The sequence below is a fragment of the Heteronotia binoei genome, chromosome 9 (genome assembly GCF_032191835.1).
Source record: "Heteronotia binoei isolate CCM8104 ecotype False Entrance Well chromosome 9, APGP_CSIRO_Hbin_v1, whole genome shotgun sequence".
NCBI classification, from domain to species: domain Eukaryota; kingdom Metazoa; phylum Chordata; class Lepidosauria; order Squamata; family Gekkonidae; genus Heteronotia; species Heteronotia binoei.
Genome location: NC_083231.1, coordinates 122,507,274 through 122,579,362, shown reverse-complemented (window position 1 = coordinate 122,579,362; position 72,089 = coordinate 122,507,274). Strand labels below are relative to the sequence as shown.

The 72,089-nt window shown below is 45.2% G+C and overlaps 1 protein-coding gene across 1 annotated transcript; it reads right to left on the bottom strand.

Annotated features, from left to right (window-relative positions):
- Window positions 1-20,360: 20,360 nt before the first annotated feature.
- On the bottom strand, window positions 20,361-61,551 carry LOC132577641 (uncharacterized). Its single transcript, XM_060247430.1, has 9 exons — window positions 61,486-61,551; window positions 59,251-59,307; window positions 54,281-54,328; window positions 53,457-53,492; window positions 46,547-46,660; window positions 43,130-43,228; window positions 32,878-32,964; window positions 21,691-21,842; window positions 20,361-20,495 (listed from the first exon to the last, which is right to left on the bottom strand). Exons 1-9 carry the CDS (start codon window positions 61,502-61,504, stop codon window positions 20,361-20,363), a joined length of 747 nt encoding a protein of 248 aa, XP_060103413.1. The 5' UTR covers window positions 61,505-61,551.
- Window positions 61,552-72,089: the final 10,538 nt, after the last annotated feature.

The window sequence follows — 72,089 nt, the reverse complement described above, 5'->3', positions numbered from 1 at the left end:
GTACTTCAACTATTGATATCTTCATTTTCTCTCTGAATGCCATTTGCATCATCAACCTTCCCTTTTAGCTATTTGGGTGAAGCTTGAGCTTTAATTTTAGTTTAATCCAGTCTGCCTGTGGAAAGAGGTATCCGCATGTTCTTAAAAGGCCCCACCTTGTGGGCTCAGTATCTTTGTTTGGTCTTAAGCAATATAATGACCACTGAATGGTTCTGCCTCCACCTATATCTTGTTAGAGCTAGACTTTTTCTGAGTGAAAACCCTTTTCTATTTTTCCCATGTTCTCAAGGAAATGAGCAATAACCTGTTAGATTCTTAATGTAGATTCCTCAGGGTTCATTTCTGATCATGATTTTCTTCTTGCTACTAAATGTCCTTTTGTGTTATTTGTGCATCTATAACCAGTTGGCTGAGCCTATCAAGGCTCCCCAATTCAAGTCTTGTTGTATCATGTTCAAATGTTGGTCTACTTGGTATTTCTGACAGCATGTTGCCTTCCAGCAACACATTCTTTGCACTCTGTGTATGCACAGAGGAAAATCATTCTCTGGCACAAGCCTTAAACCTGGAGCATTGTGCCATCATCCTAGTTTTGCCTTCTACTCCATAAAAGGTTTCTTCTTAAAGGGATATGCTTTCATGCCTCAAGTCTTTTTTTTTTACTTGTCCGTGCAACTACTCAGCATTTTCTCTTGGTACCACAGATGCCCTGCCCCCATCTTTTCTCTTTTTATGAATTGCTTAATTTGTTTGTCAAGGTGAATTAACCACAATTTGATTTCTAGGATTTTGTCATTGTTTTGTTAAGATTGCTCATCTTTTCTTTCAATACAGATGTGCAGGGAATCTGGACCTGCAAATCAAATCTAATGCATGCTCAGTAGTTTTAAGAGTTGTTGATAGTCCTGTTAAGAATTGTTTTATGTATGTGTAACCATTATGTTGCTTTTCAGAATTCTTGTTGTTAAGTTTTGTTGAAATCTGTGCTCACATGTGAGATCGTTTTAGCTGAACTAGCCCAGAGAAAAACTGGATTTAGTGGGACCTGATCAGCTCACTAATGTCCAGGTTTTTAATTTCTCTGCTCTAGCTCACCTGTCATTTTGGGTATGATCCCTCTCATATAAAGCTAGCTAGCATTGTTCTATTGAGGCCTCAGTTTTTGTTTTTGAAGTTTTTATATTGTTTTGACAATTTATTATATTCCAAAGCTATAGCAAAGGTTTTCTTTTGTCTCCTCTCTTCTTTGTGGAACTATTTTCATTATATGGGGAACGCCCCAAACTATGGTCATTTTCCTGGAGCTCCAAGCTTGTGCACAATGTTTTATTTTAAGTTTTATGTTGCAACAAAGTATATTTGGGGTTGTGTTTTCTGAATTGTGTATGTTACTTTCCTTCCTTGACAAGGAAAAAGCCTCCTAAAGTCCTGAATGATTAGTGTAATAGGCAAACCTGCCCAATGCAGGCCCCTAACATGACATATGTAAGCTTGTGACGTAAAAGCTCACTGGTCACCACACTCTGGACAGGAGGACACTTCACTAATAGCTTTTTAAGATTCCTTTCTTCATGGTTGAATGTATGCATTTTTGATCTGCTGTCACTGCTCCCTACTCTGGTACAGAATCATCCCCCATGTTGTCATGTGTGAATGTTTATGGTTCCTTTTTGGTTCTTTCCTCAAAGCCCACTGTTGCTCTATGAACCATCGGTGATACAGGCTGAAAAGCACCATTGCCAATTCCATGATGGGTTACAGGAAGAATTCCCTTTTAGCAACAATAAAGACAGATTTTGCTGGGTGCTAGGGGGGGTGGGAAGACTCTTTAGTTCACCCTCCACTAGGACTTTCACATACCCAATAGGTACATGGAAGAAGATCCTCTTCAAACCCCAGTATAAAAAGCTTATCAAGGGGGGGGGGGGAGAAGAAGAAAAGAAGACTCAAGATTAAGATATGGATTCACTTGTAACCATGAACTCTAATGTACCTGTGTGTTTTCCTAATCAATTATTGTCATGATTGTGTGTGATTTATAGATCAATTCTTGTTATTTATCTGGTCTAAATGGCAGTAATGATTTTATGAACTCAACTTTTATTTCAATGATTGTAACCCTGTGTTTTAATACTGTATGCCCTACAATGTTGCCAATGCCTGTTATCCCTGCATCGTAGTATTCAAAGGAAGGAACCTTTGGCCTATTGGAATATTTTTCCAAATTAATTTTTGAGTAGTTTAGATAGTGGCTCCAACCTTTTTAGATAGACGGTACACCCCGGTAGACCCCTGAAGCTACGTGGACTCGCCGCCTGCCAACTACAGATATGGACATTGTGTTATTGCAAGACCTCGCCACCAGATGGTGACGTAGGTCTTGAGGGGGGGAACTGTGAGGAAAAGCCCCCTACTTTTCATACATGTGAACATCATGATCACCAGCATGGTTGCCAGGGGGCCCGGAGATTTGACTCTCACACATCTGCTCTAAGAAGTGGACTTTGCTTACAGTTTCTAAGGCTTATATGGCAGCTTTGCATTCTACATCTCTGAAGAGTGTTAGCCAGAACTACAGACCTGCTCCAGCTGCTTCTTGTGTGCCCAGTCTTGGCCACTGCAGTAGAAGAAGCCAGGCCACCATGTTTCCAGCCTGGCTCCATGGACCTAAAGCTAACAACAGCAGAATCCATCTTGCTTTCCTGATCCAAGCATACCCTGCCAGGCTAGACTCATTCCTTCTTCGTGGGAAAGTCACACGTACACACCCTGAGCCTGCAAGCAACCCATCTGTTTTATGAATGGATTAATAGCTCCACTGTTGATCCTAATTGCTCAGCAATACCAGAACAATAAATCTTGCCCAGCAGAAGATGAGAAAGAGGAAGGACATCTCCTGTCTCCATCAAGTCTTTTGTCTACACCGGGTGGTACCTAGGCCAGCATTTGATTCCCTATTGTCACCTTCCCAGCTAATCCCATTTAATCTTAAGTACCCAGCCATTTCCATTCTCACCCTAGTCTAATACCTTGGAGCCGCCCCAGGCAGCATCGCAGCTTGGAAATTTCCAGCTTCACCAGACTAAGGTGAAGTTCATTGGTCAAAACTGGCATCCAATTAGGTGTCAGCAAGGGATGTCCAGCCTCCTTGGTCATCATAGAGCCTCCCCCTGCTCCTCCCAGCACCTAAGGGGTCTAAGAGAGTCTATTTAACCTCTGACCCAACTCCACTCAGGTGTGCTTTCTATTCAGCAACCCCTATTACCCGCTGTCTAGATCCATCCCCAATTCTGGCCACAGTGTTGGGTCCATTTCCCCTGTCCTCTTAAGTCGCCATTGGAAACCTTCCTGGAAGACTACGATGGTAAATATGACCCTGTTTGTCTACCCATATATGTTCCCCTATCGATCTCTCTATATTTCCTAGACCTGTGTGAATGTGTGATTGATTTTGTACCTTGTGTGAACGAACTATTGTTTCAAATAAACCACAATTGATTTTATTAAATTAGAGTCCTTATTGAGCATTGACTCTCTGATCGGTTGAGCCTGGTATACACAGATAACAAAGATTCCTTATTGGGACAACTGTCTCTCAATCTAATTCCCCAATCTCATTTTGAGAGCAGTTTCCCTAACATATAGGCTATAAAATGCAAAACAAACAAACCCCACCTTAATCCCAAAATTAGAAAGCAGTGCAATGCAAACAGCGGAGTAACATGGCAGTGGATCCAGCCACCCTCCAGGAAGTCTTCTCCAGTCTAAGGAGTCTTCTTCCAATTAGATTTCACACATCTTGCAAACCCTATAAAAAGAATCATTTTTAAGCATTGGAATATAGTCAGTCACTTACCTGGATTTATGCTGCTACCTACTGTCGGTTTTAGGAAAACCCAGAGTTTTAAAAATATTTTAACTAGGGCTGATCAACTTTCTCCTATAATAAATACTATACATATAAAAGATCTTGTAGCCTTTGTTCATTAGCATGGGAGATAGGTTACATTGAGGTAGGAAACACAAAGATCTATTTGAATCAAGATTCAAATCTGTTTGAATTACAAACAAACTCCACCCTAAATCCCAAAATGATAAAGCAGTTGTTTCAGCTCCCATACATCAAGCGAGCCACACGCTAGATCTTATGTTTGTCTCGGGGATTGGAGGGAACTGTATTACCATGGATGTTGTGCCATGGTCAGACCACTTCGTCCTGAAGGCCCAGTTATGCACACCTAACCCTCCCTGTTCAGGCAGTGCGCAGATTTATGCTTGCCTGCGAAGCCAAACGGGAGGGACAGTGGCTCAGTGGTAGAGCATCTGCTTGGTAAGCAGAAGGTCCCAGGTTCAATCCCCGGCATCTCCAAAAAAAGGGTTCAGGCAAAAAGGTGTGGAAAAACCTCAGCTTGAGACCCTGGAGAGCCGCTGCCAGTCTGAGTAGACAATACTGACTTTGATGGACCAAGGGTCTGATTCAGTATAAGGCAGCTTCATATGTTCAAACGGACCTGAATAGGTTTCAGGAGCCTCTGCAGGATCCAATTCCCCCTGGCAGCCCATTGGATGAGCTAGTGGAAGACTGGCGTAGCCGTCTTTCTAAAGCCATCAATGTGGTCACTCCCCAGCGCCCTTTTCACCCCCATATCAACATGGCTCCTTGATATTCCTTGTAGATGAGGCAGATGAAACGGGAGCTGAGACAACAAGAGAGAGGGTGGTGGAAGGCCTGAGATGAAGCTACAGGAACATCTTATAGATCGTTTATGAAGACCTATGAGATGGCGACTACTGTATAGTGGGTTCTATGCACTGATGAGTCTCAGGATCAATGATAACAAGCTCTTAAGAGTAGCATAGTAGAACTTCCGGTTTGGATTTCATGGAGAATTGACGAGCTTTCCAGTGGGGGAGCTCATCAGACCCTATATTCTGGACAGAAAAGGTGTTTTAATACCTGCTGTCTACATCATCTAGGCAAGATGATGGCCAAGATATGCTGAAAGTTCTGAGGAGAGGTACTTTGGCTAATGAGAAATCCCAGGGGGGGGGTCTTTTTGGCTTTGAAGAGTCTCCGGAGAAGAACCGCTTCCCACGTCTATAGAGGGTATCTGGGGTCGTTAAATCGACATAAATTCAACGTGTGCCAGGCTTCTTAAGGGCTAATTAATTGTGGATGAGAAACAGACCAGTGTGTTTGATGTCGGGACTTCAAAGGTAAAGAGATTTTTATCTGTTGCTCCGGGACTAAATTGGGAAATATTTGGAAGGCAAACGAAGGTGTGGACACATAAACAACTTGTAATAATAAAGAAGGAAGAGGGGGAAATCTTGGACTGAGTTAAACAGATATAAGGCTTAAAAAAGGCAAAAGCTGATATTGTTTGGAATTTTTGTGATCACTCCCCCCAAGAGTGGAAGAACTACAGATCAACAAGTCATTACAGGAAATGATGTCTGGGAACATCGTGAGACTTCACAACCATAGATAACGAGACTTTGTGGCAAGTGTGGGCAGAAGAGGCCATCAAGGGAAGGGAAAACTACAGGTTTTTTAAGCCCCTCTAGGACTAAACCATAGAGAAACATCGAGCACCATTTTGGGAAATTATAACTTTTTAAAAATTAATATCTGGACCCAGGGGCATAGGAGGATGGCGATTTTGGGCTTTTCTGAAAGGGCATGCCCTAATCTATAAGACTAGACCGTTTAAAAAGATCTTGGTGACTTCAATTGCAAAGCTTATATTTACAATGGGAAGGCAGTAATGTCAGCCCAAAAACCATTACAGACAAGATCCAAGACACTAGAAGAGGGCAAAAAGGCTGATAAAAAAGAACAGATGGATGCCATGTAAGCTAGATTGTCTAAGCTGATTAAAGATTTTATAAGTGATTGTAAGTAGGAATTAAAAGATATAGAAGTTCTCAGTAAAGAGTTTAAATCAGTATCCAAAAAAATCCAAGAGGTGGAAGAGAGAGTGAAAGACCATGATGAAAGAATTAATACAGTGGATTCCACTATTAAAAAATTGCAGGACAAAGCAGTACTGCAAATCAATGGAAAATCAGATACGTTTGAGAGGTGTGCCTGAAAAGGATGGTGATTTAAGGAAATACATAATAAGGATTATTGCTGAATATGTTGGAGATGATCCTGAGGAGACTAATTACGTTTATGACTATATTTACAGGGTCAATTCAGAATATGCAAGGAAAAATAAACTACAAGAGATGTGGTGAGATGTGTAACAAGAGACTTGGTGGGAAGGATTCTAAGTAAACAGTATGAAGGCAAGCTGATTGTGGAAGGCAGTGATGTTAGAATTATGAAAGAATTACCAAGGAAAGTCTTAAGTGACAGAAGATTATATAAAAAACTGATTGAGTGATCCCAGAAGGATTGGTTTTTGAATACAAGGGGAAGAGGATTACCATTATAAGCACTCAGGAGATGGAGAAGTTTTTGGTGGAGAATAAAGAATTTGGAGGTTCAGATTAAAATAGAAAACCATGATGGATTACAAATTATTATTTTGGAAAGTAAATGGACTTAATTCACCACAAAAAAGAAAGGCAACTTTTCATTGGATTGGGAAGCAAAAATGTAATATAATTTGTCTACAAGAAGTACATATTAAACGATTGGATTACAAATATTTCTGGAATAAGCGATTTGGTATGGAATTTTTTTCATTGGCTAAGGAGAAAAAAAGAGGCATTGTTTTTTATGTAAAACAGGAATTGGAAGCAAAATTGATTTTTAAGGACGATGATGGTAGATATATTGCAGTGCAAATGATGATGAACCACAAGAAGACTTTGCTATTGGGACTGTATGCTCCTAATGTAGCAAAAGATTCCTTTTTTAAGGACATTATGCAGCAACTTGATCAAGACATATGAGCAAATCATGTTAATGGGAGACTTTAATGGTACAGTTAAAAATATTTTGGACAGATCTGGGAAGAAGCATAATGAAGGTAAACTACTAAAGTCTTTTTTTGAATTAGCCAAGCAAGATCCTACAGTTAGAGACTATACCTTCTTCTCAGCTCGACATAACTCTTAAGGATTGATATGTTATGGAGTACAAAAAAATTGGGATTTACAACAAAAAAAATAGAGATTCTTCTGAAAATAAGAGCAGATCATAATCCAATAATGTGGTCTGCAAAACCTATCAAAAAGACTTTAAGATGGCGAATAAATGAAATTTACTGTAAAAAGATGGGGTAGTAGAAGCTCTGCAAAAAGAGACTAAAGCCTTTTTCCAAGTAAATGAAAATGAGGACGTTCAATATCAAATGGTGTGGGATGCTTATAAAGCGGTGATGAGAGGTATTTTAATCACATTGAATAATAAAGACAGAAAAGCTAAAGAGAAACAAATGACAGACATAGAGAAGGAGATTAAGAAGGAGAGAGAGTTTATAAAGAGACCGGGGAAAAAGAAGATTTTAAAAGAAATTGGAATTCTACAGGACCAACTAAGACGCTTGTTAAATAAAGAAGTAGAATGGAACTTAAAAAGGCTTCAACAAAAATCTTTTGAGAGTGCAAATAAAGCTGGAAAATACTTGGCCTGGCAAATGAAAAGAAAAAGGGAAAATAAAATTGTTAATAAAATTAGTTTGGGCAACAAAGAAATTGTTGACCAGGTAGGAATCAAAAGAGTTTTATAAGTATTAGGCAAATTTGTATAAAAGTCATGGGGGGGGGGGGGAAGAGAAAATAGATGTCTATTTACAGGAAATTAATGTTAAACCCCTAACGGACAATATGAAAAAGGTCTTAAATGACCCAATTGGTAAGGAAGAAATTGAAGTGGCAATTAACTCAATGAAGCCAGGGAAGGCTCCGGGTCCTGACGGTTTTACAGCAAGCTATTATAAAGTTCTTAAAGAAACTCTACTGCCAAAACTTCAGAAATTGATGAACGTTATAAGAATAGATGAAAGGTACCTAATACTTGGAAGGAAGCAGTAATCTCGTTGATACCAAAAGAAGACAGAGATGTGACTAATGTAAAAAACTATAGAGCAATTTCATTGCTAAATAATGACTACAAAATATATGCTGGAATTTTAGCGGAACGCCTAAAGCAGCATTTGAATAGTTTTGTTAAAGAGGAACAAGCAGGGTTTCTCCCCAGAAGGCAATTTAGAGAAAATATCAGAACTGTAATAGATATAATATTATGAAAAACATCCTGAAAAAGAAGCTTTGCTTTTCGCTGATGCAGAGAAAGCTTTTGACAATGTTCATTGGGACTTTATGTTTGCAGTAATGGAGAAATTGGGATTGGGTGAAGACTTTGCCTCCTTGTATTTTTAACAATTGTTTATATGGTAACCATTTCTCTTCCTCAATATCCGAATAACTTTATTACTTCTGTTGGCACAATCCTCTCATCTCCATATTTTTGGTATTTCAACCAAGTTTTAAGCAAACTACTTCTTACATAATGATGTGAGAAAAAAACATGCATTTTACTTTTCCCATAGCACAAATATGCAGAGAAAGCTGATGCAGAGAAAGCTTTTGACAATGTTCATTGGGACTTTATGTTTGCAGTAATGGAGAAATTGGGATTGGGTGAAGACTTTGTTAGATTGGTAAAGGCAATATATACTGACCAACAAGCAAGACTTTGTAGAAATGCAAATTTGACAGAGAAAATAGGAATTTGTAAAGGAACAAGACAAGGGTGCCCTCTATTTGATATTTATATGACGCTGGAAATACTGCTTATGCAAGTTCAAGAAGATTAAAAGGCTTTTGATATTTATAATGACGCTGGAAATACTGCTTATGCAAGTTCAAGAAGATAAGGAAATAGAGGGTTTGAAATTAACAGGCTTTTCTTACAAATACAGAGCGTTTGCAGATGATGTAATGTTTATAAATGAAAACCCAACTCAAGTTACGCTGTTGCAGCTCCAAAAAATAAAAGAAAATGGTGATCTGGCAGGCATTTATGTAAATAAAAAGAAAACAAAAATTTTGTGTAAAAATATGTCAAAATCTAAGCAGATGGAATTACAAAATTTAACAAACTGTGAAGTGGCCTCTAATGTAAAGTATTTAGGAGTAGAAATTACAACAAAGAATTTTGACTTATTTAAAAACAACTACGAAAAACTTTGGCAGAAAATTGAGGTGGACTTAAAAAATGGAATAAGTTGAATTTGTCTATCCTGGGTAGAATATCGGCAATAAAAATGAATGTATTACCAAGAATAAAGTTCTTGTTTCAAACTATACCAATAGTGAAAGAAGATAATCAATTTCATAAATGGCAGAGGAAACTTTCTGAATTTATATGGGATGGCAAGGAACCAAGAATTAAAATGAAGATCCTGACAGATGCTAAAGAAAGGGGAGGCTTCCAAGTTCTGGATTTAAGACTATATCATGATGCAGTTTGTTTGGTATGGATTAAGGATTGGATAGTGTTATTAAACAGAAAATTATTAACATTAGAAGGCCATGGAAAGGTTTTTGGTTGGCATGCATATTTGTGCTATGGGAAAAGTAAAATGGATGTTTTTTTCTCACATCATTATGTAAGAAGTAGTTTGCTTAAAACTTGGTTGAAATACCAAAAATATGGAGATGAGAGGAAACCATTGTGGATTGTGCCAACAGAAGTAATAAAGTTATTCAGATATTGAGGAAGAGAAATGGTTACCATTTAACAATTGTTAAAAATACAAGGAGGCAAAGCAGAATTAAAATCAGTGGAAGAATTGATTATAAATTTAATTGGTTTCAATGGTTACAAATCAAAAGTCTGCTGAAGCAGGATATTAGGAATGAAGGAATAAGACAAGAACAAACAGAAATGGAGAAAATGCTGTTTGGTGAGGACGTAAAATTGATCTCAAGAGTATATAAACTGTTACTGAAATGGTCTACGGAGGAAGAAGTGGTAAAATCTCAAATGATAAAGTGGGCAATTAATATAAACAAGGAAATTCAGATGGAACAATGGGAATATTTGTGGAAGAACTCTATGAAAATATCGACATGTAATAACATAAAAGAAAATTGTTACAAAATGTTGTATAGATGGTATATAACACCAAAAAAACTGTTGAAAACAAATAATCAGATGTCTGATGTTGGAAATGTAGAAAACATGAAGGGTCCTTCTACCATATGTGGTGGACTTGTGAAAGGGCTGTACAATATTGGCAAATGATCCAGCAAGAAATGTCAAAGATTTTGGGATACAACGTGAAAAAGGCACCAGATATCTTTTTGTTGGGATTACAAATAGAAAATTTTCCGAAGCAAGACAGAACATTACTTTGGTACATGCTTTCAGCTGCATGGACATTGTATGCGCAGTTGTGGAAGCAAAATAAAATTCCAGAAAAATGGGATTGGGTTATGAAAACTATGCACTGGAGTGAAATGGACAAATTAACAAGAACACTAAAGGAACTTGATATGGAAAAATTTAATGATGAATGGCGAAAGTTTCAGAAATATGTGGAAGAACATTGGAGAGTGAAAGGACACTTGGTAATATTTGATAATGGATAACTTGTTTATTAGCTATTTTTAATTTACTGAGACAAGAATGATAGTTAAAATGAGAGTATGAGAAAATATTTTGTTCTTTCTTAAAAGATTATAGTAAGATAGATAATATGACTTAATTTAGTAATATATTGGATCATTAATCGAATGAGGTAATAACCATAAAAAATATAAGTTCCTTTTTTCTTTTTAAACACTTTTTAAAAAATGTTAAATTACCTTTATTGCCTTTATACTGTAAGTAACACTGGGGAAGTCTTGAAAGGGAGGAGGGGAGGCGGAAAATGTGATGCAACATATTGACTTTTATTTGAGAGAAGTAAATGGAATAGTGATATAATATGTTGTAGAATAATAAAAAATGTTTTTACTAAAAAAAGAGAGTAGCATAGCAGATGGCTACACCACAAGTCTGGTGACAGGGCCCACAGGCCAAACTTATATACATCTCTGGGTTCCCGCACAAGCACGTTATTGGGTCATTGAAACTGGTGGGGGCTTGTGATCGGTTCAGGGCTGCCGAGATGTGGATCCTGCAGACCTTTGTTCTGTAGTCCCCAAGCTCAGTCCATATGGCTCCAATATGCCAGGCAGGAATACCCAAAGTCTTCTCTTGAGTCCACATACATAACATCCCTCCCTCCCTTAATTTGCAAGCCTCTAGTAGACAGTCTTTTAGGTACACAGGCTCGCGGTGCTTTCGCATCGACTGCCTGAGCGCTTCAGGTGTGGTGAGCGGAGGGCCAGGTGCCGAGGGGAGCTCAGTCAGCTGGACCGGGTCCCCAGAGGTCTCTGGCTCCGATGGTAGTCCCAGCTGCTCCACCGCCTCTGATGCCAGCAGGGGTGCGGCTTCTGGCCTCCCTGCTTCCTGTGGCTTGTGGGTCATTGCGTCTGGCACGGCTGCTGGACTTGCTGGGCTCTTATCTTCTCCTTCATCCCCGGGTGCCTTACATGACCGTAATTGGTCAATGTGCCATCTCATCATGAAAGGTGACCTCATACATGACAGCACCTAATACTCTGGATACGTGTGCTGGTATCCACGCTGGTAAGTCCCCTGTATCGAAATCCTGGGAAGCCCGGACCCCCTCTGGTACCTCTTGTAGGTCTGGGGCACGGTCCGGGTGCATGAGATCAAGTAGGGTTGTCAGCTGCTGGCCCATGAGAAGCTCGACTGGGCTGCGGCCGGTGCTGGTGCTAGAGGTGGAATGTTGCACCAAGAGGCAATTGGCAAGGTGGGCTTCCCACTCCCCATGGATGATGCAGCGGACGCTGCCATTTGGACAATGGGAGTCTCCCACTTCGCATTAGCAACCGGTTCCGGAACCCCTTGGGCCAAGAGGTGGTCTAGCTCCTCCTCAATCTTGGGTCTCAGAGCTAGGGGTATGTGCCTGGCCTTCAGCCTTATGGGCTGCACGTTGGGGTTCATTTGTAATGCTACTGGGGCCTCGGTGTACGTCCCCAAGGTGCCACAGAAAACAGCAGGGAATTCTTCACACACCTTCTGAAAATAGCTTTGGAAGGGGGCGTGATGGATACCCGTTACTCGGATTCCCAGAGTCTCGAACCAGGACCACCCCAGTAGGCTACACAGATCCCCTTCCACAACAATTAGGGGAAGCTTGCCCTTGAACTTCCCGTATGTAACATGGACTTGCCCCACCCCCAGGACGGCAACCTCCCGCTTCTGAAAATCATGGACTATGAATAGGAGACAGGTGTAACTGGGATTCAACCCCCAGGCACAATTCTCTAAACATGCGAGCTGAGATGACCGTCTGGCCTGCCTCACAGTCTATCTCCATCTTGCAGGGCTTGTCTTCAATGAGCATGGTCACTTGATATTTGTCTGGGGAGGGCAAGGGCAGCTGGCATACCTGGGTCCTGGTAGTGGTGAGCACCTGGATGTCATCCACAAGGACAACCTTGTGGCGGCGGCCATTTTATTGGTGTGGTGGTTTCCCTTGGCGGAGCGCTGATGATCGGGATGTGTGCGCCAGATGCCTGGTCTATCCTGCAATGCCCTCTACATGGGGCTGCCCTTATACCGAACACGGAAACTTCAGGTAGTCCAGAACGCGGCGGCCAGGCTGCTCGAGGGACTACCACGGTGGGAACACGTGCAGCCTGGGCTGCGGGATCTGCATTGGCTGCCGGTTGTGTACCGTGTTTGCTATAAAGTGCTGGTTATCACCTTTAAAGCCCTATATGGCCGGGGACCTGCCTACCTAAGGGACCACCTCTCCCCATATGTTCCCCAGAGAGCACTGAGATCTAGCTCTCAGAACCTTCTAACAATCCCTGGGCCAAGAGAAGCTAGGTTGAAGGCTACTAGGGAGCAGGCCTTCTCGGTAATGGCCCCTCGTTGGTGGAACCACTTTCCAGAGATGGTGCGAGCCCTGCGGGACCTGAATCAGTTCCGCAGGGCTTGCAAAACATTTCTTTTCCAGCTCGCTTTTGAGACAGAACCTGATTAACTTGACGTGTGGCCACCCGGCCATCTTGTGGATATTATGTCTTACTGTATTTTAGCACCTAATTTATATATTTTATCTAATTTAAAAATTTATTATGTAATTGATTATATTTAAACTGTTTATATTGTTTTACTGGAATCATGGAACTCCATGTCTGTGAGCCGCCCTGAGCCCGCCTTTGGCGGGGGAGGGCGGGATATAAAAATAAAGTTGTTGTTATTATTATTATTATTATTATTATCCGCACGTGTGGCAAGTTGTGTTCCAGAACCTGCAGGTGCATTGCTCATACAGCTCCCCGCAGCTGGCGCAGGTCTTGGGGATGGTCGGTTCTGCCGCCCGTGGCTATTGCTGACCTGCCCGATGCAGTTTGAGGGTGTCGTCCCCATCGGAGTCATCCGATTCTGCAGCTGCTCGCAAATGGTGAGAGCTGGTAGCCGAGCAGCAGGCTTCTTCGCTTTCATCCTCGGCAGCTGTGGCTATCTGTAGCGCCTTCGCCAGGGTAGGGTCAGTTTCCACCGCGATTTTTTGAGGTGCCTTCAGGTCCCTGAGGCCACGAGTGAGCTTCACGAGCAAGGTGTCTTCAAGTTGTGCGCCGTACTCCGCCTTCATTCCCATGTCGCGCAGGCGGGCGAGGAAGGTCACTATGGTCTCGGTTCCTGAAACCTGTCCGGTAACTGTGGCTGTCGGGTGAGGCGGGTTGGCTTTGGAACGAAATGGCTGGTCAGCGCTTCGATGATCTTGTCAAAAGATAATGATTCTAGTGCTTCTGGCACGGCCAGACCCTCAGGGGGCTGTAGGGTGGCAATGCCGCAGTTGCTCAGCAAGATGGCCTTCTTGGATCTCCAGTTCGTCATCCTTGATCCGTTGTGTCACAAAAGTGGTACTTGAGTCTTTTGACCCAGGCTTCCCAGGCCTCGGACTGCGCTGTGTTGAACTCCGGAATGGAGTTTTGTGATCCAGACGTGGTGGCCATGATTGGGCTGGGCGGCCGTACCTGTTGTGCTGTAGCACTGGAGCTTGGTGCGCTTGGCAATGCCGGGTGGTTCTGGGTCTTACTCATCCGAATCCCACCTTTGTCGCCGCTGTTGTATAGTGGGTTCTATGCATTGATGAGTCTCAGGATCAGTGATAACAAGCTCTTTATTAAGAGCAGCATAGTAGATGGCTACACTACAAGTCTTGTGACTGGGCCCACAGGCCAAACTTATATACTCTCTGGGTTCCCATGCAAGCGTGTTATTGGGTCATTCAAACCGGTGGGGGCTTGTGATTGGTTCAGGGCTGCCGAGATTTGGATCCTGCAGCCCATTGTTCCCAAGTCCCCAAGCTCAGTCCATATGGCTCCAATGAGCCTGGCAGGAACACCCAAAGTCTTCTCTTGAGTCCGCATACATAACAGTGAGAAAGGCAGTAAAGGAGTTCTATGCTGCCTCCATCACTTCTTCAAAATCATGCCCAGTTCAATAAGAACATAAGCAAAGCCATATAGGATCAGGCGAATGGCCCAACCAGCCCAACACTCTGTGTCACACAGTGGCCAAAACACCCAGGCACGATCAGGAGGTCCACCAGTGGGGCCAGGACACTAGAAGCCCTCCCACTGTTGTGCCCCCAAGCACCACTTGTCCCAGAGGGAGAATTCTATCTATAACTTGTTCCTAATAGCCACTGATGGACTTCTGCGTTTTAACCTTTCTTCATAGGGAAAATGTTCCAACTACTGTATTTAATAAGAACATAAGAGAAGCCATGTTGGATCAGGCCAATGGCCCATCCAGTTCAACGTTCTGTGTCACACAGTGGCCAAAAAAACCCCCCAAGTGCCATCAAGAGGTCCACCAGTGGGGCTAGAAGCCCTTCCACTGCCCCCCCAGCACAAAAATACAGAACATCACTGCCCCAGACAGAAAGTTCCAACAATAAGCTGTGGCTAATAGCCACTGATGGACCTCTGCTCCGTATGCTTATCCAATCCCCTCCTGAAGCTGTCTATGCTTATAGTCACCACCAACTTGTGCGGCAGTGAATTCCACATGTTAATCACCCTTTGGGTGAAGAAGTACTTCCTTCTATCAGTTCTAACCCGACTGCTCAGCAATTTCATTGAAAGTCCATGAGTTCTCGTATTGTGAGAAAGGGAGAAAAGTACTTCTTTCTCTATCTTCTCTATTCCGTGCATAATCTTGTAAACCTCTATGATGTTGGCATTTCTGCAAGCTAAAGAGCCCCAAACCTCAGTTGGCATTTCTGCAAGCTAAAAAGCCTCAAGCGTTTTAACCTTTCTTCATAGGGGAAGTATTCCAACCCTTGAATAATTCTAGTTGCCCTTTTCTGCACTTTTTCCAATGCTATAATATCTTTTTTTGAGGTGCGGTGACCACAATTGTACACAGTACTCCAAATGAGGCTGCACCATTGATTTATACAGGGGAATTATGATACTGGCTGATTTGTTTTCAGTTCCCTTCCTAATAATTCCCAGCATGGCTTTGGCCTTTTTTTACTGCAATCACACACTGTCTTGACATTTTCAGTGAGTTATCTACCATAACCCCAAGATCTCTCTCTTGGTCAGTCTCTGCCAGTTCACACCCCATCAACTTGTATTTATAGCTAGGATTTTTGGCTCCAATGTGCATTACTTTGCATTTTGCCACATTGAATCTGCAGAGTAGACCTTGAGCAGATTGTGTTTTGTGTGGCAGTGACATTGGCAACTGGGTTCATATTGGTTCTAGGCCAGCAGGGTTCATAGAGTAGATAGATGGATGTAGTGCATTTGGGTCCTATAGAGATTCTCTGGTGTGAAGTTAGGTTTGGCTTTGGGTGCCCCAGGAATTGGACCCCCTGGTCCAATATTTTTTTTTTTTGGCCTTTTGGGTTTTGTGTGGGACAGTGCCCTGAAGCTGCACAGCAGTTTGGGGGGCTCTCCTCAAAACTCCCTGCTCCTCAGAGCCACTTTTCCCACGACAATTACAGTGAGGAAGTGGCTCTAATTGTTTTTTTCTCAACATTGGGAGCAGTGTTCCTTTTGGGGTGCCCACAGATGGGTGCAGTCTTTTTGGGCCATGGGGGTTGCATGTGGGGGAGTCCCCTGAAGCTGCCCTGCAGTTTTGGGGCCTCTCCCTCAAACTCCCCTCTGGCCAGAGCCACTTTCCCCACAGCAATTATAGTGGAAGAAGTGGCTAATTGGGCTTTCCCCATCATTGTTGGCAATGGGTCTTTTGGGGAGCCCAAAGACAGGGACCCCCTGGCCCAATCTTTTTGGGACTTGGGGGTTTTGTAGGGGAGAGTCCCCTGTGGGTTCCCTGCAGTTTTGGGGGCTCTCCCTCAAACCCCCTGCCCCCCAGTAGCCTCTAATTATACCCTATGTTGCCATTGATTTCAGTGACCCATAGGGTATAATGGTGGGATAGGGGCACCCTCTTTGGGTGCCCCTGGAATGGGACCCCCTGGCCCAATCTTTTTGGGACTTTGGGGGTTTGTAGGGGACGGACTCCTGCAGGTCCCCTGAAAAATTTGGGGGCTCTTCCTCAAACCGCCTCCCCTCCAGGTGGCTTCCAATATACTCTATTTTGCCATTGATTTCAATGGCCCATAGGGTATAATGGGGCCATATATTTGGAAATAGCTGTACATCTACCGTATATATGGCTATTCTGAATACCGGTATTCGGAAATATACGGTATTCCGAATATTTTGGACCTGTATATTTCCGAATCCAATTTTTTCCGAGTTCTTTTTTTTTTTTTTTTGCATACCCCTACTGGCGCCCCACCTCTTCCTTTGAATGGATTTTCATCTCACCAATGCTCTTTTGAGCCTTTTCCCTCTTTGTAAGGGTTTCTCTGTGAGAACTGGACTGATTGGACTGAGATTGTTTACTTGGAGCTGGGCTCCATTAGCTTTTCTGCACTCGTGGTATTGTATTTTGCAGACATTTTGCAGATATGTTATAAACCTACATGTGATTTAAGCAATATTTGTGCCACATGGTTTGTACTTTTGTATTGTATTCCAGATAGTTCAGCAGAAGCAATATAGACTTCACCAAGGCTGGCCCCACCTGGCAGCCAACTATAATCAGCGCTTCACCTGAACACAGACATGAAACTGCCTTATATAAATGAAGGGAAAATATAAGGGGCGCCATTTTTTAGTTTTGCCCCCCCCCCAAAAAAATGTAGATCTGGCCCTGCCCCCACAGCTCTGTCAAAGGGGCTTTTGAGGTTGCCTGCAAGCTGCAGTGGGGCAGGCGCTCTGTCTCTGAGATAACAAGCAAGAGCCCCCCCCCCGAGAGTTTGACTGCCTAGGGACCCCCACAGGGTTTAATCCAGCACTGCTAATGCTTAGCCAAAAAATGCTTTTGATTTAATTTCAACCCATTGGTTCTGGTCCTCCTTCTTGAGGCAACAGAAAACAATTCTGCAACATCCTCTCTATGACAGCCCTTCAAGGACTTGAAGATGGTGATCCTCTCACCTCTCGGCCACCTCCTCTCCAGGCTAAACATACCAAACTCCTTTAGCCTTTCCTGGTAGGACTTGGTCTCTAGACTCCTCACCATCTTCGTTGCCTTCCTCTGGACCTGTTCCAGCTTGTCTACATCCTTCTGAAATTGTGGTGCCCAAAATTCAACACGAAAGAGCAGAGTACAACTATACTATCACTTCATATGATCTGGGTGCTAGATTTCTGTTGATGAAGCCCAAAATCTCATCCGCCTTTTTAGCTACCGCATCACATTGCTGACTCATGTTCAGTGTATGGTCCATTAAGATCCCTAGATCCTTTTTGCACATACTACTGCCTAGACAAGTTTCCCCTGTTCCTATAATTATGCGTTTGATATATGCATTTAATTTTTTCTACCTCAATGAAGAACTTTACATTTATTTCTGTCAAAATGCATTTCATTTGTTTTAGCCATTTTCCAGCCTGTCAATATCATCCTGAATCCTGATTCTGTCTTCTACCAGAATTGCAACTAGGGGTGTGCATGAAAAAAAAAAAATCGTTAAAAATTGGTTTGGGGTTGATTAAGCAAAAAAAAAATATATATATATATCGTTATTCCCTTGGAAAGCCGAATCTCATATTTCAGGAAAAAACCTGAAAAAAATTGGTATTTTTCTGGCTCCATTATACTCTATGGGCCATTTTAGTCAATGCCAAAATCCCTCAGAGTATATTCCATGGGCTGGGGGGGAGAGGGCTTGAGCGAGAAGCACCAAATTTGCTGGGTACCTGCTGGAGCCTCTCTCCAAAAGAACCCCCAAGTTTCAAAAAGATTGGACCAGGGAGTCCAATCCTATGGGCACCCAAAGAGGGTGCCCCTATCCCAATTGAAATCAATGGCTGCAAAAACTCCATTGGTTTCAATTGTGGGGGGGAAATGATTAAGGTCATATAAAAGAATCTCTTACCTAAAAACAGTGTTTTTCAGCCAGCAGCAGAACCAGTGCATGTGCCCAGCAGAGGCAATGCTACTATGGCATTGCAAAAAACAGGACAAAGATCAAATTGAGTAAGAAAGATTTCCTGGGGAACCATTGTTGCCAATCTCCAGGGGAGGGCTGCTGTGCTCTCCAGATGGCAGAGATCAGCTGCTTAAATTAGGGTTGCCAGCCTCCAGGTGGGACCTGGAGATGTCCTGCTTTGAAGATCTTATCTGGCCCACTTACAGGGGAAGTGCTAAAGCTCTATGCCAACGTTGCTCGAAGAATTTCCTGTCTCAGACCCTAATTATTTCAAAAAGCCTACTAATAGCCCTAACTAAATTGTAAAATCTCAGAAGCACCCACTGAACAACTCTCAGACCAACCAGCTTGCACCCTTCTGGAAGTCAAAGCTATGCCCCCCAACAAAGCAATTAAACTTTTTAAAAAATGCCTAGGCAAGGGCAGCCTTCCCCCCAACCCAAAGTAGCCCCCCCTTAACAGCCCTCCCTTTAACCCACTAGGCAAATGTAAAAAGACCTAACAGGAAAATATTTTTAAGCATTGCCAGGCAAACCAGGAGATGTCTTCTTCCTGCAGCCAGGGACAGGAAAGGAGTCAGGGGTATTCCTTCAGAAATGTTCAAGGGATTCAGCAGCAGGGTAATGCTCTCTGGCCATGCAGGTAAGATTTTCAAAATGTGAAAAAATCCCCTCTGACTGGCATGCACTTCTTTGGCCCTAATTGGCCAGATTATCCATCTCTCCCTCCCCACCCCCCTTCCTGCTGGCTGCTAGGCCTTACAAAGGAAAGCAATTTAACTATACTGAGTAATTAAAGGAAACACAAAGGCATGATAAATTAGATAAATTACATACTAGCCTTGTTTTTAGCTATCGGTTTATTTCAGAAGTCCATTTCTTTGCTAATCTATTCCTGAGCATGTGTAAAATTATAAAGATTAAGTATTCTAGAGCATTTATTCTTATTAGAGTTGCCAAATCCAATTTAAGAAATATCTGGGAACTTTGGGGGTGGAGCCAGGAGACTTTGGGGTGGAGCCAAGATCAAGGCTGTAACAAGCATAATTGAACTCCAAAGGGAGTTCTGGCCATCACATTTAAAGGGACAGCACACCTTTTCAATGCCTTCCTTCCATAGGAAATAATGAAGGATAGGGGCACCTTCTTTTGGGGCTCATAGAATTGGACCCCCTGGTCCAATTGTTTTGAAACGTGAGGGATATTTTGGGGAGAGGCAGTAGATGCTATACTGAAAATTTGGTGCCTCTACCTCAAAAAACAGCCCCCCACCCCAGAGCCCCAAATATCTGTGGATCAATTCTCCATTATTTTCTATGGGAATAAATCTCCATAGAGATAACAGAGTTCCCAGCAGACATTTCCCTCCCCTCCTCCTGCTTTCTGATGACCCTGAAGTGGGGGGAGGGCCTCCAAACCGGGGGGATCCCCTGCCCCCACCCGGGGATTGGCAACCCTAGTCTTAAAGGTGAAACTTGACTCCTGCTTTGATTCTAACTGTATCAGTTTACACTCTTAAACCACCAGCTTCATGTATTTCAGCGCATTGTACTCTCCCTATCCCCTCATCTGAAGAAGTGTGCATAGGAAAGCTGCCATTCTGAATAAAACTTTGCTGGTCTTAAAGGTACTACTTCACTCCTACTGTGTTCCACTTTGGAAAGGTGAGGAGAGTGAATTTCCTGCCCTTCCTCCTTTGGCAAAATCCTGCTGGTTCAGCTTTTCCGGCCCAGCGCTGCCGTCCTCCTTCTGAACGTTTCCCTGCAGCCAGAGGATAGGAATTGCTAGGGCGCAACCCAAGAGCCCTCAGTCGGTTATTGATGGCTTTCTCAGGAGAAGCGGGAAGGCGTTAAAGGCACTGAGCTGTGCTTCCTTCTAAAGAGGCCCCCAAATCCCGCATTCCCGGCCAGCCTTTGCAACTGGCGGCTCGCAGCAAATTGGGCAAGAGGTGCGGCTTGGCCGGAGGGAGGGGGCCGCTCGAAGGCTGCAGGGAGCAGGGGAGGGAGCAGAGAAATAGCGGCGCTAAAGACGAGAGACCAGCGGCTGGCTGGGGAAAAGAAGCAGCAGCTCTGCAGGCGGAGAGCTGACTGGCTCCTCTTCCCCAGGGTCGCCAGCTCCAGCTGCATTGTTCAGGAGCTAGATCTGGAAAGGCTCTGACAAGGCTTGCTCAGGACATGTCTCCTGGGGCCATTTTAGAACATAAGAGAAGCCATGTTGGATCAGGGACTTTGGGGGTGGAGCCAGGAGACTTTGGGGGTGGACCTAGGGGCGAGGGGGGAACGGCGCCAAGGAGCGTGGCGAGCCGCCCCATCTCGGAGCGGGCGACGCCACTGCTGCCTCTACTCCGCTTCATCTTAGCTGCTCCTCCGAGATGGGCTCAGCCTGAGCCCATCTCGGAGGAGCAACTGCGGTGAGCAGAGAAGAGGTGGCAGCAGCGTAGCGGTGTCGCCTGCTCCGAGATGGGGTGGCTCGCCACGCTCCTTGGCGCTGTTCCTTGGCGCCATGCTCCTTGGTGCCACGCTCCTTGAGGAACACATTGTGAATCTTCACCTCTTAATGGTTCTAATTATAGAGACAAAAGAAGATGAAAGATTCTCCTGAAGGGCAGTATCTCTCCTTCCCCTTGCCATTGTCTTGATTCCCGAAGAAAAAAAAAAGCTGATTTTTTTTTTGGCTTTTTCTCTGGTATGCTTAATTTGGCTTCCAGGTCAGATCAGAGAATCTGACTCAGCTTTATGAAAGCCTAAAATTACCGAAAATGACATTTTTCGGGGGTTTTCCCACAATTTATCTTTACCGAATGCACACCCCTAATTGCAACCCTCCCAGTTAAGTAACATCTGCAAATTTAATAAGCATTCTCTCTATCCCTTCATCCAAATCGTTTATAAAGTTGTTGAACAAAGCAGATTCCAGGACAGATCCCCGATGCATTCCGCTTGTCACTCCTCTCGTCTCATTCCATTCCATCACTCGCTGGAGTGGTTTGTTTGTGAGAGAACAGGCCCTGGATTTAACACTTGAGCACTGGAGAAACAAGAACTATTTGGAGGCCCAGGTACAAGCAAAGTGGAAATGCAGCAGAACTTCATGACAGAATGAAAGATGTGACTGTAAAATCATCCTCATCTATGAAGGGTCATTCATGCTTTTTATGTACTTAGCAGTTCTCTACTCACCTCCTCCTCTCCGGTAAGTATGGTAACTGGAATGGCGTTTTCTGCTTTACAGGCCTTTGTCGCAAAATCATAAGTGTTTAACCTTATATCGAAGAAATAGAGGTGACTTTTAAATGATACCCATCCATTGGTCATCATTTGAATGACTCCATCTTTCAGCAAAGCCAGGAATATGAGAAAAAGAAAAGGAGAACAAGAAAGAGCATTTAGTAAAAGGTGTCTTGTATGTCTGCACAGAACTTGCTGTTTGTGTATGAATTCCATCTTTTACCATTTTTTTTTTAAATACAAAACCATTTATGAGCCACCCTTCTTCCCGGTGCTGACCCTAGGGCACATGGCACCCCAGGCAGGCTTCGTGCCCCACAGTCTCCCCCTCACCCTCCCTCCGAAGTGCCATGCTCCATCACACACCCCCATCGATCAGAGGAGCGTGCCACAACGAGGATCCACAGCGAGCCCCACAGTCTCCCCCTCACCCTCCCTCCAAAGTGCCATGCTCCATCACACACCCCCATCGATCAGAGGAGCGTGCCACAACGAGGATCAGCCCTACTGGCTTTGAGGCGTCCGGCATCTGAGTGTACTTTGAAGAGCACGGAACCAGAAGTGAGGGGGAGCGAAGCCTCCTCCAGCTGTCTTCAAAGAGCACTCAGATGCCGGCTGCCTCGAAGCTGGTAGGGCTGATCCTTGTCACGGTATGCTTCTTTGATCACTGAAGGGGGAGTGGAGCACGGCGGAAAGGAAGGGAGGGGGCTGGCAGTGGCACCAGGAGGGAGAGGCAAATTTAGGCATTTGTCTTGGGCACCGGGAGGGGGGGAGCCCAATTTGGCGTCCCCTTCCCAGTGCCCTAGGCAACAGCCTAGTTTGCCTAATGGACAAGTTGGCCCTGCTTCTTCCTTATGGAATTCAAAGCAGCTTACAGCATAGGTAGAATCTATACAATATAAAATCACAAGGACTGCTAGTGAACTTAAGCAAATGCAGTCCTCAAAATAACTGTTTTCAACTGCCTCTGAAATTTCAAAAGGGGTGGGCAGGTGTGCCTCCCTGAGGAACCCATTCCATAATCATGGGGCTGCCACTGAAAAGGCCCTCTCTTGTGTACCCACTAAAAATCTTCTTTGATTGACAGGAGGGTCTCTTCTTGTGACCTCAATTCCAGGGCGGGAACATACCAGAGAAGACAGTCCTTCAGATACATCCGGTCTCAAGTCACATAGGGCATTAATGGCCAAAAACAGTACATTGAACTAAACTCAAGAGTGTGCTGGTAGCCAGTGTAATTGCTGTCATATCAGGGTCATGTGCTCCCAATAGCTGACTCTGATCAGGAATCTAACCACAGAGTTTTGTACTAGCTGTAGCCTCCAAACACTCTTCAAGGGAAGACCCAGGCAGAACACAATGTAATAGTCCAGTCTGGATGTAACTAAGATGTGGACCACTGTGGGTAGATCTGATCAACCCAGGAATGGATGCAGGGAATTCACCAGCCAGAAATGGACAAAGGCGCTCTGCGTCAAAGCAGCCACCTGGTTGTCTAAGGTGCCTGCTGCTCTCCAGTAGCGCTCCCTCAAGCTACAAACTTGACTTTTCAAGGTGAGCATAGCCCCATCCAGGACAGGAGAGTCTGAAGTCCCTGGTGTGCTTCTCAACTAAAAAGATATTGGGGCACTTGTTCTTTTCAATATTATAATACTTTTGTGTTCTGCTGTGTGTGTTCTTAAGTTTCTAGCTGTTTTTCCAACATTAAGTTTTTTTACAGGGACATTGGATGATATATATAACCTGTGTGGAGTTGCACATTGTAAAATCCTTATGTATTTTCCCCTCATCTAAAGGATTGATAAAGTGCTTCGTGTTACATGTTAACTTACAACGATTATAATTTCCAGGAGAAGGCAGCATGGCATCTGATTAGACTAGCTGCAGCCTCCGGACACTCTTTCAAGGAAAGACCCATATAAAATTGTGTTTTATTGGTTTTAAATTTTAATTATTGATAATTGATTGATGGTTAGCCGCCCTGAGTCCGCTTGCGAAGAGGGTGGGATAAAAATCTAAAGTAATAATAAATCAATAGAACAGCTTGCGTTGTGCTCTCTGCTCCTTGGCGCCTGGATTCAAAGCCAGGCAGGACTGATGGTCAAAACACAGCCCAGCCTCCTCTCTTTTTAACACACAGAGGGCTCTAGTGAACCATTTTGGAAACCGGGAAGATTTTTGGGTCTCCTTTAATTAGTGGACTGAAGGTGTCCCAGCTTCTTCACTGTGGCTACCGACAAGCAGATGCTGAGGAAAGTCGATTAGGATACCCACAAGTCTGTCTGCCTAGTAACTTCTTGTAAATATCTTCAAAACAGATCCTACTCGAGGGTATTATTTAAAAGTTCATCTCATTAGCTTCCATAAAGAACTGAAACTTTACTTTTTCCTGCTCTCTTATCTTTTTGGTGGCATCGGAGAATCCTAACAAAATTTACTGCTCTTTGTTAAAGGAAATATTTGTCTCTTACTAAGATATAGCTTAATTTTTCACTTTTAATTGGACTAAGCCATGCAAACACAACGTTTGAAAGAACTAACTGGATATAAACTATTATTGGAATCTAGCAGTTTCTTTGGTGGTTGGTCTCTGTCTCCCCCTCCCCTCCCGCCCCCCAATTCTGCAGCCTCTGTTTTGTTTATCTTTTACTGTGCAAAACCAAAATATTGTGGAACAAGCAGGGCTCCACTGAACCGCAGTAGGCGGCTGCCGAGAGTGCCGAGCTGAAGAGAGAGGGCACTGGTTTGGGCCCTCCCACGCACCCATGCTTCTAAGTGGGCTGAAATAGTTCGCTTAGAAGCAATAGCGAGGCTCCCAGTGTCAGCATGCATGCTGCTGCTGCCGCCAGCTGTCACTCTGCCTCTCACATCACAGATGTGAGAGGCAGAGCAACAGTGGACAGAGGCATGCTGACACCAGGAGCCTCGCTGCAGCTGTGCTCACCTTTCCCAGTGCTGGCATTGGGGGGGCGGCAGTGCCTTGCCTGGGGTGCCAACCTTGGGCTGGTGTCCTAGCGCTGCCTCTGGGAACAAGTTTTGGAATACTGCCGCTATTTTCCTTCTGTGCTGTTTGGTCTACAATTTCACCCCCCCCCCTTTGTCAACATCTCTGTTTTGCACCTTTTTTAAAAATCTACTGTCCATCCCCGGACCAAAGGAGGCCAGGCTATCTCCACAAGGGCTAGGGCCTTCTCGGTGGCAGCACCAGGAATGTAGAATGCCCTCCCGGAGGCTATAAGAGCCTTGCGGGATCTTTCTACCTTCCGCAGGACCTGCAAGACAGAACTGTTTTGACAGGCATTTAACATCTGACCCGGGAGAAGACTGCCACCCCACATCTCTAAAGAGCTATGATTACAATCTGATCACCATCAGGAAAAGAATCCGCCTATATTAAACACAGCACCATAGAATGTTTTTTTTTAGAATGTTTTAATTGTAATTGTATTTTATTGGTTTTTAAATTGTAAATGTAAATATCTAAATTGATTGTTAGCCACCCTGAGTCCGCTTGCGAAAAGGGCGGGATAGAAATTTAAGGTAAACAAGTAAACAAACAAATAAACAAACAAAGTACCATTTGGGTTTTATGCTACTTCCCTTTGCTGCTACCTTCTGATATCTCAAAAAACTATTCTAAAAGCTTGTGCTCTTTCATGTGGTTTGTATGTCATCAACAAGAACATTATAACGCCATGATTATGTAAATTTACATAGCTTTATGGAAAGGTTATATAGGACATTCCAACGCAGAAGAAAACTAGCAAAGCTAAGGAAGTGTAACAAGGTCTATAAAAACAGATTAGTTCCGATGAAGATATTAAAATTATAACTGAAAGTTAGAGAAATCCCTTTCCTGGCAAATGTAAAATTGAACCGCTGAATTTACAGCACAATCCTAGAAGGGGGGGGAGGAAGTGCTCTGGAATCGAACTAACCCTTACATTGGCATGTCCCATTCATGCCCACGTAAGTCAAGTTATGTCAGTGCAAATGTAATGTAATGTAAAATTTTATTTATATCCCGCCCTCCCCCGCCGAAGCAGGCTCAGGGCGGCTAACAGCATTTCAAGTAAACAATACAATAATAAAAACATTAAATTCACATTAAAATTCACATTAAAACCAGTCAATAGTCAATAATTAATTAAAACATTCCTAAATTAACACTGGCGGTAAACGTTATTAATCTGGCGGTAAACATTAAATTCAGTTATTGGTGAACGCCTGTTTGAAGAGGGCGGTCTTGCAGGCCCTGCGGAACTGGTCTAAGTTCCGCAGGGCCCGCACCTCCTCTGGGAGTTGGTTCCAGAGTTGTGGGGCCGCAACGGAAAAGGCCCGAGTGCGGGTGCTTTGAAGTTTAACTTCTTTTGGCCCAGGGATATTCAGTCTGCTTTTCCCCACTGACCTCAGTGCTCTCTGGGGCTCATATGGGGAGAGACGGTCCCTCAGGTAGGTCGGTCCTTGGCCAATGAGACCAATGAGACTTACATTGGTGCAGGGGTGCCCGAGTGGCCGCCCACCCATGGTTGCCAGCAAAGGGGTGCAGCAGCCGGACATTGGGTCAACTGAGGCACAGACAGCCACACCGGCATAGATGGGGGCAGTGTTGGGGGCATGGCCAGAGTTTGTCAGCTTTGTAAGACCTTTTAGCCTCAACCCCCCCCTTGAGAGGAGTAAAGTTATGACAGGGGAAAAACTGGCATACCCCATTGGCTCCCATGCATCATGAAAATAAAGTCTGCCTCCACTGACTTAGCCTCGAAACTCCACAGAGAGCTGACTATGAGTTGCCCCAATCACCTCCAGCCCTGGACTAGCCAAGCATCCTCCCCAGCAACCAATCACGGGCCTCCCCATCCTACAAAAACTTCTGCTCAGGCCTCGCACAACTCTTTAGGTAGGAAGCACAGCGAGGGACTCTGTCTTGGAGCTCTCTGCCATATTGACCTAGAGCGAGGAGTGAGGCACTCTGGTGGTGGGTGATGCAAAGAGAGGGCACTTAGTACAGGGCAAGCACTTTGACATGCAAGGAAGAGAGTGAGGTCTTTTCTCTGTGGCTAACCTCTCCCATTTCAGAATCCCAACAGATACCCAACCACCAGAGGCTCAGTGAATAAGGAAGGTTGGACACAGGTAGGTTCGAGCAAACACCCCGAACTTGCCTCTCCCCTCACTCAAGTCTGGGTGGTGTGAACACATTTCTGGCACTCAAGCCCTGTAGTTTGCTCAGGCATAGGGCTACCTTCTGATATCTCGAAAGACTATTCTAAAAGCTTGTGCTCTTTCATGTGGTTTGTTTCTCATCAACAAGAACATTAAAATGCTATGGTTATGTACATTTACATAGCTTTATGGAAAGGTTATATAGGACATTCCAATGCAGAAGAAAACTAGCAGAACTAAGAAAGATGGCAAGTGTAACAAGTTCTATAAAAACAGATAACAGAACTAATCCACCTCTTTCAACAAAAGTCAGGATTTTCTTATGAAAAGAAAGTGAAATATTTGGGAATCTATATTTCAAACAAATGCAGCAACTTAGGCAATTATGATAAATTACTTAAGAGATCAAAAAAGATTTGGAAAAGTGGAAAGATTTAGATGCATCTTTAATGGGAAGAATTGCCTCGATAAAAATGAACATTCTGCCCAGATTGTTATTTCTGTTTCAAACTATTCCAGTGCTATTACCTAACGCATTTTTTCAAGAATTAAATAAGGTGGTCTCTGCAAATCTGGCAGAAGAAAAAACCAAGAATTAAGCTAAAAGCTTTACAGGACTCTAAATAAAGAGCAGGTTTTGGGCTTCCAGATTGGCAATTATACTACAGAGCATTCGTGCTGTCCTGGGTGAGAGACTGGATCTTACTGAATGATAGAAGACAGTTATCTCTAGAAGGACACGACCTCACTCTGGGTTGGCATTTGTATTTATGGTATCAGAGATTAGAAGGCCACTCTTACTTTAAAAATCATTTATTATGGAAATCTCTTTACTCTACATGGGCTTGGCTAAAACTGAAAATTTACCAAAAAAATACAGAGATGAGTTTCGCCAGTTGAAGCATTCACTGAACTGAAGCTTTTCAGTTCAAATAAGATCTGTAGTTATGAAGATTTGCTGAAACAAAATAATGAAATCCAAGGAAGAACTGGAATGTATGAATATTATGATGAGTTGGTGGCTGAGAGCAGAGCCGGAATCCAGATATGTTAAAGATAAAGCAGATAATGCTTTTGATAAAATTCTTTTAGGTCCTCAGGAGAAATTGATTTTGAAGCTATATTCATATCTATTACAAATGAAAATGCAAGATGAAGTTGTAAAAGATTGTATGATACAATATAGGCTGTAATATTACTTTAAACGAGTGGGAGGAGTTATGGAAACTCAATATTAAATTGACTAAGTCAACAGCTTTTAAAGAGAATGTTTACAAAATGTTTTACAGATGGTATGTAACTCCTGAAAAGCTATCTAAAATGTATGTTAAAATGTCTAATGCGTTGGAAATGTACATCTCATGTAGGCTTTTTATCTTATGTGGTGGACTTGTGAGGTGGTTAAAGAACACTGGAAGATGGTGCATGAACTACTTCAGAAAATATTGAAAAGACAAATCCAATATAAACCAGAACTATTTTTATTGAACATATATTCTAATGAATATACAAGAGACAAGGAATTTAATGGCACACATTAACACAGCAGTGAGAATTTTGCCTGGAAGTGGAAGAGAATTAGGTCTTTTTTTCTGTGGCTAACCTCTCCCATTTCAGAATCCCATCAGATACCCAACCTCCAGAGGCTCAGTGAGTAAGGTAAAGAAATTCAGATCTTTCAAGATTTTCCACTGGATACGACCAAGAAAAGGAAAGACTTTGGAAATCTGACAGGAGGGTTTATACAGAAAGATATGTGTTATCACTGGAAAATCCCATTTGTTTTAGGCATTTCCTTGCCAAAGGTTAAGAAAATAACAACATTAGAACAGGCAGAAGAGCTCAAAATAATCTCAGCAAATCTTAATGGATTAAACTCTCAGTGTAAATGGTCAAGAATTTTCAATCGACTGAAAAAATTTACTTCAGATATCTTGTGTATACAAGAAACTCATATAAAGATCAAAAACATCTACTAGATTACAAAAGATTGGGCAAAATTTATACAGTCTATGCACAAACTAAAAAAATATACGGTAATAGTAATTTATATCAACAGTCAAAGTTTAGAAATCCGTGAAGAATTAAAAGATCAGAATGGAAGATATCTTATTTTTAAGATTGGGCTACCAGAAAGATAAAACTGGACAGTGAGATCATATATACACCAAATGACCACAAAAATAAATTCTATTAAAACTTTTATCAAATGCTATTAGAGTTTTATGAAGGTGAAATCCTGATCTTTGGAGGTATGAAGTCCTCTTCCTAATGGAAGAATTAAGTAATGTTGGCGAAAATTGCCTAAGTAGTATTTAAATATATGGAGATGTTAGGAGGAATTTGGTGAACCTTCCACTCAGAGGAAAGAGACTTTACATTTCAGTCGGAAAGACATCAATCAAGAACATACGTGTCTTGGATATTAAAGATGTTAATTGCTGAAGCTGGAAAAGCAGACATACTACCAAAAATTCTAGCATATCACAATCCAAAGAACTAACTTGGAAGAGTAGAAACAGAAAAGGAAAGAGATTGAGACAAAACGATCTCTTACTACAAGAAGAAGTTAAAAAAATGCAAGGAAAAATAGAATATTCAACATTTTAAATTCAACAATATTAATAAAACTACATTACTAACATGGGAAGCTGGCAAGTCTTACTTTCAGGGAACTTTATAGGCGATAGCTGTAAGAAAGAAAAAAGAAAAACAAGATTCTATGAAATATAATAGTCAAAATAAGGGCATTGGAACAAGAACATAAAGTACTAGCAATAAAAACAAGCTGAAAGAGATCAAACATTTTAAAAAGCATCTGGATCTGTTAGAAGTTGAAGAAATGCAGAAAAGCTAAATGTTTAAAACAAAGGCATTTCAAATTTGCAAATAAACCAGGAAGATACCTAGCTCATAGTCCAAGAAAAGAAAGGGAAAAGAGAAGGATGCCAAGAATCAGAAAAGGAAACCAAGTATTTTATTCAGAACAAGAAATGATGGATCAAACAAAAACCTTCTTCACAAACCTCTATAAAAAAGAACTCATGAATGAGGATGAAATGGAAAAATAACTGCAAGAGTCATCATTTAAAAAATTTACACCAGAACACAGAAAAACATTAAATCAAGTGATAACGGTGCAGGAAATTAATCATGATATTTTTTAAACATTGAGAAAAAAGGCTCCTGATTCAGATGGTCTTACAGCAACATACTATTAATCCTTTAAAGATAGAATATCTTCCGCTCCAAAAAGTAATGAATGAGATACAAGGAAAAAACCAGCTACCACTAACTTGGCAAGAAGCTAATATTACTCTAGTACACAAAGAAGGGAATCAGTATCAATATGCCAGAAACTTAGTGAAAATTTCCTTATTAGGGAAAATTGAGATTGCCAAAGGAACTTGACAAAGATATCACCACTACTATTCATTCTAGCAATGGAAATAATGCCCAATAAAATCAGACAAGATAACAGAATTACTGCAATAAAGTAAGATAAGGAAGACTATAAAAGCTACGCATATGATGTTGTAACAGTGACAAAACTCTATATCTATTTGAAATACATAATGGAAGAATTAACCAGTTTTAGAACTCATTCTGATTATAAATTGAATAAAAAGAAAAAGAAAATCAAGATAGTCCCTCTTTCCATCTGCTTGGCCTCCCTGGCCTGTCATGATGCTTATCTTAATCTTATCTTAATCTATTATTCCATTTCTGGGCCCATGGTTGTATATATAGAATGTATACAGAATGTGCCCAATGGAAACCACCGGCTATCACATAAATGCAATTTGTTTTACTGTATTTTATGGTTTTAGTTTGTAGTTTTTAATTGTTTTAACTTTTGTTGTTATCTGTCCTGAGCCCGCTCACAGGAAAGAAGAAGATGATATTGGATTTATATCCCGCCCTCCACTCCAAAGAGTCTCAGAGCGGCTCACAATCTCCTTTCCCTTCCTCCCCCACAACAATCACCCTGTGAGGTGGGTGGGGCTGAGAGGGCTCTCACAACAGCTGCCCTTTCAAGGACAACCTCTGCCAGAGCTATGGCTGACCCAAGGCCATTCCAGCAGGTGCAAGTGGAGGAGTGGGGAATCAAACCCGGTTCTCCCAGATAAGAGTCCGCACACTTAACCACTACACCAAACTGGCTGGAATACAAATTAACATGTATAAATAAATAAATACATTTTTTATGAAATACAACCAACGAAGAACATGAAGACCTATAAAAACTAACTGGATGGATAAAATATTGGTGTATCACTATAACAGGACCAAAAAAATCTATACAAAGATAATTATCAAAAAACAGTATGGATTAGTATCACTGAAGACAAACTGAAAATTCTGTGGCTAGGCAGAATTTATGCCATCAAAATGAATATCTTACCAAAATTGTATTGTTTCAAATGCTATCAATATGGGAGAAAAGGTTTTTTTTAAAAAAAAATGGCAGAAAATTATAAACAACCTGATATGAAACAGAAAAAAGCCAAGAGTAAGATTTAAAATAATGCAAGATGAGAAAAAAAGGAGGTTTGGCAGTACTGAATATTAGATTATATCATCAAGCAGCAGCACTAGTTTGGATACCAGAATGAATTATAAACCCAGATGAGAGGAATATTAATTGGAAATAGCATACACAATGGATGGAATTCACAACTGCTTATGGATCAAAAAGTTATTAAAAGCTATTAAAAAACAAGATGGTAGTCATACACTGAGAGATGGACGTTGATGCTACTATGGCATTGGAGTTCCACAATAAAATCCAACGACACCACCGACCAGGGTCAGGCTGCTGTTTCCAGTGGTTGTAATAATCCCGACGGTTTTCCCCCTTGCCTTTTAGCCATTAAACAAATTGGGCAAGAGGCTACATAATCAGATATGTCTCTTTTCATAAATGGCCAACAAAATTGTCTATTTTCTAGGTGCAGGGTTTTGACATACCCCAAATGCCCAGCTAGTTTATTGTCATGGCAGGATTGTAGCACTTCTTTCCGGTTTACTGTCCTTGTACCAAAAGCCTCCATCCCCCTTTTTCACCCCCTCGGGTACTGCATCTCCTTCCTTTTCTACCTCTTTAATCAGTCTCCTCCCCCCCATTGCTCTGCCAGTTTTTTGCACTTTGACTGTGAGCGGGTGGTCACAGCTCCCCCCAAGTGGCTGGGGGAGATCAATGAATTGATCACTTCCTCTCTTTGGCTGTTATGCTGAGGGAGGCATGATAGAGCGTCCGCTAAGAAATTCTGAGGCCCCGAGATGTGTTTCAGTTTGAAATCGAATTTGGCGAAGAATCCCGCCCACCGGATCTGCTTCTCAGTTACTTTTCTACACCTTGTTAGGGCTTCCAAATCTTTATAGTCTGTCCATATCTCAAACGGGACCCTCGCTCCTTCTAGCCAAGATCTCCATATCTTTAACACGAATGTTATAGTGAACACTTCTTTGTCCCACACCGACCAGTTCCTTTGGTCCTGGGAAAATTTTTTGGAGATGTAAACGTAGAGTTTTAGGGACCCTCCCCCCTCATCTGGCTGCATTAGAATTGCCCCCATGGCGACATCGCTGGCATCGCATTGAACCACAAAGGGTTTTAATTCATTGGGGTGAATCAGGATGGGTTCACTGGTAAACATTCTCTTTAATTTGGTGAACGCCTCTTGACAGCTTTCCGTCCAATTCAATTTTTGCTTCCGGCCACTTGGCCTCAGGACCTCTCCCTTTTGTTTTAAGGAGGTCCGTCAAGGGGATCGTTGTGTGGGCAAACCCTTGTATAAAATGACGGTAAAAATGTGCAAATCTGATAAAAGATTGGAGCTGTCTACGTGTCCTCACTTCAACTAGGATGGCCATAGACAGAAAATGAATGGACTGTCACCTTAAGAGTTATACTGAAAAGGCATTTGCCCAGTGGGATTTCTTATATGAAGATTATTCTACAGCACTTACCAATCGCAGCCTGCACTTCTGCATTTGTTGCTCTCAGATCAGACACTTCGTTCAATATTAGTCCAACTCCCTTCATTGCTTCTGTCTCTAGAAAAGATAGCAAAAATCCAACTCAGGGAGATCTGAAACAGTTCTAGCCTCCTGGCCCTGTGTGAATGGCATCCCTTGGGCCTGTCAATAGCATGAAAAAAAAATCCGTTAATAGCTGTCAATAGCATGAAAAAAAATTCATTAAAAGTCGGTTTTGGGTTCATTAAACAAAAAAACTCCTGTTATTCCCTTGGAAAGCTGAACCTCATATTAGGTAAAGGGGAAAAAACGGAAAAACACCAGTATTTTTCCGGCTCCATTCCGGCTCCTCTTCCGACTGGCTTTCGCTGATGAAAAAGGAAACAGCTAAGGAAAACCGCCATCATAAAAAGCAAACATAGCATTAGCACTTTTACTAATTTAAATTAATTAATTTTTAAAACTCAATTCGAATTTTAATTAAAATGTTCATAATGTTTAAATGTAATTTTATTTATTTCTGTATAACTAAGACTTGAATTATGCTGTTGGCCGCCCTGAGCCTGCTCCGGCAGGGAGGGCGGGATACAAATAAAATTTTGTTGTTGTTGTTGTTGATTATACTCTATGGGCCATTTTAGTCAATGCCAAAATCCCTCAGAGTATATTCCATGGGCTGGGGGGGAGAGGGTTTGAGCGAGAAGCACCAAATTTGCTGGGTACCTGCTGGAGCCTCTCTCCAAAAGAACCCCCAAGTTTCAAAAAGATTGGACCACGGAGTCCAATCCCATGGGCACCCAAAGAGGGTGCCCCTATCCCAATTGAAATCAATGGCTGCGAAAACTCCATTGGTTTCAATTGTGGGGGGAAATGATTATGGTCAAATAAAAGAATCTCTTACCTAAAAACAGTGTTTTTTCAGCCAGCAGCAGAACCAGTGCAGGTGCCCAGCAGAGGCAATGCTACTGTGGCATCGCAAAAAACAGGACAAAGATCAAATTGAGTAAGAGATTTCCTGGGGAACCATTGTTGCCAATCTCCAGGGGAGGGCTGCTGTGCTCTCCAGATGGCAGAGATCAGCTCCCCTGGAGAAAACAGCTGCTTAAATTAGGGTTGCCAGCCTCCAGGTGGGGCCTGGAGATGCCCTGCTTTTAAAATCTTATCTGGCCTACTTACAGGGGAAGTGCTAAAGCTCTATGCCAACGTTACTCAAAGAATTTCCTGTCTCAGACCCTAATTATTTCAAAAAGCCTACTAATAGCCCTAACTAAGTTGTAAAATCTCAGAAGCACCCACTGAACAACTCTCAGACCAACCAGCTTGCACCTGAAAAACAACCTTCTGGAAATCAAAACTATGTCCCCCAACAAAGCAATTAAACGCCTAGGCAAGGACAGCCTTCCCCCCAATCCAAAGCAGCCCCCCCTTTAACCCACTAGGCAAATGTTAAAAGACCTAACAGGAAAATATTTTTAAGCATTGCCAGGCAAACCAGGAGATGTCTTCTTCCTTCAGCCAGGGACAGGAAAGGAGTCAGGGGTATTCCTTCAGAAATGTTCAAGGGATCCAGCAGCAGGGTAATGCTCTCTGGCCATGCACAGAAGATTTTCACAAGGTGAAAAATCCCCTGTGACTGGCATGCACTTCTTTGGCCCTAACTGGCCAGATTGTCCATCTCTCCCTCCCCACCCCCCTTCCTGCTGGCTGCTAGGCCTTACAAAGGAAAGCAATTTAACTATACTGTGTAATTAAAGGAAACACAAAGGCATGATAAATTAGATAAATTACATACTAGCCTTGCTTTTAGCTATTGGTTTATTTCAGAATTCCATTCCTTTGCTAATCCATTCTTGAGCATGTGTAAAATTATAAATATTAAGAATTCTAGAGCATTTATTCTTATTTGCAGTAAAATAACTTGCTGCAACAAATCCCTCCCCTCCCCCCATTGCCCTGATTGAGTTCACACTGATAAAACAGTTGTTAACTTGATGGCTGAGTGAGAAGAATCTTCACTTCTTAATGGTTCTAATTGTAGAGACAAAAGAAGATGAAAGATTCCCCTGAAGAATGCAAGGAACGAGTATTCTTCTCCCCTTTCCCCTGCCATTGTCCTGATTCCCGAAGGAAAAAAAAAGCCATTTTTTTTTGGCTTTTTCTCTGGTATGCTAAATTTGGCTTCCAGGTCAGATCAGAGAATCTGACTCGGCTTTATGAAAGCCTAAAATTACCGAAAAGGACATTTTTCGGGGGTTTTTTCACATTTTATTTTTATCGATTGCACACCCTTAGCTGTCAATACTGTCTAGATGTGGATGAATGGGTAGGTGTAGCAAGGAGAAAGTGAAGCATGGTTTTATTTCAGAAGAGATAGGGATCTTCCCCTTTGATGTGTGTGCTGATCTGTCCACAGATATGTCATCTGGAAAAAGCTTCTGCTCCCCTCAGCAATGAAACACAAGACACAGCAGTTTGTCAGGAATCTCCCTGACTGAAATATTTCTTCACTGTTGGGTACCTTTGGAGCCTTGACTTCCTTCAGCCCCTGAGGAAGGAATCCCCTGGGACAAAGATTTACAGCCTCAGTTCCCAAGCGCCCAACAAAGGGTTGCCAGCAATGGGCTTGAAAGAGATTTGAGGGTGGAGCCAAGGACCTCAGCAGGATATAATGCTAAAGACCCCAAGCTCTGAAGCTGCTGTTTTCTCCAGGGGAGCTGATCCCTGTTTTCTGGAGCTGTTCTTTAATTCCAGATCTCTGGCCCCACTTGGAGGCAAATGGTAACAAGGGAATGAATCCAGGGCACCAGTCTCTGGTCCTGTCATTATCCAGCAATTACATAGCCCCACAACACAACCACAGCTGCTTCAAATGGAAAGACATCTAAAGAAATGGCTGGGGGTGGGGGAGGACAATGCATTCCTATCCTGCTTCTCTTCCCCAGCTGGAACTCAGAGTGGCTTTTAGAATATTGTTCTGCCCTCCTCCATTTTCTCATAAAACCCACCCTGTGAGGTAGGCCAGGCTGAGAGTTTGTGATGGGCCCAAGGTCACCCAGAGAGCCTCCATGGTAGGAGATTCAAACCAGGGTTTGAAGTCCACTTAATTAATGATAATGACCTCTATGTTTACATAAGAACATAAGAGAAGCCATGTTGGATCAGGCCAATGGCCCATCCAGTCCAACACTCTGTGTCACACAGTGGCCAAAAAACCCCAAGTGCTATCAGGAAGTCCACAAGTAAGGCTTAGAAGCCCTCCTACTGTGCTTCCCCACAAGCACAAGAATACAGAACATCACTGCCCCAGACAGAGAGTTCCAGCAATAAGCTGTGGCTAATAGCCACAGATGGACCTCTGCTCCATATGCTTATCCAATCCCCTCTTGAAGCTGTCTATGCTTGTAGCTGCCACCACCTCCCGTGGCAGTGAATTCCACATGTTAATCACCCTTTGGGTGAAGGATTTCCTTTTATCAGTTCTAACCCGACTGCTCAGCAATTTAATTGCATGTCCACGAGTTCTTGTATTGTGAGAAAGGGAGAAAAGTACTTCTTTATCTTCTTTTGTAAGAAATAATTTTTATTAGTAACATATGGCAATATATTCAATTTCTTAAATCATTAATAACTACTTTTTTCTCTATCCCATATATTACTTTCTACCTACCCCTCCCCCCGTTACTTGACCCCCCCCCGGTGTACTATATTCAAAACATCATTATAAAAGGTCCCCCCCTACCCCTAAATAATAAAAACTAAAATTCAAATCCTCCTCCCACTTATACTAATCATTATCAAAAATTGTCCAGTGTCCTTTTATTTTCCACTCTTTTTCTACGTATCTTCTGAACTTTTTCCACTCCATCTTAAATACTTCTAAATCATAGTATCTTAAGGTTCTTGTTAACTTGTCCATTTCACTCCATGTCATAACTTTTACAATCCAATCCCATTTCTCTGGTATTTTTTCTTGCTTCCACAACTGTGCATACAATGTCCTAGCAGCTGAGAGCATGTACCAGAATAAGGTTCTATCTTCTTTTGGAAATGTTTCCATTTGTAATCCTAACAGAAAAGTCTCTGCAACCTTATTAAACTCATATCCCAAAATCTTAGAAATCTCTTGTTGAATCATCTGCCAAAACATTTTAGCTCTTTCACAAGTCCACCACATATGGTAGAAAGAACCTTCATGCTTTTTACATTTCCAACATCTGTCTGGCATCTTGTTATTCATCTTTGTCAATTTTTTAGGAGTTATATACCATCTATACATCATCTTAAAACAGTTTTCTTTTATACTCTGACATGCTGAGAGTTTCATAGTTCTTCCACAAATATTCCCATGTGTCCATCTGAATTTATTTACATTAATTGCCCATTTAATCATTTGAGATTTCACTACTTCATCTTCTGTAGACCATTGTAGAAGTAATTTATATACTTTTGAAATTAATTTATCATTGTCTCCAAGCAGAACTTTTTCCATTTCTGTTTGCTCTTTTCTTATTCCTTCAGTTTTAATATCCTTCTCCACCAAGCTCTTTATTTGTTGCATTTGAAACCAATCATATTTATTATTCAATTCTTCAGCAGTTTTCAGTTCTATTTTGCCACTTTGTTTTTTTAATAATTGATTGTATGACAACCACTTTTCTTCACCTATCTCAGCTGTTATTTTTATTACTTCAGCTGGTACTATCCACAACGGTCTTCTCTCATCCCCATAGTTCTTATATTTCATCCACGTACTTAACAAACTGTTTCTTATATAATGGTGAGAGAAAAAACCGTCCATCTTCTTCTTCCCATAATACAAATACGCGTGCCAGCCAAATTTATTTCCATGACCTTCCAGCACTAAAAGTCTTTTATTTAACAGCGCTATCCATTCTTTTATCCACACTAAATAAACTGCTTCCTGATATAATTTCAAGTTCGGTAACTGAAATCCACCTCTCTCTTTTGCATCTGTCAAAATTTTCATTTTAATCCTTGGTTTCTTCCCAGCCCACACAAATTCTGAAATTTTTCTTCGCTATTTATCAAATTGTTTACCATCCTTCACAATAGGGATAGTTTGAAACAAATACATTATTCTTGGCAAAATATTCATTTTAATTGCAGCTATTCTACCCATTAATGACAAATTGAGCTTGTTCCATTTTAGCATGTCTTCATCCATTTTGTGCCATAACTTCCCATAATTATTTTTAAACAGATCAATATTCTTCATTGATATCTCCACCCCCAGATATTTTACCTTGGAGGTGACTTCACAGCCCATTAGTCTCTGTAATTCTTGTTGCTTGTTTATCTGCATATTTTTACACAGGATTTTTGATTTTTCTCTATTAATACAAAGTCTCGCCAACTCCCCATATTCTTGAATTTTAGCTAACAACAAAGGTGTAACTTGTATGGGGTTTTCGTTTATAAACATTATATCATCAGCAAAAGCCATCCTCAGAGCTCCCAAAGTCAAGATATTAATTTTTAAAGTTTTTAAATCTTTCAAAATGGCAGTCGCGACTTTTTGCTGCTCTTTACAATTTTTTTTACCTTTTAAAAACGTCAAAAGTCCACTCAAATAGAATGCCCAATAGTTTATCTTCTTATCCTCTTCTCAATTAATTCCAACAATTTAAAATGTCCTGAATACTTTAAAAACTATATTTTAATTTTGGCCGCCGATGTTTCTCAATGGTATAATATTCCTAGAGTAGGTTTTCCATCCATTACTTCCTGCTTTACTTGCCACCAAGTCTCATTCTCACTGGTAAGGAGATCTCACGATACTTGACGTACTTTCTGTATTACTTGAATGTGCAGGTCTGTGACGATGGTGCTCTTTTTTTCAAAACCACAAGTAGACCAAACAATACATTCCTTTCAACTTTTTAGCACTGTCCTTTATAATTACAGAGTCCAAATTTCACCTCTTCATTCCTTCTTCTTCCAAACTTTCTAAATTTTCATTTTCCACCTCTTAAATTTATTCCATTAAACTGTAAATAGTCCCGGAATGAAAGATAGTAATCTGCACCTTCTCCTCCAGTTATCCAAGTTCCCACCGGTCTTGCGAAGCTTTAGATGTTTAACAATGCCCAAGAAGGTTAGGATTCTGTTGAGCTTATGTCAAATAAATGACTGTGAAAACTTCTGCAGATGATGAAAATGCAACTCTTCCCAGAGACCCCTCAAAGCCTCAAAGGAGCCCCCCCCCCCGGAATTCCTTTTAACCAAGGTAAATCTCCTCAAAGTTTCCTGTGCATATCTTGGACTAATCTCTGACTGAGAAAAGTAGGCAGTAGGCATTAACTTGCCTTCCACTACCCCGAACAGAAGTTCCAGCCTACTCCCATTATGAGAAGCAGCTCAGCTCGACATTTTCCTCCCCCAGAAGTCTCCTTCTTTCTCTATCTTCTGTATCCAATGCATAATCTTGTAAACCTCTATCATGTCACCCCATAGTCAATGTTTCTCCAAGCTAAAGAGACCCAAGCGTTTTAACCTTTCTTCATAGGGAAAGTGTTCCAACCTGTTAATCATTCTAGTTGCCCTTTTCTGCACTTTTTCCAGTGCTATAATATCTTTTTTGAGGTGCAGTGACCAGAACTGCACACAGTACTCCAAATGAGACCGCACCATCGATTTATACAGGGGCATTATGATACTGGCTGATTTGTTTTCAATTCCCTTCCTAATAATTCCCAGCATGGCATTGGCCTTTTTTATTGCAATTGCACACTGTCTCGACATTTTCAGTGAGTTATCTACCATGACCTCAAGATCTCTCTCTTTGTCAGTCTCTGCCAGTTCACACCTCATCAACTTGTATTTATAGCTGGGATTTTTGGCCACAATGTGCATCACTTTGCTCTTGGCCACACTGAACTTCATCTGCCACGTTGACGCCCACTCACCCAGCCTCAACAGATCCCTTTGGAGTGCCTCACAATCCTCTCTGGTTCTCACCACCCTGAACAATTTAGTGTCATCTGCAAACTTAGTCACTTCACTGCTTACTCCCAACTCCAAATCGTTTATGAACAAGTTAAAGAGCATGGGACCCAGTACTGAGCCCTGCGGCACCCCCACTGCTTACCATCCTCCACTGCAAAAATTGCCCATTTATACTCACTCTCTGTTTCCTGTTAATTAGCCAGTTTTTGATCCACAAGAGGACTTGTCTTTTTACTCCATGACTCTTGAGCTTACTAAGGAGCCTTTGATGAAGAATTTTATCAAAAGCTTTCAAAAGATTTAGCTTTTTGCTAAATCACAGATAGGTTATTCACTGAATGAAGACGTTACAGAGCAAGGCTGTGTCTTGGTTAAACTGGGGTTACAGGCACAGACAGACAGCAAGATTGTCAGGTCCAGACCATTATTCATTTGAGCAAAAAGCACCTTTTTCTACCAATGAATCATTCCCCATCCCTCCTTAGTTCAAATTCCAGTTGGAGCCAGTTGCAACAAAACCAACAGACTGAGAGTAGCTGACCTTGATACCAAGGAGTACGACATACTTCAGGGTGAAAGAAGGTTACTTGTAAGTTTCACAGACACAACATGTTTGCATAGTTGGCGAGATATTCTAGCAGTTTAGCCAAAGGATTACAATAGTCTGAACCAATACAGAAGTGCTGATGACAAGGAGAATCCTTGACATCCCCCCATACTATCCCCTACACCACATCAACAGGCAACCTTCCAGCAAGGCAGGAGCTGAGGAAGAAATGTCAGGGCACTATGTCCACAGAACCAGAAGGTCAGGTGTGAGCAGGGCTGGTTCTTCCACTAGGCAAGCTAAACATTTGCCTAGGGCGCCGGCCCTAGAGGGGCACCAAATCAAGCAGCCCCACCTTTTTGTTTAAAAATATCCCCTCCCTCCCTGAATTGCTGTTGTCTTCCCCCGTTGCTTTCCTGCTGCTTCTCCTCATCTCCTTCCTCTCCCTCCCCGCCCTGATCACTGTTTCTTCCCCCCATTGCCGCCACTTCTCCCCGTCTCCCTCTCCGCCCCGATCACTGCTTTTCCCCTGTTGCAGCCATTTCTCCCCATCTCCCACCCGGTTGCTGCTTCTTCCCCCACTGCCGCCGTTTCTCCCCGCCTCGATTGCTGCTTCTTCCCCCCGTTGCCTTGCTGCCGCTTCTCCCCACCTCCTTCCCCACCCTGATCGCTGCTGTCTTCCCCTTTGCTGCTGCTTCTCCCCGCTGCTGGGCTGTGAAGGTGTCACATGCTGTGGTTCCGAGATCAGGCTGAGTCACAGCCAGAGGAGTGTTGCGGGAAGCAGTAGCTGAGTCCAAATCACAGTCTGAAAGGTGGGAGCGAAGAGATCAGTGTAAGGAATAACAATAACTGTCAAAGCCAACAGATCCAGAGGCCTAGTGAAATTTGGAGTAGGTGTCGATAGAACCAGAGTGGTTGCCGAGGTTGAAGACGGCTCTTGCTGGTGCATGAATGGCAAGGTTTGCTGTTGAGAGCGAGAGGTAGGAATGGACAGAGCTGAAGTTGAGGTTGTGGTAGTTATAGATCTGGATGCCGAAGTCGAGGTCATGGCACGGTAGGTCTAGAAGTCAAAGACTTCGACAAGTCCAAAGACATCTTTTGTCGATGTTTATCTTTGTCGGACTTATGCTTTTACTTTTGCGAAGCAGCCGACGAATCCGAATCTCCCCGCTCTTTAGGGGGAAGGAAGGCAGCAAAATTCTCAGTTTCTGGATAGGGCATAAATGACGACTTGATGAGGTAACTTCGCAGTTGAGCAGCCCTATTTTTCCTGGTCCACTTCCCAAATTCTTGGCAGTGGACACAGGAATCAACTTTATGGCCCTCACCCAAACAAAATAAACAATGGGAATTGCCGTCTGAAGATGGAAGTTTGGTGCTGCAGCTTAAACACCTTTTTAAAAAGGTGGTTTTCCCCTTTCCTGCCAGGCTTGGGGGAGGGGAGGGGAAGGGAAAAGGGAAGATAGAAAAGTCACGAAGGGTCCTTTTTTAAAAAAAAAATAGACGATGAAGAGAGAATCCAAAGAAAGTTGAAGAGGATTGAAAAGTGAAGGTAAAAACCTCGAAAGAATGCTGAGGTAAGTAGGGAGGAATTGCAACAAGGTCCAGACAGGGCTGTGGTAAAAGAGAAACTGAACAGGGGCGGAGCTTTCCTCTCAGTTCTAGGCATGCTCAGTGGCTGCCTGCTCCCCAGAACTGGAAGAAAAGCCCACCAAAAAAACACTAACACTGCCATGGGAGTCTCCGAGGCTGGATTCGAGCAGGGCTCAGAACCTAACTGTGGGACTGCACAGGGACCATGAAGAAGATCCTCCCCTTCCTACTCTTGGGTACACTAACCAAGGGAGATGCCAAGTAAAGCTTCTCCCCCTTCCCCCACCACTTTATAGATGCAGATAATCAGAATAGAAGGGTGGTCAATTGTTCCCCAGCAGTTGTTTGTCAGGAATACTCTAGACTGGATTTTGAACTCTGTAAAGGAGGTTGGACTAGATGACATTCCAGGTCCCTGCCAACTCTATGACACCCACGTGCATCTGAACCAGTGCCAAGAGGCAACATCACGAGAAGGCGCCAGCCTTTATGCCCTGTGGTTGGCCCTCTAGAGGAAATGGCTGGCCTCTTTGTGAAACAGGATGCTGGCATGATCCAGCAGTGGTCTGATCCAGCAGAGCTCATCTGATGTTCCTATGATCCGACAGAAAGACCAGTAATCTAATGGTTCAAAAGCTGGATAAACATATACGGGTACCTTGTGAAATGCTATCATGATAATACCAAGGCTCACAGTATGCAGCAAACATTTGCCTCCTAAGTGAGCTGAAAATTGTGAATTCTTGGGTATAGGATGGGGAATTTTCAGAAGAGTTGGGAGAAGGGAGTTTGTTGATCAACACTGAACCCTAAGGCCACCCTACGCTCTCCCAAGGCAATGCACTTTTCCCTATTCCCAAATGAGACTGCGACCTTAGAAATAAGCGTTCCTGAGTGGAAAGAGACCTGTGGTCCTCATAGGGTTGTCAGCCTCCAGTTGAACCCTGTAGATCTCCTGGAATTACAACTGATCTACAGATAACAGAGATCGGTTCTACTGGAGAAAACGGATGCTGGCGATTTAACTTGATGACATTGTTCCCCAGACCCTGCCCTTCCCATAATCTCCAGGATTTCCCCAACCTGGAGTTGGCATCCCTAGGTCCTTACCATTCCTGTTGGAACTAACTTACTTACCATTCACCTCTTCAAAGGATTCATTGTAATTTTTCATAAATTCATGGATTCTTGTCACAGCACGATATTTTTCAGAGAGCTTTTTTAGTTCAACAGTATCTAATAGAGGAAAGAAGAAAGAAGAGTTAGCAAAGATTTCAGGTTTTCACGGCTGGTAACATCATTAAGGTTTGTAGAATCTTTCGGGCTCAAGTGCCGTGTTCTACTGGAGAAAGTTTTCCTTCCAGACGTTTCGTTCTCAGCTGCGGAGAACATCCTCAGTGGCGTTGCAGCCGGAGCAGGCGCTCAGACCTTCTTGGCTGCTGTGCATTTTTTGTGCCGGAGCCCACTGGAGCACAGCTCCACCTGGGATGGTCAGGGATCCCAGGTGGATCATCCACTTTGAATGAACTGAAGTCCTTTCTACGGCCTCACATTATCACACCCGCCTGAACAGAGAAGCTATTGAGATTTACAAACACCAGCACAACTTTAACAGAAAGGAAGAAGGCATTTTCATCCACCAATCTTGGTACCCAGCTCTGCAAAACACCCTACAGACTATAAATTGCAGGAAGTCACAGAACAACGAGCACATTCCACAGAACAATCAGCACAGTCAACAACCATCTTCCTTATCTTCACACCCCTTCCAACTCTCCCAGCAATTAACACAGAACAATGGACACATTCAACAGCCAGTTTCCTTACCACTACCCTTCCAGGAAGCCCCACCAAACAATGGGCACATCCACAAACCAATTGCCCTTTCACCACACCCCCTCCAGCCTAGAAATAGCAGCTCTCCAGCAGCCCTGGCCCCATTCAATGCACAGCAGCCAAGAAGGTCAGAGCGCCTGCTCCGGCTGCAACGCCACTGAGGATGTTCTCCACAGCTGAGAACGAAACGTCTGGAAGGAAAACTTTCTCCAGTAGAACACGGCACTTGAGCCCGAAAGATTCTACAAACCCTAATGAAAGAAGAGTTGTTCAGACATAATTGGCTTATGCCAGGTGTTTGGGTTTTTTTGTTAAAAAAAGCCCAGGAGGAACTCCACGAAGCTGCGCTGCAGCATGGCCCAGTCCTATAAGCCCAGCCAGCCCAGGAAACTGCACTGTACGTGACTCAGTCCCCACAAGCTTGGCTGGCAACAGTTGCTGGCCCGGGATCGTGTGGCTGCCTTCTTCTGCCAGATCCCTGGCCATCCCAGGTGGAGCTGTGCTCCTGTGGGCTCCGGCACAAAAAAAAGCCCTGAGGATACTGAATCCTGATTGGAATGTGATGGACATCGTGGGTGGCCAAAGACACAACCACCTCCTAGGAATCTGAAATATTTTTCTGCCACCCTTCCTCCAGGCAGAGGGGATATTATACAAAGGCATTCCCAACCCTGGTTTTGTCCTCACAACCACACTGTAATGTGTGTTGTGCTATGAAAGAGACTGCCCCAAGGTCACCCAACCCATTTCACTGCTGGGTGGGGATCAAAATCTAAATGCTGTTGTCTGAGCCTAACACTTAGGCTTCCCAATCCCCAGGTCCCACAGGGGGATCCCCCGGTTTTACAGGCTTCCCCCCTCCCCCAGCCAGCTGGCCGGCGGGGGAAGCCCCGCCCCCAGAGCCATCATGCACCTCCACCAACAATTCCCATAGGGAATGATGGGGAATTGATCCGCGGGTATCAGGGGCTCTGGGGGGGCCTGTTTTTTGAGGTAGAGGCACCAAATTTTCAGTATAGCATCTAGTGCCTCTCCCCAAAATACCTCCCAAGTTTCAAAAAGATTGGACCAGGAGGTCCAATTCTGTGAGCCCCAAAAGAAGGTGCCCCTATCCTTCATTATTTCCTATGGAAGGAAGGCATTGAAAAATTTGTGCAGTCCCCTTAAATGTGATGGCCGGAACTCCCTTCGGCGTTCAGTTATGCTTGTCACATCCTTGCTCTTGACTCCGCCCCCAAAGTCTCCTGGCTCCACCCCCAAAGTCTCCTGGCTCCACCCCCAAAATCCCCAGATATTTCTTAAATTGGACTTGGCAACCCTACTAACACTCAAACCACCATACCTCACTCGCCCTCCTGATTCCTTGGAGGCTGGATCACCAACCAAGCTTGTGTAAAGTCTCTCTGGGATGCTGCTATCCCCAAAGACCATGTCGCGGCAAGGGACGAAATAAGGCTGAGAAGCCCCCCAGCAGAAGAACCTACCCTTTCAGCGCGGGGGGGCTATCAGAAGGAGAATTGTCCCCCATACCTTAGTGCTCTTCAGGGCTTTTTTTGTAGGAGAAGCCCTGCAGGAACTCATTTGCATATTAGGCCACACCCCCTGGCATCCCCATTGTTTCACTCAGGGCTTTTTGGTAGAAAAAGCCCAGCAGGAACTCATTTGCATATTAGGCCGCACCCCCTGGCATCGCCGTTGTTTCACAGTTTTTGGTAGAAAAAGCCCAGCAGGAACTCATTGGCATATTAGGCCACACCCCCTGGCATCCCCATTGTTTCACTCAGGGCTTTTTTGTAGGAAAAGCCCAGCAGGAACTCATTGGCATATTAGGCCGCACCCCCTGGCATCGCCGTTGTTTCACGCTTTTTGGTAGAAAAAGCCCAGCAGGAACTCATTTGCATATTAGGCCGCACCCCCTGGCATCGCCGTTGTTTCACATTTTTTGGTAGAAAAAGCCCAGCAGGAACTCATTGGCATATTAGGCCACACATCCCCATGCCAAGCGGATGGAACTGTGTTCCTGTGCGTTCCTGCTCAAACCCCCCCCCCCCGGTCCTCTTTATAAAGATACACAATGGGAAGAGTGGGAAGGATACAGGGTTGCCAACATCCAGGTGAGGCCTAGAGATCTCCTGGAATCACAGCTGACTTTGCGATGACAGAGATTATCTCCCCTGGAGAAAAAATGGCTGCTTTGAAGGGTGGCTTCTGTGACATTCTACCTCCCCAAGGGCCCCTGTCCCAAACCCCGCTCTCCCAAGGCCCCACCCTCAACATCCAGGAATTTCCCAACCTGGAGTGGGTAACCCTAAGGAGGAAGGAGGTCTCTCAGCCAGGAGACTCGGAAGAGAAAGGAGCAGGGCCAAGAACTGCAAACAGGGAAAGAGGATTGCACTGGTTGTCTGGTCAAGTTGGCGAGGTCTGGATGAAGTTTCTAAATTGTAGGTTTTTAAACTGTAAGTTTCAGAGATGTTTGGTAAGCATGAGCAACAGCACGGCTTTTTTTGAGCAGGAACGCACAGGAATGCAGTTCCAGCTTACTTGGCATCAGGGTGTGTGGCCTAATATGCAAATGAGTTCCTGCTGGGCCTTTTCTTTTTAAAAAAACCCAGAGCAATAGTATACATTACAGCACCCCCCTGAAACTGGGAAAGCAAAGGCAGAGACTGCATCATGTCCATTTTGAAAACGTTTCTGTGCTGTCAGGGTTCAACTTACATAGCCGAAGATACCATAAAAAAAGAAGAAGCAGAGAGAGGAATATCAAGAAGGCAACCAGTTGAGCCCAATGGTTTAGTAAGAACAACTTGAACTTATCCGATGAACTCTTTCCTTGAACAAAAAGAAGAAAGAAATTTCAGCTTCAGTCATTTCTACTAATCATTATCTATTCTCTCTAAGGAACTGCATATGAGTTTTCAGCATGAGCTACCAGCAATGTTCCTTCTAAGCTGCAGACTCTTGTAAGCAAAACTTCTACTTTGTGAGCTACTGGCATTAAAGTTGTGAGCTAGTGCATAAATTATTGTGCTCTGGGGCCATTTTTCCTGAGCTAAGACAAAAAGGTGTGAGCTGAAGGTTAAAAATCTGTGAGCTAGCTCATGCTAACTCAGAGGAAACGCTGGCTACCAGTAAAGATAAAACTGAAATAATTTTAAGCAATTGAACACAAAAGTATATCACTCACTATCCAATAAAGTCACGCAATACAATAAATATACTCATAAGAAACATGTATGCACTCAGTCTTATGACACAAAAGTACTTTTTCTGCACAAAGTCCCGCTTAGAACATTCAGACCGGCAAAGCTCCCTGGGTTCAAGACTTCGGGAAATACCTCTCCTGGCTAATGAATTTATAGCTGGTAGCTTCAGTACTTCTCCCTTTTGGAATTTAGAACTGTTTGAATTTTCCCATTGAAGAAACGTGCTTTGGGTCCTTGCAGGACTATTACTATTGGGATTGTTGTCTTCAAAAGATATTCAGTTATATTGTCTGAGTTGAACTGTACAGTATTTGCAAGACCATTTGACAATACAGAAATTCTCATTTATACTGTGTAGCGTCTTAGAACATGGGTTTTTCACATGGTTTCTCCTGTAGCATCTTTTCACATGTGTTCTCCTGCTTACTGCAACCTACTGCTTTAAAGGTGGCATAATTGGATTGTAGAGGCAGACCTCAGCCAAGAGACACATTTTGAACAAACCGGAGATGCTGAGAACTTTCCTAAGGCAGCCTCATATGGAAGTAGCTATAATAGCGCCGGCTGGAAGCCACCATTTCATGGGCAGCTGAGGTCATTTAGTTTCCTCCAGGAAGGGTATCTGATGAACAGAGAGCCAGTGTGGTTTAGTGGTTAAGAGCAGCAAACCAGTACCCTGGAAATCCCAAGTTCTAATCCTCACTCCGCTACTCACTAGGCCCAGACAATGTTTCAGCAACATTACTTCATTATGTCGGAGTGACATTCTGGTATTTGGGCAAAATCTCTATGGTAAATTTGCTTTTGCTGCTATAGAGTTTTTGTTCCAAACACATTCAGTTCAAAAGACATGTGAGATCCACATGCCGCCGAAACTTCAGCGGGGCCTCTTTCTTTTTCAGGGTAAGATCCCCTTGCCGGTGAGCTGACTGGTGGTGGGGTGGTAGGGCTTGGCAGCAGGGGACCCCTGCATCCACTGGGGTGTGTGTGTGTGTGTGTCTGGCACCCCTAATTCCAGGAGATCTCCAGAAGGCTGGTCTGTATGTCTTAACAGCTCCAGCAACCCACAGAGTGTTTCTGAAACTAACTTCAAGCACAGGCTTCACGGAGCTTCTTCTGTCTGTGGCTGTTGCTTGTACAAACCAGTGGAACTGCTGCCTATTTCCTCTGGGGAAGCACGACATCCTTAGAGGCCGCTGGGATAGGGGTGTCAACCTCCAGGTGGGGCCTGGAGATATCCCAGAACTTCAACTGATCTCCAGCCTACAGGGATCAGCTCCCCTGGAGGAAACTTCAGTTCAAGAGGGTGGACTCTCTGGACTCCTGTCATGATCTGTGCTGTGAGACAGAGGCCTAGTGGGCCTAGGGAGCCCGTGAGGCTTGTGTCTCAGTAGAAAGAGACAGCCTACAATCCCCGGAATGCTTGGCGCTAGTTTCAGCCAATCAGCACCCAAGTAGGCTCTATGGGGGAACTGTTTAAAAGCTCTCTCAGGAGACAAACGCTATTCTTCCCTCTTGAGAGGCCAACTAGGCAGGGTGGCTGCTGTTTAGGAGGAAGAACCTCACTCTGAGGGCGAGAGTGAGCAGGCTGAGGCCTAACAGACTAGGGACAGTTCAGTCCAGTCGCGTTAGGGACTTTATGTTTCTTTTCTTTCACCCACATTACTATAGTTTTAAAGCACCTTATCTGTTCACTTGCCCTTTATTGATTTTCCTGTTTAAAATAACCCTTTTTGTTGTTACTCTGCCTGGTCTATGCACCTATTTTCTTGGCCAAAGCAAGGGAAATCTGAAGGGCTTGAGAGGGGCCTTCCCAAGGGACCCTAATTCCAGAGTGGCGGCAGCATCAGGGGGCACCCCACCTGGGTCCTGACAACTCCTCAAACCCTGCCCTCTTTCAGGCTCCACCCTCAAATCTCCAGGAAGCTTCCATCTTGGAGCTGGCAACTCTACTCTGGGCTAGGGTTGCCAAGTCCAATTCAAGAAATATCTGGGGACTTTGGGGGTGGAGCCAGGAGACATTAGGGGCGGAGCCAGGAGCAAGGCTGTGACAAGCATAATTGAACTCCAAAGGGAGTTCTGGCCATCACATTTAAAGGGACGGCACACCTTTTCTATTCCTTCCTTCCATAGGAAATCATGAAGGATAGGGGCACCTTCTTTTGGGGCTCATAGAATTGGACTCCCTTGTCCAATCTTTTTGAAACTTGGAGGGTATTTGGGGGAGAGGCACTAGATGCTATACTGAAAATTTGGTGCCTCTACCCTGAAAAACAGCCCCTCAGAGCCCCAGGTACCCATGGATCAATTCTCCATGATTTTCTATGGGAATAAATCTCCCTAGGGAATAACAGAGTTCCCAGCAGACATTTCCCTCCCTTCCCCCCGCTTTCTGACGACCCTGAAGCGGGGAGAGGGCCTCCAAATCGGGGGATCCCCTGCCCCCACCTGGGGATTGGCAGCCGTACTCTGGGCGTACTGCCCAGGTTGCTGTGCCATGGCGCCTGAATGCACCTTAAGCCCCATTGCCCCGTCACCAATTGACCTCGCAGGCCGGGGGATGTAACCTGATTGATTTGGTTTGGTTTATTCCCTTTTGAGCATGCCCTTCCCACCAATGGGCTCGGGGGTGGGGGGACGGGGAATTTACCTTGCAAAAGAGGGAGATGTAGCCGACATGCCACAAAGTGTCTGTGTCACTGCCTATGTGACCCAGAAGTGATGTAATCATGTTGGGGACGACAGGGCAATGTTTTGGTGTTCCAGCAAAAACTCTTATGGCAAATTTGGCTTCTACTATAGAGTTTTTGCCCAAATACCAGAGCACATCAGGTCACCATGTTGCTGAAACACTGGCTGGGCCTCCTTTTGGGGGTAAGATCCCCTCCCTGGCCAGCTGATCAGCAGCAGGGTGGTAAGGCTTGGCAGAGATGTAGAAGCAGTGACCACTGGACTCACCCGTCACAGGGAGCAGTCCCAAGGAAGGCACTCGAAACAGACAGCAGGTGAAACAAACTGTATTGGGTTCAGGCAGGTAACGGAGTCAGTAGGCAGTCCAAGGGTCATACACTTACACACAAGTAGAGCCAGGCAGAGGTACAAATACAGAGTCCAAGAGAGTAGTCATTACACGGTCCAAAGTCATCACTCCAATATCCATTATCCAAACAGTATGCCACGCTAGTAGCGCTCTTTCCCTAACCCAGTGAACCGGTAGCTGGCTACTGCATTTCTAGTGGTCTTAGCCAATCACAATGCAAACTGGTTAAGTGGCCTACACCTGACGACAATGTACCATCTGTAGTCAAGGATGATTCAATCCCTGACAGTTCCAAGCCTCCTTAAAGGAATAGGACACTGTCAGGGCCTGGCAGTGAGGGCCCCAGTGTCCACTTGGAGGTCTGGCAACCCTACTTCCAGGAGATCCCCAGAAGGCTGGCAAGCCTAGCTGGACTCCGGTCTGCATGTCTTACAGCTCCAGCAACACAGGCTTTACAGAGCTTCTTCTGTCTCTGGCTTCTATGAACCAATGGAACTGCTGCCTATTTCCTCCCAGGAAGCATGACATCCTCAGGGTGCCTCTGAAACAGGGGTGCCAACCTCCAGGTGGGGCCTGGAGGTATCCCAGAATTTCAACTGAGCTTCAGCCTACAGGGATCAGCTCCTGGAACAAGGTGGCTATTAATCACCTCCAAAATGATCACCCTTACGTTGCATCACGTTCCAAATATTTTTCTTCAGAAATGCCACTTTAAGCCCGCATAAAGATTTAAGCAGCATCTAGATTTATTTGAACAAACTGGCAGGGAAGGGAATGAATATTCACATAGGCTTTAAGATTTGGAAGTAGTAGACAGAAAGATAAATATTTTTACAGGACTGCATTTTATAGTGCTGAATAAACAAGAGACATTTTGACACTTAAGGCTGTTTTGCTTTCACGGAAGGCATTACAGATGTTTCAGGGCTTTTGCTTAGATATTACTTGTTCTTGATTGCCTTATGAATTGTATTCCTTTTGAATTTTATATTTGTCAGTCACACAGACGTGTGTGTTCTAGAGTTTTCCTAATAGACCCTTTTCTCTGGCAAGATCGTTATTGTCTTCTCTTCAAGAAAATAACCTGGGCTTTTCACAGTGCCACTGTGCCACTTCAGACCATTTGCTAAATCCTTATCTTCCAGACTTACAGTCACTTCACACTGGATATAAAGCTTATAAGTGGAGAACTAGAATCATAGAATCATAGAGTTGGAAGGCACCTCCAGGGTCATCTAGTCCAGCCCCCTGCACAATGCAGGAAACTCACAAATAAAAAAGGTAAAGGTAGTCCCCTGTGCAAGCACCAGTCGTTTTCAACTCTGGGGTGACGTTGCTTTCACAATGTTTTCACGGCAGACTTTTTATGGGATGGTTTGCCATTGCCTTCCCCAGTCATCTCCACTTTCCCCCCAGCAAGCTGGGTAGTCATTTTACCGACCTCGGAAGGATGGAAGGCTGAGTCAACCTGGAGCCGGCTACCTGAACCAGCTTCCGCTGGGATCGAACTCAGGTCATGAGCAGAGGGCTCCGACTGCTGTACTGCAGCTTTACCACTGTGTGCCACGGGGCTCTCTCTAAATCCCTCCCTAAATTCACAGGATCCTCATTGCTGTCAGATGGCCATCTAGCCTCCGCTTAAAAACCTCCAAGGAAGGAGAGCCCACCACCTCCCAAGGAGGAAGCCTGTTCCACTGAGGAATTGCTCTAATGGTCAGGAAGTTCTTCCTAATGTTGAGCCGGAAACTCTTTTGATTTATCAAAGATTTCAGGTTTTCACGGCTGGTAACATCATTAGGGTTTGTAGAATCTTTCGGGCTCAAGTGCCATGTTCTACTGGAGAAAGTTTTCCTTCCAGACATTTCGTTCTCAGCTGTGGAGAACATCCTCAGTGGCGTTGCAGCCGGAGCAGGTGCTCAGACCTTCTTGGCTGCTGTGCATTGAGTATTGCTGTGCATGACTGCTGGGAAAGGACAGCCTGAAAACCGAAACTGTATGGGGAATGCAGAGCGGCCAAGAAGGTCTGAGCGCCTGCTCCGGCTGCAACGCCACTGAGGATGTTCTCCGCAGCTGAGAACGAAACGTCTGGAAGGAAAACTTTCTCCAGTAGAACACGGCACTTGATCCCGAAAGATTCTACAAACCCTCTTTTGATTTAATTTCAAACCATTGGTTCTGGTCCTGAGGCTCTCAAGAAGCTTTTCCGTTCCCAAGCATATTTCCAATTAAACATCTATTTATCGTAAAGGTATCACATTATTCAGAAAAGGCCTGGGGAGCAATGGCCAACATTACTTTGATAACAAGGGTCAACTGGGGGAGTCAGAGGAAAAGGGTCTCTTTTATGGAACTAACTCCCTTCTAAAGTTGTGTTTCTTTGTTTTAGACACAGAGACTGATTAAACTATTGGAACAGTCTCCTTCAGAGTCTGTCCTTTTTCCAAGCCACACCCAGGGCTTTTTTTTTTTTTTTGCAGGAGTTCAAAGAAGCGGAGCAGAGCTTGGGTTGGCCAAGGCTTTGGCTGGCCCGACCCACCATGAGGCAGCCATATTCTCCCAGCCAGATGGTGTGGCTTAATATGCAAATAAGCTCCTGCTGGGCTTTTTGTACAAAAAAAAGTACTGGCCACTTCACACTGGCTCTGAAACAGATGCTTTTTTTTAGACTCCTCTTACACTAGAGAGTCTCCCAAGCCGCCACTCTCTTCTGCAGCCAACTCTCCAACTGCCTAACAGTCACCCACCCCTCTACAGTGAGCTGCAGTTCTCCAATCAGTGCGAGTTTCATTCCATGAGCTGTCAATTAGTTCAGCTAATTCACTCTCTCCCAAGCAGCACTGCCTCTATGTATCTGCTTGCTGTCCGTCACAGCTCTCCTGGAGGAAACTTCAGCTTCCAAGGATGGACCTCCTCAAACCCTGCCCTCTTTCAGGCTCCACCCTCAAATCTCCAGGAAGTTTCCATCCTGGAGCTGGCAACCCTACTCTGGGAGTACTGCCCACATTGCCGTGCCATGGAGCCTGAATGCACCTTAAGCCCCATTGCCCCTTGATGATAATGGGGAGGGACGGTGGCTCAGTGGTAGAGCATCTGCTTGGGAAGCAGAAGGTCCCAGGTTCAATCCCTGGCATTTCCAACTAAAAAGGGTCCAGGCAAGTAGGTGCGAAAACCTCAGCTTGAGGCCCTGGAGAGCCGCTGCCAGTCTGAGTAGGCAATACTGACTTCGATGGATCTGATTCAATATAAGGCAGCTTCATATGTTCTCATATGATGCACCTGGGCGCAAGGAGCCCTCCTCTTCCCCCCTCCCCAGCAGGACTTCTTCAACCTCTTCTTCTCTGTGCCATGAGGCAAGACACGGGGCATGATCCCTTCTACTGACCTTTTGGGCTCTGCTCTGGTGGTATTTTCCCCACATCTGTAAAGACATCAATATAATATGAATATTAAAATGACTATATATATCAGGAATACATTGCCCTACAGAAGGTAGATAGGATACAGTAACATTGCCTGCAGTGCTGCATTTGGTGTAGAGCCAGTTTGGTGTAGTGTGCGGTCTCTTATCTGGGAGAATCGGGTTTGATTCCCACTCCTCCACTTGCACCTGCTGGAATGGCCTTGGGTCAGCCATAGCCCTGGCAGAGGTTGTCCTTGAAAGGGCAGCTGCTGTGAGAGCCCTCTCCAGCCCCACCCTCCTCACAGGGTGTCTGTTCCGAGCATTAAAATTGTGAAAGAGGGAAGGAGGAGGCGCTGTGGAGGGAGACAGTGCCGGGGGTGGAGGGGGTGCCACCGCAGAGCGGGGTAGCGGGCAGTGAGGCAGCCTTAGGCACTATGCACTCTAGGGCTAGCCTTGCCTTAGGGTGCCTCTGGGATAGGGGTGCCAGCCTTCAGGTGGGGCCTGAAGGTATCCCAGAATTTCAACTGATATGCAGACCACAGCAATCAGCTCTCCTGGATGAAACTTTAGCTTCCAAGGGGGGACTCTCTGGCCTCCTCAAACTGTGCCTTTTCCAGGCTCCACCCTCAGATCTCCAGGAAGCTGCCATCCTAGAGTTGGCATCCCTACTCTGGAAGTACCCCCCAGGTTGCTGTGCCATGGAGCCTGCTTTGGCCCACCTCTTTGGCCCACCCCAGCAGGACTGATTTGGTCTCATCTTCTCAGTGCCATGATGTAAGACGCGGGGCATGATGCCTTCTACTGACCTTTTGATGCTTTCGCCCCCAACGATGACTTGCGATTTTTCAGGTCACCTGTAAATTCATCAATATAATATGAACATTAAAATGAATATACATCAGGAATACATTGCCCTACAGAAGGTAGGTAGGATACAGTAACATCGCCTGCAATGCTGCATTCTAATAAAGCCATTCCCTTGACACTCTTTGTCCTGGATTCTTCATAAAAGAGAGCCAAGCATGGTGTAGTGGTTAAATGTTGGGCTAGCATCCGGGAGACCCAGGTTCAAATCTCCAGTCTTCCATAGAAGCTTGCTGGGTGATCTCGGGCCAGTCACACACTCTCAGCCTCACCCACCTCACAGGGTGGTTGTGTGGATACAACAGAGGAGACGTAAGTTGCTTTGGGTTCCCACTGGGGAGAAAAACAGGCTGCTTACCTGTGACTGATGATCTTCGAGTGGTCATCTGTGCAGTCACACACATGGGTCTTGCCGCAGGCAACGAATCCATACCTCGGAGTCTCCAATAGCTTGCTTAGAGTGCTTTTTGGTGCGCTTTCCACTCGCTCTAGGGAGCAGGCATCGACTGCACATGCCTGGAGCGAGCGGGAGGCGCCATTCCCACTCAGTTTCTTCCAGCCGCTACTGACAGTCTACAGAGGTAAAACCAAGGCAGAAAAAGCAAGCAGAGGGGAAGGCTGGGTGGGCGTGTGTGACTGCACAGATGACCACTTGAAGATCATCAGTTACAGGTAAGCAACCTGTTTATCTTCATCGTGGTCTCTGTGCAGTCCCACACATGGGTGACTAGCAAGCTGAAAGTCAAAAGGAAGGTGGGTGCTGGCAAAAAGAAACATTTTCATACTTACAGCATGTGCATGCACTCACCTGGGGTGATTTCAGTGGAAGATGGACCTGAGGACCTCTTGGCCGAAGGAGGCATCCTGTCTGGCACGAACGTCCAAGGCATCGTGCGAGACGAACGTGGATGGCGAGGACCATGATGCAGCAGCACAAACGTCCTCTAAGGAGACGCCCTCCAGGAAGGCCGAAGAGGTCGAGACTGCTCTACTCGAGTGAGCCTTAAGGCCTTCAGGTAAAGGTTGCTTAGCAACTTCGTAACACAACCGAATTGCACTGGATACCCACTTAGAGAGTCTCTGGGTAGAAATTTTGTGTCCTCTTTGAGGATTGCTGTAAGCCACAAATAAGTTAGGGTCCTTACGGAACGGTTGTGTACGAGAGAGGTAAAAGGACAAAACTCTTTGTGTAGAGCTCTTTGTCCAGAGTCCTTAGGATCAGGAAAAAACGTGGGCAATGAAGTAGAAGTTGAAAGATGAAATTGTGAATACAACCTTGGGTAAGAAGGAAGGGTCCGGTCTTAGGACCACCTTGTTCCTATGAAAGACTGTATAAGGAGGGTCAGAACGGAAGGCACACAAGTCACTGGCCTGCTTGCCGGAAGTAAGAGCAACTAACAAGGCAGTCTTCCAGGAGAGAAGATTAAGGTCCACAGTGGCCAATGGGGGTTTCATAACCTGTGAAAGCACTAACGACAAACTCCAAACTGGTACAATCGGTTTGATAGGAGGGTGAAGGTGTAACATGCCCTTTAGGAATGATTTGGACAGTCTACGGGAAAAAACAGTCTGATCGTCAATAGGTTCGTGGAAAGCAGAAATGGCTGAAAGGTGAACCTTTAGAGAAGAATAGCTGAGCCCCGACACCTGCAGAGACAGCAGGTATTCCAGGATCAAAGGAAGAGGTACAGACTCTGGATGGAGATGTAGAGAGGATGCAAAGGAGCAGAAGCGCTTCCACTTGCACTGGTATGAGCGCCTGGTAGAAGGTTTTCTAGCATTCAGGATATCTTCAGCTACTCTTAGAGGTAAAGATGTGGCCAAATTCTCCAAGCCGTAAGTCCTAGAATTTGAGGGTTGTGGTGCTATACCTGGCCAAGATCTTGGGTGAGGAGATTGTCTGCCAGGGGAAGGCGGCGATAAGTGTGATGGGACATTTGAAGGAGCCTCGTGAACCACGGTTGCCGTGGCCACCATGGAGCTATCAGTATGCAGTCTGTACCGTTCCAAGCAATTTTGAATAGAGATCAGCCGATGAAGCTGAAGCTGAATCTCCCACTTGGTTTGGGGGAGGTGGCAAATCAGAGGTGGGCATAGCCCGCAGAGACTTTTTGAGCAAGAATCTTTGAACTCTAGCCGCTCAATTTTTTCGTGCCTGTTTGCCAAAGTTGGCGCAATGAGGGCATGAGCTTCACCCAGGCAGAAAAGACAGTATGAATGACCGTCTGAAGTGGGGATTTTAGCTCCACACTGCTGACACTTTTTAAAAGTGATTTTCCCTTCCATACGCTCAGGACAGGGGAGGGGAGGGAGGGAGAAAAGCAGGGAAAGGAAAGCGCAGAAACAAGGGCTTTAAAAAAAAAATTGACGAAAGATTGGTGAAACGTGGAGAGAAACAAAGGAGAATACGATACCAAATAGAAGATACGAAATGGAAGGAAGACAAGCTGAGGAGTGAGGAACGCAGCAAGGTAGGTGTTGTCTGGGCGGCGGAAAGGAAGAAACTGAGTGGGAATGGTGCCTCCCGCTCGCTCCAGGCATGCTCAGTTGATGCCTGCTCCCCAGAGCGAGTGGAAAGCGCACAAAAAAGTGCTGTAAGCGAGCTATTGGAGACTCTGAGGTATGGATTCGTTGCCTGCGGCAAGACCCATGTGTGGGACTACACAGAGACCACGATGAAGATCAGTGCAATATAAATAAATTAGACAATAATAGAAAAGACATAATTCAGGGGAGTGGGACTGGGAGACAGCTGCACAGCAGGATCAGTCCTGCCAGAAGTAAATATGGCTGGACCAAACATGGCTGAACACTACCACAGGCGGTCTGGGGTGTTCACTTCTCAGCTATGTTGGAGATCTGTAAAAAGCCTGAGTGGTTTTAACTTCCATGTGGCTGTTTCAGATGCAGAAAAGAGAAGTGGCTATCTGGATGGGGGATCGCTACCCCCCTCTCCCCACAGCACCACTGCCCTCAAGTCCTGGTCACCCTACACATGGCACAGTCCACACAGGCTGGCACCTCCATGAACACTTTGAGAGTACATGGCTGCACAGATGTAATTCCAGGTGACAAGGGCCCAACTATCTGCAGCTCATTGCTAAGAAAGGCAGACCGCCTTTGGAGGTGGGGTCCCCCACGGTCAGGCCCCACTGCCCCATCATCACCCGGAAGTGTGACCCAGAAGAGATGTAATCATGTTGAGGATGACAGGGAAATGCTCTGGTATTTGGGCAAAAACTCTATGGTAAATATGGGTTGTACTATTTCCCAAATACCAGAGCATGTGAGACCTCCTTTTCGGGGGTAAGATTGCCATGCCGACCCGCCGATCAGCATTGTGGTGGTAGGGCTTGGTTGTGGGGAACCCCTTCATCCACTTGGGGGTCTGACAACCCTAATTCCAGGAGATCTCCAGAAGCCTGGCAGGCCTAGCTGGACCCCACTGTGCATGTCTTAACAGCTCCAGCTACACAGAGTGCTTCTGAAACTAACTTCAAGCACAGGCTTCACAGAGCTTCTTCTGTCTCTTGCCTGTCATTTGTACAAACCAGTGGAAAGGCTGCCTTTCTCCTCCCAGGAAGCACGACATCCTTAGGGCAGGGCTGGCCTGCCCACTAGGCAAGCTAGGCAATTGCCTAGGGGCTAGGCCCCAGCAAGTTGGGGTCACCGAATGCAGCCTTCCCCCCCCCACCCCGCCTCCTAGGCAAATCCTTATTTGCCTCCCCAGCCTCCTCCTCCTTCTTTTGAACATATGAACATATGAAGCTGCCTTATACTGAATCAGACCCTTGGTCCATCAATGTCAGTATTGTCTTCTCAGACTGGCAGCGGCTCTCCAGGGTCTCAAGCTGAGGTTTTTCACACCTATTTGCCTGGACCCTTTTTAGTTGGAGATGCCGGGGATTGAACCTGGGACCTTCTGCTTCCCAAGCAGATGCTCTACCACTGAGCCACCATCCCTCCCCTTTTGCTCACAATTTAATGCCCAGGAACCGGTGGTGAAGTGCCGTGCTCCCTGGGCTTTTAAAAGGCCACCCCTCCCCTCTGCCGATCAGCGGGTAAAACTGCGCCAGAGGCTGGCAGCTCCTATGCCCTCCCTCTGGCGCGCTCAGGAACAGAGCAGGGGCAGCAGTGGCAGGAAGGAAGAGCGAGCTGCGAAAAAGAGCGGCCACCTCTGTTGCCTCCTCCCCACTTCCTTCCTGGATTGCGGGACAAGGAAGTAGGGAGGAGGCAGTGGCGGTGGCCGCTTTTTCAGCGGCTCACTCATCCTTTCCGCCGCTGCTGCCCCACACTGATTGTGAGCATAGGAGGGCATAGGAGCTACCTGCCTCTGATATAGATCTACTGCCGATCAGATGATTGGCAAGGGGGTGGCCTTTAAAGAGCCTGGGGAATGTGGCATTTCACTGCCCGTTCCGAGCATTAAAATTAAAAGGGATGAGGTGCTGAGGAGGGGGGCAGTGCCATGGGTGGAGGGGGTGCCACCGCAGAGGGGGGTAGCGGGCAGTGAGGCAGCCTTAGGCACTATGCACCCTCGGGCTAGCCCTGCCTTAGGGTGCCTCTGGGATAGGGGTGCCAGCCTTCAGGTGGGGCCTGGAGGTATCCCAGAATTTCAACTGATATGCAGACCACAGCAATCAGCTCTCCTGGATGAAACTTTAGCTTCCAAGGGGGGACTCTCTGGCCTCCTCAAACCGTGCCTTTTCCAGGCTCCACCCTCAGATCTCCAGGAAGCTGCCATCCTAGAGTTGGCATCCCTACTCTGGAAGTACCCCCCCCCCCAGGTTGCTGTGCCATGGAGCCTGCTTCAGGCCTGATCCACCTCTTTGGCCCACCCCAGCAGGACTGATTTGGCCTCATCTTCTCAGTGCCACGATGTAAGACGCGGGGCATGATGCCTTCTACTGACCTTTTGATGCTTTTGATGCTTTTCCCCCCACCGCTGACTTGCGATTTTTCAGATCACCTGTAAATTTATCAATATGATATGAACATTAAAATGAATATACATCAGGAATACATTGCCCTACAGAAGGTATAATGTATTACGTTGGAAGCTGCTCTCAGCTGGGAGGCAGCTCCACAGCAGGATCGGTCCAGCCAGAAGTAAATATGGCCAGGCCAAATGTGGCTGGGCACTGCGGCCGGCAGTCTAAGGTGTTCACCTCTCAGTTATGTCAGCAGGGCCGGCCCACCCACTAGGCAAACTAGGCAGTTGCCTAGAGTGCCGGGAGAGTGGGGGAAGCAAATTGGGCTTCCGCACTCCCCCTCCCGGTGCCCCAGGCAAGCACCTAGTTTGCCTGCCTCCCCCGCCCCCCCCCCCGCTACCGCTGCCTGCCCTCCATTCCCTTCACCTCCCCCCGCGGCTCTTTGCCCCCGTGCCTCCTCCCTCCCTTCGGAGTTCGGACCCTTCCCACCCCGTGTCATTTTCAACTCCGGAACCGGCTCTAGCCCCACGTTCTGACTCTTTAAAGCCCCCCCTCCCCGGCCGAACTCTCGAAACGCAGCTAAAACTGCGCTGCGGGGGTGGGGTGTGCTCACGGGCTCTCAGGAAGAGCATCCTGAAAGGGCGACCCCCGCTGCCACTGACTCCTCCCCTCCCCACTTCCTGGATGGAAGAGAGGAGTCAGTGGCAGCGGGCATCGTCCTTTCAGGACGCTCTTCCTGAGAGCCGGTGAGCACGCCCCACCCCCACGGCGTGGTTTTAGCTGTGTTTCGAGTGTTCGACCGGGGAGGGGGGGCTTTAAAGAGCCGGAACGCGGCGCTAGAGCCAGTTCTGGCATTGAAAATGACACGGTGGTGGAAGGGTCCGAAGGGAGGGAGGAGGAGGCACGGCGAAGGGGGGGAAGGGGGCACGGCGGGGGGAGGAGCGGGGGTGCTTTGGGGGGCACCAGGCAGCAAATCTGCCTAGGGCACCATGGGGCATTGGGTCACCCCTGTATGCCAGAGATCTGCAAAATGCCTGAGAGGTTTTAACTTCCATGTGGCTGTTTCAGATGCAGAAAAGTAAACTGTATATCTGGAAGGGGAATAGCTACTTCCTTTCCACACAGCACCACTGCCCTCATGCCCTGGTCACCCTACGCGTGGCACAGACAGCACAGGCTGGCACTTCCACAAACATGTTGACAGTACCAGGCTGGACAGAGTTAATTCCAGATGAAAAGTGTCCAATTATCTTCAGGTCCTTGCTAGGGATGCCTTCCCCCACCACTCAGCCCCAATCAGCTCGTATGCAATCAGTTGCCAATCAGCTCGTATGCAGAGGGACGTACCCTGGAAAACTTACTCTGCAAAGGAGGGAAATTTAGCTGACATGCCCTGATGTGTTTGTGTCTCCTTTATCTGACCAAGTTAAGTCATGCCACAGCGTTCCCTGTCACTACGTGTGGATGTGGAAGTTGTACAGTGAAGAAAGTTGATTTGTATGAAATGTGGTGTTCGAGGTAGGGCTGCCAAGCCCCCAGTCCGGAAGCGATGTCATTGTGCCAGTGACACCACTCACAGCCTCTCTAGTTTTCAGGAAAACTCTATGGTTTTCCCGGACATTCTAGACATTTGGGCGGGAAAACTCTATGGTACAATAGAGATTTTCCCTTCCAAATGGCCAGAGCATCTGGGAAAACCATAGAGTTTCCCCAAAAATGCCTAGAGAGGCCACGAGTGGTGTCGCTAGTGCAATGACATCACTTCCGGATGACATCATTGCATTGTGTGTGCACTTTGAGCACGGGCAAAAGTCCCCCACTGCAGAACAGCGGGGACTTGGCAACCCTAGTTGGAGGAGGCATTGTGCACTGCCAGACAGATAGGGATGCCAGCCTCCAGGTGGGACCTGGGGATTCCCTGGAATCATATCTCATCTCCAGACAACAGTGATCACTTCTTCTGAAGTTAGTAAAAATCACAGACTTTCTTCTTTACGCCCCTCATGATTGCTTCCAAGCACAGTGCACATACACAGACTTTACAAGATCTTGCAAGCTCGGTACAGAGATATGCCCATGAAGGCCTTATACGTGTCATCCCCCCGGTTTACTGCAGAAGAAGGGGAAATACCTGAAGCATCTCTCCCCACCCTGAGCAGCAATTGGAGATAGAGATATACTCCAGTGAAGACAAAATAAAGGTGGGAGGAACTTACCAGACTTTTGTGGCGGCATGCTTTGTGCTTCTTTTCAAAGGAGTCTTGTCACCTTCGGTGTTCTACCTGTGGGACAGATCACAAAGAGCCCTGTTCAAATAACTGCCCATCATTTGATTGTCACATTTGAAGAACAGCCCTGTTGGGTTCTCACGCAGCAACTGAAGTCTAAACCAAAAACGCTGCAATCTCCCAGCCCCAGCAAGAAATCTCATTCAATCCAGTTGATCGTTCAAAGGTGTTCAATTATTAGCATTATTCACCCACAGCCATTGCTTCTCCTCTGCCTTTCCTCCTCAAGTTGTGTTCTGCTGGCTCTGATCTGCTGTAACGACACAATCCTGAATACTGTTTCTCAGAAGGGAGCCCCACTGAAAAGCAGAGGGTGTGGATTAGGGTGGCCAGCCTCCAGGTGGGGCCTGGAGATCTCCTGGAATTACAACTGTTTCCCAAACTGTAGAGATCAGTTCCCCTGGCGGAAGCAGCTGATTTGGAGGGCGGACTCCAGCCCCGTAGCTAGCAACTTTTTGCTCAGGGGGTCCAAGTGGGGCCTGCTAGTATAGGACTATGTGGAGCGGTCACGCCATGCTTATACTTATAAATAACCAATAAACAATACATTTGTTGTTGTTCAGTCACACAGTCGAGTCCGAATCTTTGCGACCCTACAGACAAAGTCACGCCAGGCCCTCCTGTCTTCTATCATTATTATGATTTTACTGTGATTTTAATTCAAATCGTTGTACTCTGCTCTGTGCCCCCCAAAAGGGGGAAGGGGCGGAATAGAAATAAACTAATAATAATCCTCCAAAGTCTGCTTAAACTCGCATTTGTTACATCACTAACGCTGTCCAGCCATCTCCTCTTTTGCCGTCCCCTTCTTCTTTTGCCTTCTGTCTTTCTCAGCATCAGGACCTTCTCCAGTGAGGGCTCCCTTCTCATTTGGTGGCCAAAGTATTTGAGCTTCAGCTTCAGCATCTGACCTTCCAGGGAACAGTCTGGGTTGATTTCCCTTAGGATTGACGGATTTGATCTTCTTGCAGTCCAAGGGACTCTCAAGTGTCCTCTCCAGTGAGTGCTCCCTTCTCATTTGGTGGCCAAAGTATTTGAGCTTCAGCATCTGACCTTCCAGGAAACAGTCTGGGTTGATTTCCCTTAGGATTGACTGACTTGATCTTCTTGCAGTCCAAGGGACTCTCAAGAGTCCTCGCCAGTGAGTGCTCCCTTCTCATTTGGTGGCCAAAGTATTTGAGCTTCAGCATCTGACCTTCCAGGGAACAGTCTGGGTTGATTTCCCTTAGGACTGACTGATTTGATCTTCTTGCAGTCCAAGGGACTCTCAAGAGTCTTCTCCAGCACCACAGCTCAAAAGCAAAATCCTCTCATGGATTGCTGCCCTAGACATGGCAAGAGGGCTTGCGCGGTTTTGTGAGGCTGCGGGCTTTGCCATGCAGGGCCACCCAAGATGGACAGGCCACTGCTGAGAACCCAGACATAATGTGATCCACTGGAGAAGGAAATGGCAAACCAGTATCCTTGCCAAGAAAACCCCATGGACAGTAACAAAATAATAAATACAAGTGGTTTATCGCATAAAAATATTTCAGATTTGTTATAATTTATTACAGTAGTAGTGAACTCCAAAGTAAGGTCTGGACCACCATATATCACAGGGGTGGCCAAACTGTGACTCAGGAGCCACGTGTGGCTCTTTCACACATATTGTGTGGCTCTCAAAGCCCACACTGCCCCATTGGCCAGCTTGGAGAAGGCATTTCTCTCTTTAAAAGCCAACCAAGCTGGCAGCTTGGAGAATGCATTTAAAGTAGCTTTCTTTCCACCTCCCTGCCCAATCTATTTGCCTTCCTTCCTCCCTCCCTTCTCTCCTTCCCTCCCTGCAGCTCTCAAATATCTGACATTCATGTCTTGTGGCTCTCAAACACATGATGTTCATTGCATGTGGCTCTTATGTTGGCCATCCCTGACATATCCTATGCCCTCATATTCAAGGGATTCTCTCCTTCAAGGGAACATGTGCTGGGTCCTTATTCAAAGAGCAATTCTCGTGCCTGTTGCTCAAAAACTAAGTGCCCCCAGGACAATCACATTGACTGAAACAGAACATCACTATGTTCTGGCACCTTTAAGACCAACGAAGTATTATTTAGAGTAGAAACTTGTGTGTGCAAACACACTTCCTCAGATACAATCAATCAAATAAAATATCCTCAAGTCCTGCTTATAAGGAAAAGAGAGGCTGGGGGCAGCTGATACGAAGGGCCATGCAGAGCCAAGATGCATTGAGCTGAAATAGGCCTGTAAGATTAATGAATGGCGGCAATTAGCACATAAATGCAATAGGTAACAGGGATGCGAGAATGAAACCAGGGTCCTCAGAACCCCAAAGCCAAACGAAGAAGTTGGCGTTTCTGTCACGCACTCAGTGCTTCGTGGGGTTAATAGAATTTTGAACCTGCATTGTATAGACATCTGAGCCTGCTTTGGCGGCGTAGGCGGGATATAAATCCAATAAATCAAATCAAAATACCAATTATCAGGAGTCTTGTCTTTAATGGACTTTTAAGCTTCATTGGGAGCACTGCCTTTAATGAGTTTGCATATTCTTGTGTATCAATATTTGTGTGAGCATATTTTTTCCTATTGTTTTGGTGTTATAATCAATTGTATGTAGATTATTAGGATTCGTAGTAATTTCAAGTCACAGAGCGTTTTTGCACTTACCTTAAGCCTGAGCGACGTCCCTCTTCACCGCGCAGCGTCTGCACGGTTTTCGCACTAATTGCAACGCTGCGCCTGGAAGAGCCGCAAAGTCCCGCGGCTTTTGCGTCGCAAATGTAAACTGGTTTTTGGCGGTTTTTGGAGGCTGCGCGGTGAAGAGGGACGTCGCTCCGGCTTAAGGTAAGTGCAAAAACACTCACAGTTTCCGCATTTTTGACATAACCAAGTGAGGCCTGAAGCTCTCCCAGAATTACAGCTGCTCTCCAGCTGACAAAGAATGGTTCTCCTGGAGACAGCGCCTGCTTTGGAGGATGGAATCCATTGCATTATGCCTCATAAATGTCCCACCCCTCCCCAGGATCCACCCCCAGATCTCCAGGAATTCCCCAGTTTTGTGTTGGTAGCCCTACATTGCATTATACCAGCTATTGGGGCAGGAGGGACAGCACAGCAATTGATGAACAGCTGGGGAGGGACGGTGGCTCAGTGGTAGAACATCTGCTTGGTAAGCAGAAGGTCCCAGGTTCAATCCCCGGCATCTCCAACTAAAAAGGGTCCAGGGAAGTAGGTGTGAAAAACCTCCGCTTGAGACCCTGGAGAGCCGCTGCCAGTCTGAGTAGACAAGACTGACTTTGATGGACCAAGGATCTGATTCAGTATAAGGCAGCTTCATATGTTCATACGTCTAAGGGGAGGGACGGTGGCTCAGTGGTAGAGCATCTGCTTGGTAAGCAGAAGGTCCCAGGTTCAATCCCCGGCATCTCCAACTAAAAAGGGCCCAGGGAAGTAGACATGGAAAACCTCCGCTTGAGACCATGGAGAGCCACTGCCAGTCTGAGTAGACAAGACTGACTTTGATGGCCCAAAGGTCTGATTCGGTATAAGGCAGCTTCGTTCCACCCACTTCAACTCCACTCATCTTCTCTCTCCAGAATCAACTCTGATTTGGAATCTTTAACTTTGGGGAGGATTTTCTTTTAAACAACTCAATCTTAAAAGTGCACATGCACCAGGGGTGCCAACCCTGGGTTGGGAAATTCCTGGAGATTTAGGGGCAGGAACCCGAGGAGGTGGAGTTTAGGGAGGGAAGGCAGTCATAGAGCGATGCCATTCTGCTCCCTCTCTGTGGGAACAGATATCTGCGGTCTGGAGATCAATTGTTATTTTGGGGGAAGTCCATTCTCCCCACCCGGAAGTCAGCAACCTTAACCTGCACCCCTGCCATGTCAGCAAGTCACCAAGAGATGGGATACAAAGCTGTTTTTTTCCCTCCATGACATAAACTGACCAGAGGTTTGGGAATACTGCCAGGTTTTGCAGAGGATAAATCCTGAGACTGAAATGGATCTACTTTTGGGTACATGTTCCACAGGTCCCAGATAAGGTTGCCACATGTCTGGCATTGAACTGGACACTCTGGCATTTTTACTGATCTCCAGGGGATGAAACTGATAAAATATTGGACATTTAATTTAGTCATCGGGGATATTTTTCTGGTTGAGGCTTCCTTAAAGCCACCCTTTAAGATGGACAGAAAGCACCTTGGGATAGCAGATTGTCTCACTCACCCAGTGGGGTTGAGGCCATTTCTCAGCCACTGAAATGCAAGTTGATCCCAACTGTAGTTGGGAAGAAAGTGAGATAGCTTTCCAGAGTAATTTCTTGCCCACTGCTGGTCCTTTTAATCCCACTAAAGTAGTGGCCCATTTTTCAACCAAAAGACTGGATCTCCCTTCCTTTATTTATCCTGTGTGGTGTGGCTCAGTGGAACTGAAAAGCCTCTGCTTGGCATGCAGAAGTTCCCAGGCATTTCCTCTTCAAAAGGACCAAGGAAGAGTGGATGTGAAAAGACCCTTTTCTGCCTGAGACCCTGGAGAACCCCTGCCAGTCTGAGTTGACAACACTTGCCTTGATGGACCAGGGGTTGGATTCAGTATAAGGCAAGTGTGTGTTCCTTGGTTCCTTAGATTTAGCCCCTTCCAGCAAATCACCTGTTTTCATTGACAGATTCATAGAGGAGAGGTCCACTATGTCTATCTGCCATATTTAACTAAATAGGCATCATGTTGAACGGCAGAGACCACTGAATACCAGTCTAGGAGGCAACATCAGGGGAAGGCCATGGCCTACACGCTCTGCTGGTTGGACCTCCAGTGCAACTGGTTTTCCACTGTGTGAAACAAGATGTTGGACTGGATGGAACACTGGCCTGATCTAGAAGGGCTTTTTCCTACGTTCTTACTTCTTACCTTAGGTTGGCACCCCACTCAATTTCTCTTCTCTTGGCCTCCAGTTCTTCATGAAGTTAGTGGTTTCTCCACCATCTTCAACAGGCCTTCCCTCAGATGTGGCACATTCCAGAACCATTCCCTTTGTCTTATGCTACTCCCTGATTGGCTGCTGCCTCGGTAAAGTGACATAACATATTACATGATATGCTCAAAACATTATGTTCTTATTTTAGCTCCTGTTATTACAGGTTGAGGGCTGGGCTAATCTTGGGTAGGGTTGCCAGCTCTGGATTGGAATATAAGACCATAAGAGAAGCCATGTTGGATCAGGCCAATGACCCATCCAGTCCAACACTCTGTGTCACACAGTGGCCGAATACACACACACACTGTGGCTAATAGCCACTGATGGACCTCTGCTCCATATTTTTATGTACCCCCTCTTGAAGCTGGCTATGCTTGTAGCCGCCGCCACCTCCTGTGGCAGTGAATTCCACATGTTAATCACCCTTTGGGTGAAGAAGTACCTCCTTTTATCCGTTCTAACCCGACTGCTCAGCAATTTCATCGAATGCCCATGAGTTCTTGTCTTGTGAGAAAGGGAGAAAAGTACTTCTTTCTCTACTTTCTCCATCCCAAGCATAATCTTGTAAACCTCTATCATGTCACCCCGCAGTCGACGTTTCTCCAAGCTAAAGAGCCCCAAGCGTTTTAACCTTTCTTCATAGGAAAAGTGTTCCAACCCTTTAATCATTCTAGTTGCCCTTTTCTGGACTTTTCCCAGAAATATACCTAGAGATTGGGGGGGGGGGGGCTGTAGAGAGAGGGGTTTGGGGGGAGGGGAGAGACCTCAGCATAGAATGTGTAATGGACTGGGTTCAGACACGCTTAGAGTACAACATACTTATTTGGCAAGACCAAATGGCGGGGCCAGGTCCCCTATTATATACATTACCCGAAACAACCCCCTTCTTGGTCAGGTCCAATCCTAACCAGTTAAACTTCACACCACTGATCTTCATAGGTGGATTGCCTTTGTCCCTTACAGTCAGGTGACCCGCGGTTTCCCGCTGGTCGCCTCAGTGCACGTAGTCGTACTGTGTTGGAAATTCAGGGACCGAAATGCAAGACACAACAGAGTTCCACCCTCCAAAGCAGTTTTTTTTCTCCAGCTGGGACCCCTGCCTTCCCCAAGCCCCACTGTCTCCTGGATCTGCCCCCAGTCTCCAGGTGTTTTCCAACACAACCTGGCAACCCTACAAGAGTGATAGTCTATAAAGAGGCCCTGTGCAATATCAACCTGATCCACTAGATGGTGGCATTTTCAAATTTATAGACAAAGAGATAGCTCAGGAAGTGAGTAGTGTGACTCCAGAAAGCTCATCCTCAGCCACACATTTTGTTAGTCTTTAAGGTGCTCCTGGACTCTTTTCTATTGCTGTAGACAAAAAGAGTTTCCTTCAGCAGGTATGTGAATTTACTATAGCTTAGATTCCACCATGAATTTGAGCAGACTTCAGAGGATGGTGGAAGACAGGAGGGCCTGGCGTGACTTGGTCCAGGGGGTCACAAAGAGTCGGACTCGAATGTGCAACTGAACTACAAAAGATTCCACCAGAGGATTCCCACAGACAGAAGGGGCTTCTGCCTAGAGTGGGATTTCTGGTTTCCCCTCCTCCTGCTGCAGCCTAAAGTATCCCTGAATCTCCAAAGCACAGAGATCAGTTCCCATGGAGAAAATGGTTGCTTTGGAGGGCAGACTGTATGGCATTTGGAGACTAGCCATGGCTCACTGGCAGACCATCCGTAAGGCATGCAGAAGTTCCCAAGTGCAATCTCCAGCAGTTAAAATGACCAGGTCGGAGGTGATGCATGAAACCCTGGAGAGCTACCGCCGCCATCTAAGTAGGCAATACCAAGGTCTGATTAAATAGAAGGCAGTTGCATGTGCATTGTACCCCAAATGAGGCCCCTCTCCTCCCCGTGCTCCACTCCCAAATCTCCAGGAGTTTCCCAACCTGGATTAGGGTTGTCAGGTCTGACTCAAGAAATATCTGGGGACTTTGGGGGTGGAGCCAGGAGACTTTGGGTGAAGCCAGGAGCAGCTGGTATTCAGTAATGTCAAACAAAATGAAAAAGAGGTACCCAAATCCTTAGAACAGTTTTTAAAAACACAGCAGTGGAGGAACGGGGACAGGGCAGTAGGGCTGCCACCTTCCAGGTGCGGAAAACAACAGAAAGAATACACCATGAGTTCAGGCTGACATAAAGTGTCCTGAAAAGTGAACACTTGCAGAAATACTGATGAAAATGTAAATTAAAATTATTGCAACAATCTGTATTTATTTATACATACAATGCAATTATCTGTATTTATATGCAGTTGTTTAAAATATAGCATTTCATCATTTTGAGGTCTATTATTTTATACAGATTATTGCATTAATTTCCATTTATCTTTTTTTCATAAGTATTTTTTCAAGTGTCCATGTTCCAGGAGGACTTTATGTCAGCCTGGTGTATTCTTTCTTTTTTTCCCCCAATTTAAGCACCAAGTAGGGTTGCCAAGTCCAATTCAAGAAATATCTGGGGACTTTGGGGGTAGAGCCAGGAGACATTGGGGCGGAGCCAGGAGGAAGGGTGTGGCAAGCATAATTGAACTCCAAGGGATTTCTGGCCATCACATTTAAAGGGACGGCACACCTTTTCTATTCCTTTCTTCCATAGGAAATCATGAAGGATAGCGGCACCTTCTTTTGGGGCTCATAGAATTGGACCCCATGGTCCAATCTGCTTTCTGATAACCCTGAAGCGGGGAGAGGGCCTCCAAACCGGGGGATCCCCTGCCCCCACCTGGGGATTAGGCTTCCCAATCCCCCCGCTTTTCCGGGAGGCTCCTGGGTTCCCAGCTTCATCCCCCGGTCTCCAGAAATCAGGAAGCGGGGGGGTGGGGGGTGGAGGGGGGGGGGAGAACATACCTGAAGCGTTCATGTTGGTGTAGAGCTCCTGAGTCCTGAGCAGTTTGTAAAATTTCTGCCCCTTTAAGGCTGGGCAGGAAGGAGGAAACAGGAAGGGCTTCGGAGAACGGCCCCGCCCTTTCTTTGCTTTCGTTTTCAGAGCAGGCAGAGGGAAGAAGACCAAGTGCGGTAAGTGTTTGTTTGTGTGTGTGAGAGAGGGAGGGGGCAGGGAGGGGGGAATTCCCTGGTATGGAGGCCCTCCCCCTTCCTTTAGAAAGCGTGGGGGGGGGGGGAGGGAAATGTCTACTAGGCACTCTATTATTCCCTATGGAGAACAATTCCCATAGGGAATAATAGGGAATTGATCCGTGGGTATTGAGGGCTCTGGGGGGGCTGTTTTTTGAGGTAGAGGCACCAAATTTTTAGTATAGCATCTAGTGCCTCTCCCCAAAATACCCCCCAAGTTTCAAAACGATTGGACCAGAGGGTCCAATTCTATGAGCCCCAAAAGATGGTGCCCCTATCCTTAATTATTTCCTATGGAAGAAAGGCATTTAAAAAGGTGAGCTGTCCCTTTAAATGTGATGGCCAGAACTCCCTTGGAGTTCAATTATGCTTGTCACATCCTTGTTCCTGGCTCCACCCCCAAGGTCTCCTGGCTCCACCCCCAAAGTCTCCTGGCTCCGCCCCCAAAGTCCCCAGATTTTTCTTTAATTGGACTTGGCAACCCTACTGGGGATTGGCAACTCTAGCACCAAGGTCCATATGTTCATGTGGTTACTATAACTTCCAGGGGGGGTCTAGAGTTCTGGAATTGCATCTGATCTCCAGACAAGACAGACCAGTTTCCCCTAGAGAAAATGGCAGCTTCAGAGGGCAGGCTCAATGGTATACCACAAAGTGTAGGAGAAAGAGAACCGCCACTAAATATCCAGGGATTTCTCAGGCCACGGCTGATAACCCTACAGGGAGAGGGTGCATAACTGGCAGCTGGGAGAGAGTCACTGACATTGGATGTGACCTTTGGTTTGAAAAACTGCCACCAACTCCTCAGAATGGAGGTTCATTTAGTTAGAGAGAAAAATTGCAGATTGAAAAACAGGCCAGAATCTGAGACTGAGGGGGAAAAAGATGCGCAGAGTTATGTAGAACATCAGATGTGAGGCGAGTGCTAATCACAGACAGGACATTTAGAGTGGTGGCCCCTTGCCTCCTGAATGCTCTCTGCTTTGAGGCTTGCTTGTTTTACTTTCTTTTAGGGGCCAGGCCAAAAAACCATGTCTTTTTACCCAGGCTTTTAATTAGGGATTTTACTTTACCAGCCTTCATAAAAAGTTGTGTTTTTGTTTTACGGAAAGCTTTTACGCTGTTCATGTCCAGTTGCTTTTTAATGACTGTGTGAAGGAACAGAAGAAACAGAACCCTTCCCTGTTTCTTCTGACTGAACCCCCCACCCTTAGAGAAAATCCCTGCAGCTGCCCCACATCTGCACCTGGCAATGCAAATCCTTCCCCTCATTCTCGGGGTGGGGGGGTAGGGTTGCCAAGTCCAATTTAAGAAATATCTGGGGACTTTGGGGGTGGAGCCAGAAGACTTTGGGGGTGGAGCCAGGAGACATTAGGGGTGGAGCCAAGATTAAGGCTGTGACAAGCATAATTGAACTCCAAAGGGAGTTCTGGCCATCACATTGAAAGGGACCACACACCTTCCTTCCATAGGAAAAAATGAAGGATAGGGGCACCTTCTTTTGGGGCTCATAGAATTAGACCCCCTGGTCCAATCGTTTTGAAACTTGAGGGATATTTTGGGGAGAGGCTCTAGATGCTGTACTGAAAATTTGGTGCCTTTACCTCAAAAAACAGCTCCTCCAGAGCCCCAGATACCTGCAGATCAATTCTCCATGATTTTCTATGGGAATAAATCTCCATAGGGAATAACAGAGTTCCCAGCAGACATTTCCCTCACCTCCCCCCGCTTTCTGATGACCCTGAAGCGGGGGGAGGGCCTCCAAACCGGGGGATCCCCTGCCCCCACCTGGGGATTGGCAACCCTAGTTGGGGGGTCAAACTGGGAACCACCAACTGTCCACCAATGACTCTTAGGAATATCTCCTGCAGGGCGATCAAACCTTGGCTGGGAAATTTCTGGAGATTTGGGGGTGGAGCTTGGGAAAGGTGGAGTTTTCATAGCGACATCAGTGGAGTCTAATACCATAGTGTCCACCTGCCAGAGCAGCCATTTTCTCAAGGAGAACTGAGCCCTATCGTCTGGAGAAACCTGTAATTCTGGGAGGTCTCCAGGCCTCACCTGGAGCTTGGTAACCCTAATTCTCCTGCTAGATGGAGTCATACATCAAACTCTGTATTTGTATTGCTGTTTAGAGGCAAACCCACTGACAAGGGGGGTTTGCCTCTAAATTCATTTTAAATTCAGTTATCAAGTACCAATATTAAATTCAGTTATCAAGTACCAATATTAGACACACAAAAAAGTCCGACTGTAAATGAAGTGTAAATGGAGAGAAGGCATCACAAATGTTTCTAATTATAGATTTAGAAGATATTCAAAGTAAAATATTACTCAAAGAAAAATACCAGTAACAATACAGAGGATTAATATAGGGATTTAGAAGAAACCCTGTAAAATATGTCATAAAAAGGGGTGAGGAAAAAGCTTT

Coding starts and splice junctions, on each gene's coding strand:
- LOC132577641 (XM_060247430.1), bottom strand. Junction 54,329..59,250: donor AGCATCAAAAGCATCAAAAG/GTCAGTAGAAGG, acceptor ATGAATTTACAG/GTGACCTGAAAAATCGCAAG. Junction 21,843..32,877: donor AGAAGTGCAGGCTGCGATTG/GTAAGTGCTGTA, acceptor CTTTGCTGAAAG/ATGGAGTCATTCAAATGATG.